Raw genomic sequence first — 71,236 nt, forward strand, 5'->3', positions numbered from 1 at the left:
AACGACCGAAGCGCATTTTCTCGAGTTTTACATATATTCCACAGCAGCCTCTCAGCATCTGGTGCATGCGCTGATCACCATCCACTGGTGTTCCCTCAATCACCCGTACCTGTTTGACCTGCAACAATTTCCTCTGCTGGCCCGATCATCGCGATGTTTTCGCATGATCCGCACTACCGTCGTTTAGCGTGTTTTTCAGATGTGATTGTCCTTTTCGCGCCAAAATTAGGGCTATTTCGGTTAGAGACGGCCATCAAAGGCTGTGGCGTAAAGAAGGGGGGGGGGGGGTGTGAGTAGTGCGTCACTGCCCCGGCCATCGTGCGAGACCTCGACCGCAGAGCATTATTCCGCACGGGACCGTTATGTGGGGCGTCTGAGGCCACTTGGCTACCCGCCCATCCACCTCACCGCCCCCCCCCCCCCCCCCTCTTCCGCTCGGGGACGTTCAAGGCTGCGTTGCTGCCGACGCTTGCTGCTCCCCGGAATTAGCCATCTGTTTCTCAACCAGGAGATCTCGCCACTGAAGGGCAGCTTACCCACGTCAGTTATTACTCAGCTGCTCTCTCAAAAAGTGGTTGGCTATGCGCTCGGTGGGCCTACAGCTAGGACCCAATTCCATTTTTGAGGACGCGTGAGCCTATTACCCTGCGTGGGCCTAATCCTCTCGTCCCTACCCGGTGCCATATCCGTGAGGTGATTCTCCAAGTGCGGATGCTGCCGACATCTATTGGATGATTCGTAAACTACAAAAAGGAACCACGAAAGTCGTAATAACAACCACTCGGTGTGCTTGCTAGTTGTTGTTTGGTACTCATCGTATTAGAAATGGATTTCTGAACACGTCTGTTAGCTCCCTTTTTCGAGTTGGCTGTTCAGAAACGTATTATACGATAATATATGAGGATGCCGCAGTTGCAACTTAGCAAACACTATCATATAAATTCTAAGCAGTCAAAATCATCTACCCATCCAAACCAAATTCATCCGTCTATACGGGCCATAGAATTCTACCATCCGCACTTAAACGGCATACGCGATATTCTGAGCTCTTTGGGCCAATTTAATTAGCAGCGTTTTTTCAATACTTGGCGATATGCAATAGGCAGTGAATTCAAATTTCATTTTGCGACAAGTGCATGATCACCTCTATGTCTGATCTAAGCTTGGTCGATATCCAGTGGCTGTGTGAAACTTGTTCAACTTTGTATATACTACGTTGACCTTACGCAAGTTACCGCACCCTTAACACGCGCTCGGTTGGAGGTCAAATTGACCCTTCGAGGGTTTTTCGGAGTGGTTTCTGAACTACGCGGCGCGGCCGCAGTGCTGGAAAATTTGGCGTTCCCTGGTATAACGTATACCAGGAGATTTTGTACTCCAGGATTGTGACTACGTGAAATGAAATATTTTGTACTCCATCATGATTCAACAAGAACAGCTTTTGGAAAAACTCGTTTTACCTCTTCGTATCAGGACAAAATAAAGCCAGAAGGTAGAACAGCTTGAGACTTACTGCCTCCATCAGGAGCTATGTATTGATATCTGCAAGAGCACAAACCTTGCACCCACCAGACTAAGATTCCCAGTAGCAAGCAGCCTGTGTTGCAACCTAGGTATGTGATGAACCATGTATGGAAATGTGAAAAATAAAGCGCGTGAAGGTTGAATGGAATCGCCTTTGAACAATACCGGGAAATGAGAAATGAGTACCAGAATCGCACCGGTATGTAGATCAGCAAAGCTATCACTTCCTATGGCCTACAGAGACCAACTCAGACTTGAACATGACTTTACCTACCATTGACGACGAACCGCATTAATTGCCAAGGACGCAACAAACATTCATAGAAAACCGCGCGCCCAATCACCTACCGCAGACGGCCGCCTACCCACGCGCCACCACTGTGTCATGGCAATGCAAATCAGAGAATCACTCGCAATTCAGCGTCAGAAACGTCTCAACTATTCAGCGGCTTGCGCTCGCCTCCCAGCTCAGGTTGGAGGTTGAACATAGCAAAGCTCTCCAACTGGTTTTAATTATTCGCCTCCTCGTGACTGATTTGTCAAGAGCATAAATATTCTGCTTGCGCTCATACCTTGAACAGATTTGTAAACATTTGGAGAGAAGCTGTATAGAGATGGGCATCACGATCATGAAGGACTTATTTGTACTCATCCAGAGCCACCATGTGGTTAGATTTTTGGCCACTTCCTGGTGTCCGGAGTACAAAAATGTTACGGCAGCTGTGCATTTAAACCAAGTTAAATTTGTCACTAAGGGTGTAAAATCAAAGCCGATAATTCAGGCTTTATAGAAATACCTTTTTAAGTCGAAAAACGTTGCTATAAATATCCAAAAAACTGTTCGGAGGTAGCCATCTCACTTCGACAAAAACACCAGGACACCAGAGTAACATGAGCCCAGAACTTTACCCCGGCAAATTAAGGAGAAGGGTTAATTAAGACAAAAACATCAAGTAATTGCAACATAAATTATCATATTTCGCAATGAGATCGGTTAAAGTGCATCAAAATTCATGAATACCATGCATTATCCGCCGGAGTCAGCGGAGTGACTGAATCCGATCCCTTTTGGCCGGCCTGCACGGGTCTGTCAGGCATTGTACTTGCGCTGGCTCGGTAAATCGGTTAAGAGTGCTGCCTGTTTCTATTGTTCGGGTGCGTCGTGCAGGGCCTCGTGTGTTGACCGGGAGTGGGAAGGTGGAGGGCATGAATGTTTAGCTGTTTTTAAAACCAGTTAGCTGGTGGAGCGTGAGTAGCGTGACCGTGGTGGAGCGTGAGTAGGTGGCCGTCTGTGGCATGTTCATTTGCATTTTTTTGCAGAACATTTTTTCTGGCTTCTTCCATTTTGGAGAGTGTATAGGCCGGATGCGTAATTGCCCTCCGTTTTGGAGGGTGCATGCACAAGGCCTTTCATGTATTGCAAACCAATGTATATTCACATGTGTTTCATAGTACACAGTATGGGACTGTGTTGTTTCAGTGTGCCATGTTTAATACTGATGTTTTCTTTCATTTCAAATGATTTTATATAAATTGTGCATGAAAAGCGGCGCTTTTGTTGAGTGCCACCCATTGTACTATTGTCTCTCAAATATAATCCAAATAAAGCTGTAATGACCCGCAGCACTTGAATAATTTCGTACTTCACTATAGGAAATTTGTACTCCACTACCAGGCATTTTTTTCGAATTCCAACATCGTGTAGCCGCGTCAAATTTTGCATAGCTGTAAATAATCGAATAGTGGGTCGTTTGGCATCAAAAATTTAGGTGTACCTTGTAAGGTTGTTGATCTACGGCAGGTCAAAATCAGCCCATGGATTCGACGAAGTCAGTTTTTAGGGAATCGTTGAATCTCACGCATCAACGGAGTGTTAGACAGAACCACAATCTCTGAAATAGTTTTTTAGGCAACACAGCAATTGAATGAACAAATTCCATTGATCTAAGGTCAGGTATAAAAGTCAGAACAAGGCCAAAGCCAACCTGTTTTACTACTATGGGCTTGCTGTGTGGGCTTACGGGCTTATGGGATAGTTTCTGGTGCTCATTCCAAATTTTGTATATCAGGAACCGCATTACACATCTTCCATGGGCTTCTTTGAAGTCAGATGAGGTTACTGACCTGAAATGGGCCAGGTCGACTTTTTTCAGCAACATGCTGTCTAGAGTGATAATGTCGCTCATTCAAATCAAAACTCGGAGCAGTTTTGTATGATTTTGGTAGCGATAACCTTCAAAAGGTCAAACAAAGTCACTGGCCTTAAATGAGTATGCTGACTTTCGCTTAGAATAGGCATCTAGGTTCTGGGGTCACCTTCGAGATCAACCTGGATTTTGGCTTTGTTTGACATTATTTGACCCGAAGGATATCACCTCGGAGTCTCCAAATCTGGCCTAAGTGAAATCGATACAGGTTGATACGTCCCGTAAATTTAGTATCTTAAGCTCTCTCAGTTCCTGAGATCTCAGGGGGATCAAATTAACCCTCCACCCGAGCGAAAGGTACTACGCATTACCACTCGAGCGAAGGGTATTCTACCGGCCACCCGGGCGCGTTTTAAACTGGGCCGGGGCTGACGGTCGCAGCTGCCTCCGAAGACACGAGGTGCTACAAGAGTTCTGGACGAAAACGCCACGTGCTGCAAGGGTTCTGGATGAAGACACGAGGTGCTACAAGGGTTCTGGACGAAGACGCGACGTGCTGCAAGGGTTCTGGGTGAAGACGTGAGGTGCTGCAAGGGTTCTGGACGAAGACGCGGCATGCTGCAAGGGTTCTGGATGAAGACACGAGGTGCTGCAAGGGTTCTGGACGAAGACGCGACGTGCTGCAAGGGTTCTGGATGAAGACACGAGGTGCTACAAGGGTTCTGGACGAAGACGCGACGTGCTGCAAGGGTTCTGGATGAAGACACGAGGTGCTGCAAGGGTTCTGGACGAAGACGCGAGGTGCTGCACAGGTTCTGGACGAAGACACGAGGTGCTGCAAGGGTTCTGGACGAAGACGTGACGTGCTGCAAGGGTTCTGGACGAAGACGCGAGGTGCTGCAAGGGTTCTGGGCGAAGACGCAAGGTGCTGCAAGGGTTCTGGATAAAACACAAGGTGCTGCAAGGGTTCTGGACGAGGTGATGAGAGAATAGTTCGTCGCCTTAGCAAACCGCCTTCGGCAATACTCCAAGTTGCATGGGCCTTCACCATTTTAGATAATGTCACCAGGTTTAAAGCAGGCTGCCAAAGTTGTGGGCTTTGTCACACATCACCAAACAATGCTCAGTTTTGGCGTGTCGTAGTCTCAGTACATTCAATATTTTTTATTGAAATTTACTGAGCTAGCTGAATCGGTGGTGACTCTACAGAAATATCAATCCTTTCTTGGTGACGATGAGTGGCAGCATTTCTTGCACTTGGCCGGAACTTAGTTCAATCCTTGTAATATTTGTGTGGATGCATTCCACTTTGAGCACGAAAACGTTGTCAATGTCGATATCTTTAAAGGCCTGCAAAGTATTTCAAAGAACTGATCTGCTAAGCTCACAGGTAAATACGATACATAGCTCCAATTAATTCAGCAATTTAGCACCCCAGTTACTTTATGAACATAATCTCCCAGCCGTTCTGGAGAGCATCAGGGCAAATGGCCCATGGCGTCCTTTGGATGTGGTATGATACAGTTTGTGATGTTCTAACGCGTGCTATGTCCTGTCCTTGTCCTTACAGTATTGGCGATATTCATGTTGATTCCATTCACGTCAATTTGCTGTAGTCAACGGTTGCTCGGAGACCCCACCTCAAAACCACGCTTGACTCAAACCATGATTCAGCTCCCAACTAATCTGAGTTAGAATTGTTACGTTTCTCGTAGACTTGAATCAAGCGGACTGGACCACCACCTTTGGCTCGTCGTAAAGATCAACGGCATAACACCGCCAGTAGGTGGATACCCATGTAAGAAAATTAATGATGTCAGGATTCAGGCGTCCAGCATTTGCCTCTTTCATAAAGCACGTGGCATCATCATGGTTAGAGACGACTTTCCATCACTATGTTAACAAAGGGACACACACTCACACACACACACACACACACACATGCACACAAGCGCGCACGCACGTACGCACGCACGCACGCACGCACGCACGCACGCGCACACGCATCGACGTACGCATATATATATATATATATATATATATATATATATATATATATATATATATATATAGTGTGTGTGTGTGTGTATATATATATATATATATATATACATATATACACATATACATATACCTGCACGCGACTGCGTATCAGAAGATATGTGATGTGCATTGTTCAAGAGACGTCTTGAAGCATTGTGAGTGGCGTTACCTTCCGTTCAAAAGAGGAACATGATGACGCAGTTACGATGAACACGCATTACTTTGTGCACGGAATAGATCCAGCCTGCAGTGGTGCTTCAGAACGACGCAGTGGCACGCGATAGCCACCCGCCCACGGCTTGAGTGCCTGCCAGCCATTAGCTAGTAGACTCCAGCACGAGACGTCATCGCCGAAACCAATCCGACACTATTCGGAACTAGAATTGCATCACTGAAGAATTCTGACGGTGTTATTGCCAGTGATGAAAGGCTTATTGCTTTCAGCACCGGAGTGCGCTGAAATCAAACGCTAGAAATATGCGGGCTTAAGCGAAGCCGGCCCATAGGACTCGCCCAATGGAGAGCCTTTGCCGGTTTACGGTATCGAGAACGGCTAATGCACATAATCGGCACTTTGGCACATAATGTTCAGCCTGACTAAATGTGTTCTCCGGATTACGCTGCAAAAATGTGACAAAAGGCGCCTATTACAGCGCACTTTACCAGCCTTCACTCAATGTAAAAGAGCCCGTACTGAAGTCAATGCAGTGGTGGGGTGCTTTGTTTTGAACCTAACGGGATAATGTATATATATATATATATATATATATATATATATATATATATATATATATATGTACATTGTATTATAAATATATTATTCACTAATACACAAACCATTACAGTACGCTGCGTATGGCGAATTAAGCCGCGTTCGAGTGGAGGGTCAATTTGACCCCCTTCCCTCCCCCCGAAGGTTTTCCGTAACCGTTTCCGAACCGCGCGGCACAGCCGGGCCAAATTACGCATAGCTGTTGAACATTTAATAGCGGATCGTTTAGTAGTCGAAAATTTATATGCACCCTGTAAGGTCGTTGACCTTCTGCAGGTACAACTCAGGTCATGGATTCAGCGAAGTCAATTTCTAGGGAATCGTTGAATCTGATGCGGCAACGGAGCGTTACACTGTCCAAAAAAAAAAAATTAAAATAGGCATCGGGCTAGACTCGGCATGTTCGCAGACATTCAAGCCTTACTAGCAATTAGTGTCATCGAAACAATTCCAGGACCATCGCAATCATAGCCACAGCAGAACTTCACCATTGCGCACGTCAACATTAACAGCATCGCGGCCGGAAATATAATTGCCGAACTTAACCACTTTTTAGAAGCTAGCAACATTAAGATCGTTGCATTTACGGAAACCAAATTAAACGACACCTTTGCTGACAGTCTATAAGAAACAAATGGTTTCCGCATACCGCTGACTCGACATAGATCCAGACAAGGGGATTGAGTTGCTATTCACATACACACGCACACACATCGCTACCATTCCAAAGACTGAACAGTCAGAGTTAGATGACGAAAGGTGGATATGGGCAAAAATGAAAACGCGAGATTTTACACTTCACGTATGCTGCGTATACCTTCCACCAAGTTTTACGGCGGGTCGCTTACAGCTCTTCACTGAGCACTCCACAGAATCAGTATGTCAAGCATATGTCCATATCCGCACACCCACGTTGATACTGGGTGACTTCAGCACTGGAAACATTTACTTTGATCAACGAATTCATCACCACAACGGCATCACAACTTTTGATCACGCACTACAGGACACGACAGAAACGCTAGATTTACAACAGCTAATCGAGCAATTCACACAGATAGCTGACACCTGCGAAAACCTGCGTAACCTCATCCGCATAAGAAACAGTAACATAGCGATCGACATTGCACTCTTTCACCCTTTGTGCGCCTGGATCACCTTCCCACATTTGTGACGATCCAAGCAATTACTCCTCCAGAAAACACAACAACGATATAAACGGATACTTAGGACTATTCAAAACTGAACGCTCCTCTCCTCACCAGACTTCTAGTTGATACTGACTGGGGATACACCATGAATAATGATATAGACACAGCAAACCAGTTATTCATTTCTGTAATGCATAATACTGCCACCACTTCGATGCCAATTCAACGCAACACAAGACAGCCGAATAAAAAAACATGGATAACCTGGGAACTAAAAGGAAATATTTAAAAGCGCGACAGACTGTTCAACACTGCGAAGCTAACTAAAAACGATTGCAACTGGGATAGGTAGTCATCAGCGTAACATGGTAACAGCCATAAGTAGACGCCAGAAAAGGGAATGTTTACAGAACAACAGTACAAAATATACTGGCACAAAAGCATAGCCCTTTTAAATATCTCTAACACCGTGCTTCACAACTGGACGCACACGAGACACCATTTCACTACTACAATCGGACAATGGCGACATCACAGTTGACGAACACGAAAAAGCGGCATTACCTTACAATCACTTCGCCGCACAATCCGCGCTAAGCTTTGAAGGCTCCTACCTACCACAACCAAACAACACCACCAGTGCACCGCCGGTACCCACTTTAGCAAACGTTACCATTGCTGAACAAGAAGTCGTAAAAAGTACAAACTTCCGGGATGCAAACAAACCTACGGGTCCCGAAGAAATACATGTCAAACTGCTCAAGCTTATTGCGATTCTCACCTCCAAGCCATTAGCACAGTTTTTTTTTATAAATCACTGGGTCAGGAATATTTCCCAGCAAGTTTAAAGAAGCAGACATCAAATCAATACTTCAAAACAAAGGTTCGCCATGAGACTCTTCCTGCCATCGACCAATAAGCATCCTTTCGGCACTCTTAAAAGTTACCGTAATAATAGTATATAAAATATATACGATCACTCTACCGAGCATTCTCTTCCCTCAAACAAGTAAAGTGGGTATTGGCAGTCACAGCACTCAACAGCAGATATTTTACTTGACGCACAACGTACACAAATCCCTTGGCATAGGACGCAACTGTGCGGCAATATATCTCGACATTTCTAACTTCGACGAGATATGGCATAAAGGTCTGTTATACAAGTGCAAAAATGAGTTTGGAATCGCAGGACGACTTTTAGACAAGGTTAAATCATGCTAACAAGACAGGCGACAGAGATTACGAATGCATAACACTTTTTAGGTTACTCAGACCATGAACGCAGGCTGCCCGCAAGGCTACGTGCTCGGACCTTGTCTAGCGTTCTCCTATCTCGACGGACTCTCAAATCGAGCAGAGAATGATATTATCTCCGTTGATGACACCTCTCTCTCTCTCTCTCTCTCTCTCTCTCTCTCTCTCTCTCTCTCTCTCTCTCTCTCTCTCTCTCTCTCTCTCTCTCTCTCCTCCTCTCTCTCTCTCTCTCTCTCTCTCTCTCTCTCTATCCTCTCTCTCTCTCTCTCTCTCTCTCTCTCTCTCTCTCTCTCTCTCCTTCTCTCTCTCTCTCTCTCTCTCTCTCTCTCTCTCTCTCTCTCTCTCTCTCTCTCTCTCTCTCTCTCTCTCTCTCTCTCTCTCTCTCTCTCTCTCTCTCTCTCTCTCTCTCTCTCTCTCTCTCTCTCTCTCTCTCTCTCTCTCTCTCTCTCTCTCTCTCTCTCTCTCTCGCTCTCTCTCTCTCGCTCTCTCTCTCTCTCGCTCTCTCTCTCTCGCTCTCTCTCTCTCTCGCTCTCTCTCTCGCTCTCTCTCTCTCGCTCTCTCTCTCTCTCGCGCGCTCTCTCTCTCTCTCGCTCTCTCTCTCTCTCGCTCTCTCTCTCGCTCTCTCTCTCTCTCTCGCTCTCTCTCTCTCTACGCTTCGCACACGACTGACTTTACAAAACATGCCACAAAATAAACAAAACCCTGGCCCTCTGTTTTCGACAGCGCAGCACATACCAAGGTCCATTCTAGACAAAATCTTCAAAGTGTACATCAGGCCTCTTTTTTACTATTGCGTCGCAATCTACGACGGACACATCCCAATAAAGGACGCGGTCAGACCCGAAACACTACAAAACAGAGCTGCGAGACTGGTGACTGGGGCACTCTTCAGAACGCCATCCGGTAAACTGCGAGCTGAGTTAGGATAGAATAGACTGACAACGAGGCGATACATACACCGACTGACTCTCTATCGCAAAATAAACGACCCGGGACAACGTGCACCGACCTGCACCACAGCAATCATGCCTAATACCCGCGATCAAGGCACAGAGATCTCAGAAACACAAGCACGCAGACACTGCAGCTACCCATCGCACACCATCTTACCACAAATAATTTTCCCAACTAGCAAGAAATGGAATGAGCTACACGACACCACACGACAACTCATTCAGTCCCCCTTCAAAAAACAGGCTTGCGAGCGGCTGGGATTGCCTGATCCACCCCATTACCACACCGTCCGATCAATGAGAGGAAATATGCTGCATGCCAGACTCAGAATGGACATATCCCGCTTGAATGCCCATTCATTTCCTGTTAGAAATACAGCCTAGCGGACATGCTAGTGTAGACACTGACTTAACAACATTCTTCATTTCGTCCTTTCGTGACTAAAGTATGAAGAACAACGAAATGGCTTGGTTTTGGCACCATCTTTCAAAAGCTACACGTCCATTTTAGACACAAGTTACCTTTATGTCAGCTACAAACTCTATCACATGGCGCATATCTCAGCGTCCGAACCGACAGCGTCGGTTCGGCGGTGGCTTACCATTTCCAAAATGTTCTGCTCAAATCAAGACGATTTATCGACCTTAAGTGTTTTTAGTTGTTCCCCTCACCATACCATATGGACGTAGCATCACCGGTGAGGCGTGTGCTGGCTGACAACCCAGCCGAATTAAGCACCTGAGCGACCAGTACCGTGGCGGCAGTCACAGCTCAGCATTTCTTTTTGTGTGCTTCAGACAAGATGTTTCGATTTAGCTCTTGCTTTTGTGCCTTCCTAGTTTTCGTTCGCTTTCTATTGCATGTCTTGTTTAAAAGTCATGATGATGATGATGATGACGTGATGATGTGATGATGGTGATGATGATGATGATGACCTCCCGTACCAGAGGCATCTTAATCGGACAAAAGTGCACCAACTCTCCAAGACGCAAGGGAAGGGGGAAATCTCCACTTCGATGAGCCACTGAACCTTGTTGAACAAAAAGTTTTGAAAAGTAAGGAGAAGGGGGCAAGATGAATGGTTCTGTAAAAATAGCCACTTACCGGAAAATAAAATCTCAGCTCGTGAGAAGACATTGCAGAACATAAAACTTTCCAGTGCGAATGTAATATGCCTAACAAAGATTGTTGCCCGGTCAGCAGACTTGTGCTCGGATCCGGACGAAGTCGGGGTCAACTCCGGAATCAGCCGCATTTGCGGCGTGTCGAGGAATGACCACTTTCTTTGAAAATTGACGTGAGTTGTAATTGGAGTTCAGTCAGCGACATGGTCAGGAGTAATCGATGGCGTGACTTCCTTTAATTGTTCGATGATCGAAAAATTATTGCTCACCAATGTGTCCTGGTGTGCTGGAGGTCAGTTCTTTCCGGTGTAATAGCTCGCATACCGAAAAATCGGAAGCTGTCTTGCTCACATGCATCTGGAAAATATAAGTAACACCAGACTTTATTAATCTGGCAGCTCTTGCGCGTGCCACAAATTTAACAACTGATGCATCGCTTTTGTTGTTGAAACATATATCCCAAGCAGCCGTTTGAGTAATCCACAGAACACTATCTCCTAACGTTGTAAGCTGAGCCGATTATATCGGAATTAATTCCTGAATCCATATGTCTTTGTACCCGAGTCGGACCAAAAATTGCGCGGTAGTAGCCGAAGTCAGAATCGAAATCAACCAGTACGCATGCGACGTGAATCAGAGCATGAATAGATGCACTGCTGCTGCAGGAACAGCGGTGTGAGACTGCATCGAGAACAGGCTCCAGCGGCAGTGATGCCATCTATAGCTCTGTCGAGGTGGCCTTGACCAAGCAGCGTAAACTCACAGTACTAGGCTGCTGCTGTTACTCTAGCACTGGGCCAGGTGGTCGCTGGCTTTCAGCGCAGGTAGTACGCCCCACAAAACAGCGCGACAAACAAACGCCGCTGGTACGACTCCCTACCGCCTCTATATACAAACATCCGCCGTGGTCTACGCGACTTCGGCGGCCCCAGCTTCTGCTGGGCTTTGGTGTTTGTTTTTTTCACATCCTGGCTTGGCCCCTAGTCTTCATTCCATAATGGCAAAACTGAACAGCAATATCTGACAAAACAAGCTCATTCATCAATATCATCTTGCGAAAGGATCCATACACTGCCCATCGCTTGCGTCACTGTTTTCCGTTAATTGGCTTCGTTTGATTCAACTTACCTTTAGCGCGCCTTAAGCTCAGTCATCTGTAACCTTCTCTCAAGCCCATCTCATCCTAACCTACCATCCGTCCATTACTGTCACCTCTCCTCTCTCTTTGCTATCAAAGGTACGGTCTAGTTCATCATGGCACGATAGGCAACGATAACAACTGGCACGAACATAGCACGTCCGTCGGCGTCGTCACTGGGGCTTTGCGACGCACTCAGCTGTTGACGCAGGGAATCGAACCTCGTACCTCTGGTTTCCCAGACGCGTAGTGGTCAACGTAAACGCGTTAACCACGACACTATGCACAGTGTAAGTGTTGGGGGCAAGTGTAGCTATCAATGCTTCGAGAGGCATTTGCATAGTTATCCTGAAGTTGATGACAAATTGCGAAACAACTACCGATGCCACTCCGTACTGAATTGTCGCCGCTACTTCCGCCGCGCGCACCGGTCCTGTTACTGCCATCCTCTCACTGAGGCCATTGTACGTCTGTATGCTACTACAGTCGTTTTGATGTGACTGCGTTCATAGGAATCGTAATGAGAAAAATTAAAACTGACTAATGACATCTCAACTTGGTTATTTTGTGTCTCGATCCTGCGATGCCGGTAAATGCACAGATCCTGCTCAGGAGATAGTCGCGCAAATGGTCGACATTCAGATCTGTCATCCCTCCCTCCAAATGCACCCAGTTTCTTTCACAAGTTTAGTCACTGTTCATCGAAATCACATCGCGGGCACTCGAACGGTTTATGACATGTTCACATCCACCAGTTCGTACGTAATCACATGCGCCCGCGAAGAGTACGGTCTCGACGAATGACTCACAAATGTGAACACAATGACGATGCTTCGTGATTTCCGCGGCGTGAATGTGACCATTCAGCACAGGACCAAACCATACCACGCACATCACATCACCACAGGAGTTATCATTCTCACGGCTTGTAGTTCACACTCGCCTCTATAATTGTGATGATGTACACAATCGTCGCTTGCCGTAGTGTCGTGGAACAGCACCAATGGACGTGACACCTTCTGGGAGGGGACCCGGCATTGCAATGACAAGCGGTTCGGCTCCAGCTGACTATCCTGTCGTCGCCATCGCCGCCCACAGGCCGGCTGGAACACCCAACAGAACAGACCACACCACAGCACCAAGCACGATACACCACAGGTCGTTTCTCTTCGGCACCTTCAGGCAACGCCACCCAGTCAACGGCTGCGCGGTCCTCCAGTGTCCGCACGTCTCGCAGGATTCGCCTGTCTCTGCCTGCTGCATGTTTGACGGGTCCCACGCAAAACAGGGCCGCGGGCAGGCCGAGGCACCGCCGTCCATCCCACTCACAGGCGGCGGCCCACTTCACCCGGCGGTCCGAGCCCCCGCCACTTATAAACCAGGTGTCCATTACCGCCTGGGACCCACCCGAAGACGGCCGAGTCACGCCCTCGACTACTTCTTCTTGGCTATGCTACCGAAGGCGGGGATGGTCTTGGCCGGCGGAGGCAGGCCGGTGGCCAGACCGGCCGGCTTGATGATGGGCACGCTGGAGCCGTGCGGGGCGCCCACCTGGTCCCACTTGCTGCGCCGCTTGGGCTCGCCGTCTAGCTTCTTGGTGCCCGTCACCACCTCCACCTGGCGGCGCAAGGAGGAGAGGGAAGGAATGTCACGAACAGCACGGAGCCCACCGTCGTCGCTGTGCTGAGTGCATCAGAAATGCATGGACGTTGTGGCAAGACAGGCGGAGGAGAGCCGTCCGTTAGTAACGTCACGGCTACCGACGCAAGGGATGCAAGGGATACAATTTTTCAGCCTCAGCGAACCGGCCGGGCCCAGCGCAGCCAGCGTTCCTGCAGGCACTGCAAGCCGTTCCAAACGGTTTACAGCAAGAATCGCAGCTCTTTAAATGTCTTGCTTCAGGCATTTGCATATCAACTATTAAATTGGGAGCGATTCTACGGTGACATTGTAATTACAAACCATACAAATTTTGCCTTCTTTAATCGATTAACGAGGAACAGTAAACTTCGCAATTGTGACATAGCCGCGCAACGCATACCGAAAACACGACCGGATTTAGATAGCCAAGCGTCGCAGCCACCAGATAAAAACATATTTTGGCGGAGGCAGGAATGGACAAATGCATTACATATAAACGGCACGTGACTGGTCGGGCATGTAAGGCTCTGTCGTGCGAATCAGGACACAGAACACGGCACTCCCACGTTTGAGCGATTCCAGCAGATGGCTTGTCCATCCACGGCCTACCGACTGTGCCCGTCTACACGCTGCCAGGCCACGCCCACTATCGGCTGCAGTAGAGCAAGGAGGAGTCGAGTCCAGACTGAGCAGCTCGCCGGAGCCCCGGACGCGAACTCGCTGGGACGACCCATCCCGTCCTGGGCTCGCCGCGAGCCGCGCTGACCGACGCAGTCACCTTGGTGCGCTCCTTCCTCTCCTTCTCCCGTCTCTCCATGTCCTCCTTTTGTACTCTGGCCAGGTCGTCGTAGTACGACTGCTTGCCCCAGATCGACGGGTCGTACAGCTCCTGCCGTCGGAAAATGGGTGAGCAGAGGTGGGTGTCCAGGAAGCACGTGCCTTACCCAGGGCACGCCGAAGAAAACGAGTGAGTGACGTGGCAGCCCATGACAAAGTCAATAACCACCAATGGCTTCTATCACGAATACTAACACCACGCGGTGCGCAACACCCAAATGCAATGCAACCTTTCAACCATCACACGACACTCTACGTACACATCGGGCCGACGCCCGGTCCAACCAGTAACCAGCACAGCGCCGCCAAGACACAGCATCCCACCATACCGGCGGGTAGTTGGTGCCGAACTCGTCGATGTCGCAGAAGGTGATGAGCTTCTCGTAGATGGAGGGGTTGCGGAAGTCCTTGTGGGAGCGCAGCCGGTCGTTCATGTCGGCTCCGGTCCGCTCGCGCTCCTGGCACAGCTTGGCCACCATCTCCTGCCGACACGGAGACGGCGCGTCAAACGGGTGGCAGACGCGGGCCGGCAGGCGGAGAGCTGCTCCAGCCGGCTGGGCGCGCCAGCTGCACGCTCGTATAACATTGGTGGCACCATTGGCAGCTTGATCATGCGCCGCTCCCGCAGTTTTACTGCAAGCAGGGAGCACCCGATGAGTGAAAGCCCCTGCGCGTTGCTTCGCGACGATCAACCACCAGACATTTACACTCGTCATGCGACCAACAAGCCCACTTCCAGAGGCATGTTGACGACAGAACGAGCGGATAAATGTCCGCGAATGTACGAAGGCTGCATGCTTGCGTTTGGGAACAAGCCACTACACAAAACCTACACAGGGGATGGTTGGGACATCAACACCAGCTGCAACCCACAGCACTCATGGTGGCCCAACCGACGCCGCCCCCTGACCTGCACAGCCCTAAGGATGCCATCCTCCACTGACCTGCATATGTTTGAAGCACCTGTTGGCCCCAAGGACATCACCCCCCACTGACCTGCAGGTCTTTGGAGCACCTGCCGGTCCCAAGGACATCACCCTCCACTGACCTGCAGGTCTTTAGAGCACCTGCTGGTCCCAAGGACGTCACCCTCCACTGACCTGCAGGTCTTTGAAGCACCTGCACGGCCCCAAGGATGCCACCCTACACTGACCTGCAGGTCTTTGGAGCACCTGCCAGCTGGCTCAGAGGGGATGAGGTCTTCGCTGGCGGCGGCGGCACCGGCGGCCCCATCTCGCTCGCCCTCCTGCTCGCCGCCCTCATCGTCCGAGCGCGAGATGTCCATGTCGTCGCTGCCCGCCTCCAGCTCGTCGTCCAGGTCCAGGTCATCTTCCGGGTCTCCGACATAGGAGACCAGCCGGGCCGGACGGTCTGCCAGCGAGGAAGGTGTGGCATGACCAGAGTTGGCTGATCCAAAACCTGTTTTTAGATAACTGGGTATGTAGAAAGTTGTGGCCTGCGCTAATGATTTATTTGGCACCTTGCTTTTGGTCCTGGAATATTAATCTTTACCCTATATCATTATGGAGTTTTAAATGCTGCCTGAATGCATGACTTGTACCACAAAATGGTGCCTCATTGAGGACACACAAACATCTCCAAAGAAATATGAAGAACTGAAAGGTCTTAAAAATGGCATGTATCTTACTGACACAACACATATACAAACACACACATACACACATATATCCCCAATCAGTGTCAACACTGTGTGTGTGTGTCATTGGGGCTTTGTGACACTCAGCTGCTGAGGTTATATGGCATCACCTGCCTCTCACCCTGGCAGGAAGGGCGGGCGCTGCACGGAATCGAACCCGGTACCTCTGGTTTCCCAGATGTGCAGTGGTCAACGCAGACACGTTAACCACTACACTACTGGCGCCCATCAGTGGCAGCACTAGCGATGATGTTATGTAAGACAAATGCATGATCAATAAGGTAATCAATGGGCATGGCCACCCACAAAACACATACATTCACAACTCAACTTGAGTGCTTAATATATAAAGCATCCCAGTCTTAGTTCCAAAACATTTTTGTAGCACAAGCTCATATGTCATGATTCATATCTCACAAGCCATTTATAATATGCATCACAAACATTTGCAGGAGCCTAAATCAGTTTAAGCTACACTTGAGTTGTGGCTACACATTGCACATACATATAAAACTTACAGAACCTTAATATTTTTGCATTTGAAAATGACAGCCAGGTGGGCTTACTACACTTATATGATACTTGGCCAAAGCCAATAAACACATCTGACTTCTTTTCAAAGCAAATGGATTGACAGCAACACATTCCAGAAATTCACATTTGACTCTTGTACAAAGCAAATAGATTGACAGCAACACATTCCAAAAGTTTTACAATTCACCACAAATGTTTTGTGTGCCACCTAACAAGCAAAGCATCTGTTTTGCTTGCATCAATATGCTGCAACCATCACATTTTCCCAAACATGTTGAGTGCTTTGAATCCTCTTTTAACAACAAGACTCATGCTCAAGCTCAAGCCAAGCAAACATATTGAACTTTTGAACACCACAAATGAATTGAGTTATGGATTTAAGAAATTTTGTGATTAACCATAATTGTTCTGCCTGCCATCAGACATACCAATATGTTACAATCATCACATGATTTATTGAATATGGTAAGTGCTCTGAATCATCTTCTTACAATATAAGACTCATGCTCATACTCAATTCAAATCAACATACTTAAATACTGTGCACAGCAAATTGACTGACAATGAATTGCATAAATTTTGCAATTCATTACAAAAGCTTTGCTTGGCATCAACCATTTGAATACGCTGCAACCATCACATTTTTTCTCGAGTGTGTTAGTGCTCTGAATCATCTACCGACCCGAGTGGGTCACACATATTGCTTGCCTGTCCCGAGGTCAGCCTGCAAAAAAAATCCATCCACTATGAGCCAGTAACATACTGTACACATGGTGTAGGGCATGCTGAGCCTGGTGCACACACACTTTACTAAGGGCAAGCCAATGTCTATTGAATTTCTACAACTTTTTGTTTCAACTCAAACATGTTTTCAGCACACACTTGCTTGCCATTTCCTTAATGGCAAAATAAATCCACAAGACAGAAGTTCTCTATATGAAACATTTGGTGGTGAACAATATGACCCTTGACAGGCTCTCTTTTACTTTATGGCCTGCAAACCATGAAGCTATTTGCTGGGACATCACTGATACACTGGACACAGCAGATTCTGGAGCGGCACATTGTCTGCAGTCCGACCTCAAGCCTACTTGAGGTCCACTATGGCCAAGCACATCAAAGTTGTTAGAAAATAGGGGAAGAATAAAAAAGGATGTTCAGGAAGAAAAGGTCTGTGCAAATTCAGTCAGCCTTTGCAGTAATGCCTCACCAAAGTTTGAGTTGCTGTTTTCTTCAATTTGCTGAACCTCTTCCTCTTTTGGTTCTTCACGTGAAACACGTGTTGGTCGATCATGTGAATCATCTTCTCCTTCAGAATCAGTATATTGCGCACTCAGACTATTCAATGCGGACATTTTGGAGCTACAGAAATGGATCAGTCCAATACGTTCAACTCAAACTAACACACACACCAGTTTCTCCTGTGGCTTCTCAATTTCTAGCTGCGCCTGGTCCTCAGGCCGCTTGCAATTGCGCGCATCAGGTGCTTCTTAGATCCTAAATCCCCTCCAATATGACACCGGATCTTCTTACAATAATATGTAAGACAAAAACTGAGAATGTACACGGTTAACCTCACACCGTCTTTGTACTCATACACGGTGCTACTTCTATATTACCCCAACGCGTTGCCTGCGACTGGGACAACAACGCACACACCAACACACGGAGCCGCTTGAAGTACCCTTCGCTGTACTGCAAAATTGTTCAGGGTCGGACAAAATGATTGGTCCCTGTTAACTGGCCACCAAAAATGACTTAAATGACCAAAATAGACAATTTTGACGAAATTGGACAATTCATAACCAAAATGAGTATTTCACCCTGATTGGACTGTTGCCACCAATATGGACGCTTTCTCCGTCAACTTAACAAAATTGGTAACGGTAATGCCTGCGTAAGTCATTAAATGCACGAAAGAAATGTCTAGAAAGAGACGTCTTCCATCAGATTAGCAAAGGCCACCCCAGATAGGTGAAACAAATGACCAAGATATGTGGGGAAATCAAGAGTTTGTACCAGAATCTTGAATATTTTGCTAACAAGCAAAAACCACCATGTTCTTAAGCAAACTGACATCAACTTTGGAACTTTTTGGGACACAGACGCCATCATCCGCACTGAAGTTGCGCTCTTGGGCGAGTCGCTGATTAGCATTGAGTTCCTGACATACCTAAGCATCCGGGGGCGCAGACAGCTGGTGGGAGGGGAGGCATCCTCGCGTAAAGCCTTGCATGGCCCTCAGGAACATCGGCACAGATTGTCAAGGTCCCCCTTTAAGTGCTCGAATTGTTGAACGGAGGACGATCCCGGGGCAAAGGCTTGGCCTCCAAAAGGTCAGATCAAGGGAGTCGTTGCGCCTGTCGCGGGTCCCCGGGACGATGAAGGTGTCTATGCGGTCTGAGACCATCAATGCTGTTCAGTTGGTTGTGAGTCAGCTTGGACCCTAGGAGCCCATTTACGAAGCAGGGATAAGGCCGGCATCTACCATTGTTACTGAAGGCCTCTGTATCAAAGCACAGAGTGTTTAACAGTGGAGCGTGTCGGCAAGGGGCTCCTAGTCGCCCAAAGGCACATTTTGCTGAAGAGGAAAAGGACGGGACCCTGAATGTCAAATAGCCACTTGCGTTGGTCAAGGTACTCTTGCCTGATATGGGATGAAAGTGCAAGAAATGGCAACGTAATGGTCCACAATGAGGCAATAGAGGAGCCCTTGGCACGGGCCCGTTTGAGCCGGAGGCCCAATAACCCTAACCGTGGTTCATACTCCGGTTCATATAGGTGCTCTGGTGGTATGTTTTATTTCTGCCATAATTGTCTTTAAAACCTTTCTGAACTGATGATTTTGAGATCAGAGCTCACGCAAAGGCAAGATTGTTGAGTGTGCTCTAGAACTTATTACCTTCCTATACGTTACGACAGAACTTTTCGAAGAAATGCATTTTCTGTAATGCTTGGCACAGCCCACGGCTTTTTGATCTCCCTAGCATTAGCAGCCGCTGTCACCGACCGCAAACCATCCAAACCAGAAGTCAAATGGTGAGCGCACGTAGACGCAGCTAAGATAGAGAACGCAGAGGCTCACCTCCACCTCACAACAACCCCTACACACCTGGCTTTGAGTTCTCGCTGGGATACCCCGCTCCCGTGTTTGATTTTCCTGGATGTGCCCCTGCAAGCGCGTACATAGCAACTTGAAACCCCATAACGCCACCAGTGGGTTGGGATCGCCAGGAGCTGAAACCAAGTAAGTTGTGGAGGGCGACGAGCGAGTACTTTTGGTTGCAATTTAGTTCATTTTGGTGATTGTTCGTGTCTTTCCACCTGTAACCGAAGGTTTTAGCTCTGATATCTGGCTGGTCTACTATACAAGATTTTAGCTGGCACCCTTGGTGATCACTCAGTCTTTTGTAGATAAACTGGCTATTCCCACTCGTTGACGCGGTTGGTGATCATTGTGTTTTGATACTATTCTGGTAATCCAATTAATTTTTGTCCTCAAAATACAAAGTCTTGGCGGAGCATGTCTGTTTTGCTGCACGGATTATCGACAAACCTAATCTTTCAATTAACGGATGTGAGTACGATAAAGCTTTCAGAGACCATGACCACATTTCAAAGCATTTATTATCGTTAGATTTCAGCACCAAGCATATTTTGGAATATCAAAGGCAAGAACATGGCATTGATGATGATTCAAGAAACAGAACTCATGATGTGAGGGAGAAAATACATGTCATCGAATTTACCAGATTCGAGACTTCCAGCCAAGTGCAATTTATCGAGTGTTTTCTTAGAAAGGTTCCAGGACGAGAATGCGGCAGTAAATAAAAGGTGACCTCTTTAATCCAAGCTCCACGGAATGACGCTTGTGCGACGATCTCAGTGCTTAGAAAACAAATAAGACGGGTGGGATCGGTGGGACAACCCCGGTGGCACGGTCGTAATGCGCGTGGATGTGTGACGGGATCCGTCCACGCTCAGTATGTAAGTACGATTGAGCTGGCTGCTGCAGGTTTCTTTCAAGGTCTTGGAACGTGAGACTCACAGAAAAACAAGTTCGACCCAATTGGTCGGTTTGCTTGTCGCGAATCCTTGCGTGTGAAATATGCTACCACTTTTGCCGCAACTGCCACAAGATTTCCCCGGCCACCTTTGCGTTCATGCGATACGGGAAAGGGTTGTGTTCTCATAGCTTATGCGTCAATAAAATATTGATGTATAAATTCTCTGTTGTATCATTTAGGTGCACTGTACTAGGATGGCATAATTATATTTTGAAGGTGACTGGGTTGTGCTATTTTTTAATATACTGAGACATATGTGTGCTTTTGCCTGCTAGTATTACCAAGTAGCTCAGGCTGTCTTGCTTTTTTATCACACCCAGGCTTTTCTTGCTGCACCATTCTTTACATCAATCAAACACAATTTGCCTGCTTGTGTTAAGGAAGCACTCAAATTTACCTTTTAGCTGGAACACTCTCCATTGCAATTTGAGCCTTCATTGTTGCAAAAGTTATTTTGAATTGCATCAAAATGTGATAGATGTGAGTAAACTATTGCCATAATCCATTGATGATCCATTACCAAGGCTATTTTGTGTCTTAAAGGGAAAGAAAATGAATTTTATAAACAGCAGTGATTCTCTCAACAGGTCATAGAGCCTCACTCAGGCTGCCACAAGCTGGGCATTGTGCATTTTCATCAACTCTGATATTACTCCACAGGATGTGATGTGTCACATTTTGTGAGGTCTTGAGATGTCAATGTCAAGACTTGACATGATATATCAAGGCTTCACATATTATGAAGCATTGGCTAGTTGTAATGACAAAAGTGTACAACTAGCCAACAATGGCTAGTTGTGATGACAAAAGTGTGCACCACAAGTCATAGGCACAGGCATTTGTATGTTCTCATACAGACAGAACAGCTCTACCTGTTTGGGGGCATTTCAAAGATTGGTGCTAGATCTCAGCACCTGTAAGAGATGAAGATGTGACAACAATGATATGGTGCAGACATTTGATTCAACTACAGCTCACAAACATACCAGAAAGCTGTAGAACATAATTTTGCACTAGTTTTTTTACAGAAAGTGGTCAATACTGCCTTTTCTGAAACCATTTGAAGATACAATATATTGTGATTCACACCTAGAGAGACTAGGCCATCTAAAATACAAGGACATTTGTCAACATTTAGTTTAGGTATGTTAAGACACTTATCTGTTGTGGGTATGTCAATGTTGCATAGGCATGTTTTCTGGCAAAAAGTATGTTTTTTTATGTTTTTGTCACTTTTTTGTCACAGTCAAGTGGACAAGTTGTATCGGTCTAAAGATTCATTTATAGCTAAATTTATGCAGGTCAGATGATAAAATTAGTTCTGAGGATGTATACAGAACCTGAGGCAGGCCAACCTCGATGGGCCTGTGTGGCTCTTTGCTGACCATATGTTCTTATGTCTTTATGTTTAAACCAAAAGAGTGACCTTTTGTGTATTGTTTGTACACCTAGCATAATTTATATCATTGTGTATTGTGAAGGCAGTTGGCAGTTGAAGGTCCTTTCACATGGATTGGTCTGTTGAAGTCACAGTTTGACCACAATCTGGTCGTAGCACTGAACCTGATTCGTTGTGTGTGCTGCACCTCTGACACACATGTGAAGCCCCCATAATTGACTGTATTGGCCTCTTGACAAGAAAATACATAGAAAGTCAGCCTTGGTAATTTGTGATTGCATTTATTCATGGATTACATTACTTTGGAAGATGGCACCAATATATATATATATATATATATATATATATATATATATATATATATATATATATCTATATCTATATCTATATATATATATATATATACACATACACACATGGCAAAAATACTGACAAGCCCAAGTGTTTGGTCTCAAATGAAGACAGTGCTGCCTCACACACTATGTTATATTGTAGCACATTGAGTATTGCCTGCGCTTCTGGCTCTGAAGAGCTCTGGGGCCGTAGTTACACCTCTCTTATCAGGCAGTGTCTTGCCCAAGTCGCACGTGCCCCACAATGCAAGGCATCTAACAGTCACCTGCCATGCTCTGCTGGGGTCCTGGCAGAAGTTGTACCTCCTTTGTGCCACAGAGGTTTTGGCAGCAGTCAGCAATGGTCCTTGCAGTAGTTTTACCTCCCTTGTGGTGTAGAGTTTTTGGCAGTAGTCACACCTGTCTTGCTGTGGAGGGTTTCGCACGTGCCTCGCCGTGGAGATTTTACGCAGGCCTCGCTGTGCAGGATTCACACTTGCCTCGCTGCGCACACTTCACACCTGCCTCGCTGTGCAGGGCTTCACCTGCCTCACTGTGCAGGAGTCAGCACCTTCCTTACTGTGCACGGTTTGCGCCTGCCTCGCCGTGCAAAGTTCGCACAAGCCTCGCTGCGCACGCTTCATACCTGCCTCGCTGTGCAGGGCTTCACCTACCTCACTGTGCAGGAGTCAGCACCTTCCTTACTGTGCACGGTTTGCGCCTGCCTCGCCGTGCAAAGTTCGCACAAGCCTCGCTGCGCACGCTTCACACCTGCCTTGCTGTGCAGGGCTTCACCTTCCTCACTGTTCAGGAGTTAACACCCTCCTCACTGTGCACGGTTTGCGCCTGCCTCGCCGTGCAAAGTTCACACAAGCCTCGCTGCGCACGCTTCACACGTGCCTCGCTGTGCAGGGGTTCTGACGATAGGACAGTCGGAAGCCACGGCCCACTCGCCGCTCATTGGTGACGAACCTGGCGACGAACGGCCCGGCCGAGCGATCTGTGGACAGGGCGAGCGGTTAGTCGGCGCCCTCTCACACGTGCCACGCACAGCTGAACCGTGTAGGCGTGTAGTCAAGCTGCGTAATGGAAAGCCGGAACAACTGCCGCGCCGTACGGGGAGAAATCGAAACGTACTCGGACGAGGTCGCCCGCTGAGCGAGCGGGCCCGGTTTCTTCCGGACCCGAAACCGTATCCGCCAAGGTGTGCATAGCTGGCGCAGCTGTGCCGTTCCATAAAACGGGGGTCAGGTCGTCTTGTTCGTAGTCGCGGATGATGCGCCTGATTAGTTCCCATGGTGCTGATGTTGCCATCATCAGCCCATTATTCGCGGCGTGGGCGTGCGAACAATAACCCGCTGGTAACGACACTGGCTTGCCTTTCACGCGATGTCGACCCACTGGTGACGTGACACCGACCTGCTGGTGATGTGACATCGACCCTTTGGTGATGAGACACCGACAGACTGGTGACGTGACACCGACCCACTGGCGACGAGACACCGTCCCACTGGTGGCGTGACACTGACTCGCTTGTAACGTGACAGACCCATTGACAACACTGCCACGTCGCCAGGGCGAGTTTGCACCATGTCTGCGGCGTCAACACGCCGCGCACCCTCGGGCGCCGCGGCGCGCGCTCTGACCGGTGACGTCAGCGTTGTCGGTGAGCGTGCTGGTCATGGCCGCGTCGTTAAGCCTCTCTCCGCAGAGTCGGTCGGCGCCGAGCAGCAGGTAGTCGTCGGTGCAGAGGGCGGGCCCGACGCCGGCCTGGCCGGCTGGCACGGTCGGCTCGCCGGCCCCGACTGCGGTCACACGTCCGAACGGGTCACGCCCAGGTCACGCCGACGGTCGGCCGGCCGGCCGGCCCGCGCCGCCAGTACACAGCGAGGCGGCGACGGGACGGACGGGCGCCGTGCTGCGACTCCGCCGCTGATTCCGCCCTCCCCCCCCCCCCCTCCCAGTCAGAGCCGCTGGCATGGGATGAACGGCTGTCGGGTGATACCTGCAGCTTGACGCCGACGCAGCTCACACGGGTGTCACATCCGTGGGTAGTGAGCCCACGGGGTCGCCCGGACATTGATCGATACGTGCCGTTTTTACATCATTGTTGGGGACGTTCGCGTTTGAATCAGTATTTCTGAGCGCGCTGCCTGGGACTGCCTGGGTGCTATATAGCCCAGGCAGTCCCGTCCGCCCGGTATTCCCCCAAATCAAGACCTGTTTAGTGATGTCGTACTGGTGACGTGTCGCGAGCAGTAGTTTCGCACGCAGCGTCCGTCAAGGCTCACAGTTGGAGAAAGTTTTGAGTCGGTCTCAGTCACCCAGACTGTCGACGAGCATAGTGCCGCGAAAGTCCTATTCTGCAATGGCGAGTCATAGCTAGTGTCCAATGGCATGAGTCACAGCGTCTGCCGGACGGACCAGTCACCTGTGCTGTTGTCGGGCTTGAAGTTGACAATCTCGAACTCGTCCGCCTCGGCCATGGTGCCGAACTTGTCGGTCGAGTAGGTGATGCTGCAGAAGTCCACCTCCTTACGGATGCACATCGCGTAGTTCAGGTTGTTCTGGAGGGGCGATCGCCGATCAGTTTAACGACAGGTGCCGGCTGCATGTTGTGTAGCGCTTCTGATTCCCGATGTGAGTGTAGTAAATTGCACTGTTAGATCCTGTCTCGGCATCCTGGTCTCGCGGGGAGTCACTCCACTCGTGCCGTGGGAGCCGCTCCCTCACCCGGCACCGTCACATCTCGCTCTCTCGCGCAGCCCGAGCCCCGGCCGCTCACCAGATAGCCGGCGCCAGCGTCGCGCTCCATGTAGTTGATGCTGGCGATTTGCCCGGTGCGGCCGGTGTGGTACTGGAGGCAGTGCGGCGGCGCGGCGCCCGGCTGCCCCGGCCGCCACTGGCTCACCCGCACCCGCCAGCGGTGCGGCGCCAGCGACGACGTGACCACGCGCAGCTGCACCGGGCCCGGCCGCTCGCCCACCTCCAGGATCACTGGGGGCGTATCAGTGGGGACAGTCAGGGCAGGTCACAGCTCTGGGGTCAGTGTGGTCGGGGCGGCGGTCAGGGCAGGTCACAGCTCCGGGGTCACTGGCCGGGGCGGCGGTCAGGGCAGGTCACAGCCCCGGGGTCACTGACTGGGGCGGTGGTCAGGGAAGGTCACTCACGTGTTGTATGAGTGACTCATACGCGGTCCACATTTCGGGGCTAGCACCCTTAACATTCGGATGCAGCGCAGCGCGGTTATCGCCGATCACAGCCGCACTATCACCCCTCGCGCCGCATGCCGGCGCCGCTCGTCCCGGCCGGTATCGGCCGCGCCGGGCGCCAGTGTGTCGGGCGCCGGCGGCGGACGGGTGTACTCACGATGCTGCCCGCTGTTCTGTCCGCAGATGGTCGGCACCAGGCTGTTGCCGTCCTGCCCGCTCACACTGAACAGGTCCCGGGTGCAGGCGCCGTCCGACTGGCCTGCCATCTGCCGGCACGATTGCTAACTGCAACGGCAGGTGGGTGCCAGCCGAGCGCCACGGTCGGGCTACGAAGGACCGGAATTAACGCCAGTTTATTGTCTTAAGAGGTACTGAAAATGCAGAGAACTGTTAACATCATGCGGGTGGAATGAGTCACGCACCGTTCGTTGTTCTTACTCGTTCTAAGAAACACCTGCAGTTCTCTTGTTTTCTGACTTAAATTCGTTTAGCCTGCCGGTAAATGAGTGGCTCTTCAGATGAAGTGTGAATGACGCCCCCACCCCCCCCCCCTCCCCACCCTCCGTCCTGCCCCTCTGCTGCCAGCCGGCCTGACGTGTGGTGTCCGGCCGCCGCCAGGATGGGCTCGGAGCGGCCGGCCGTGCTGCGGCAGCGCTCCTCGGAGCGCGGCGACGCCGGCCTGGCTCTCGAGCACACCATCTGCCTGCTGGAGCGCGGCACGGCCGTCACGCGCTTCTGCCTGCGCCGGCGACCCGAGCGCAAGTCGCTGGCCGTGCGCCGCGAGACGGGCCAGCTGATCTGCCTGAAGGCCAGCGTGCCGGAGCGCGGCCGCGGCGACGACAGCGAGATGCTGCTCGACCTGCGGACGGTGCGGCAGGTGCGACGCGGCCGCGGCTCGCGCGAGTTCGAGCGCTGGCCGGAGGAGGCGCGCCGCTGCGACCCGGCCAAGTGCTTCGTGGTCAGCTACGGCACCCAGTTCTGTCTGAAGACGCTGTCGGTGGCGTGCCTGTCGGAGCGCGAGTGCGACACGTGGCTGCGCGGGCTCGGCGCGCTCGTCGTCGAGGCGCAGGAGACGCCGTACCCGTCGCAGGTGATCCGGTGGCTGTTCAAGGAGTTCTACGGCATGGGCGGCGCCGTCACGCTCAAGGACCTGAAGGCGTTCTTGCCGCGCGTCAACTGCAAGCTGTCGACGGCACGGCTGAAGGAGCTCTTCCAGGAGGCGGACGAGGCGAAGAAGGGCCGCATCATGTTCGACGACTTCCTGCGGCTGTACTACCGCACTGTGTGGGACCCGCAGGTGCTGGTGGGTGACCTGCAGCGGCTGGTGCGGCCCGGCGAGCCCGTCTCCGTCGCCATCTTCTGCCGTTTCCTGCAGGACGAGCAGCACGACCGGCTGGGCGCCGACGAGGCGGCCGCCGGCCAGTTTCTGCGCGACTACCTGCGCGACCCGCAGCGCGACGTGCAGGAGCCGTTCCTCAGCGCCGACGAGTTCGTCGGCTACCTGTTCAGCCGGCAGAACGAGCTGTGGGACGCGCGCCACTCGTCGGTCACGCAGGACATGACGCGGCCGCTGGCGCACTACTGGATCGCCTCCTCGCACAACACGTACCTGACGGGCGACCAGTTTTCGTCTGAGTCGTCGGTGGAGGCGTACGCGCGCTGTCTGCGCCAGGGGTGCCGCTGCATTGAGCTCGACTGCTGGGACGGCCCGGACGCCACGCCGCTCATCTTCCACGGTCACACGCTCACCTCCAAGATCAAGCTGGTGGACGTGGTGCGCTGCATCCGCGACAACGCCTTCGTCACGTCCGAGTTCCCTGTCATCCTGTCGATCGAGGACCACTGCAGCCTGCCGCAGCAGCGCAAGATGGCGGCCGCCTTCCACGAGGTGTTCGGCGACATGCTGTTGACGGCGCCCGTCGACCGAGCCGAGAGCGAGCTGCCGTCGCCGCAGGCGCTGCGCCGCAAGATCCTCATCAAGCACAAGAAGCTGCCCGAGGGCTCGGACGAGGTGGTCGTCACTAGTCAGGACGACGGCTTCGACGGGCTCGATCTGAGCGACAGCCTCAAGAACGGTATCCTCTACCTGGAAGACCAGGTGTACGGCGACTGGACGCCGCACTTCTTCGTGCTGGCCAACCAGCGTCTGTACTTCACAGAGGAGCACTCTGCCGAGCCGGCCGACGACGACGGTGACGAGGCCGAGCCGCTGCCGCCAAAGGCGAACGTGCCCAACGACGAGCTGCACTTCGGCGAGAAGTGGTTCCACGGGCGGCTACAGGGCGGCCGGCAGCGCGCCGAGCAGCTGCTGCGCGAGTATTCGTACCTCGGCAACGGCACGTTTCTGGTGCGCGAGAGCGAGACGTTTGTTGGCGACTACTCGCTGTCGTTCTGGCGCAACGGCAAGGTGAACCACTGCCGCATCCGCACCCGGCCTGAGTGGGGCCAGAACAAGGTGTACCTCATCGACACAGTAACGTTCGACTGCCTGTTCAACCTCATCAACCACTACCGCGCCAACCCGCTGCGCACGCAGGACTTCAACATGCTGCTGTCGGAGCCGGTGCCGCAGCCCAATCAGCACGAGGGCAAGGACTGGTACCACGCGGACTGCTCCCGCGACCGTGCCGAGGAGATGCTGCGTCGCGTGCCGCAGGAGGGCGCCTTCCTGGTGCGGCCGAGCCAGCGCGACGCGGCCGCGCTCTCGCTGTCGTTCCGCGCCGATCGGCGTATCAAGCACTGCCGTGTGCGCCGCGACGGCCGCCTCTACGTCATCGGCACCGTGCAGTTCGAGAGTCTGGTCGAGCTGGTCGCCTACTACGAGAAGCACCCGCTGTACAAGAAGGTGCGGCTGCGCTACCCGGTGACGGAGGAGCTGGTGGCGCGCGCCGCGCCCGAGAAGGGCGGCGCGCCGGCTGACGGCCACGCCTCCGGCACCTACATGGACCCGGCGTCGTTCGCCGCCAAGGTGACGGTGCGCGCGCTGCACGACTACCGGGCGCAGCGGGACGACGAGCTCACGTTCTGCAAGCACGCCGTAATCACCAACGTGAGCAAGGAGAACGACGGCTGGTGGCGCGGCGATTACGGAGGCCGCCGCCAGCTCTGGTTCCCCAGCAACTACGTGGAGGAGGCGGAGGCGTCGGACGAGGCCGACCCGTCCGTGCTCGGCTCGCTGCAGCAGGGCTCGGTTGCGCTGCTGCGCGCGCAGGTCGAGCTGCTGCCGGCGCCTCCCGCCGCCGACGGCGCGCCGCAGCTGGAGTGTGTGCTGCGCGTGCTGCCGGCCACGTCGCTGACGCCGGTCGACCTGGGCTGCGCCAGCTGGACCGAGGGGCGCGACTGGGAGCAGCGCGTGCGCCAGGTGGCCGAGAGCGGCCAGGATGCGGGCGGCGCGCGCCGTGACATGGAGCGCATCAAGCGCATCGCCAAAGAGCTGTCGGCGCTGATCGTGTACTGCCGTACCGAGACCTTCCAGCCGGAAAAGTTGCGCGACGGCCGCGTCTTCCAGGAGATGTCCAGCTTCCCCGAGACCAAGGTGGAGAAGTGGGTGCAGCCGGCGCAGGTCAAGTTCTTCCTGTGGTACAACCGGCTGCAGCTCAGCCGCGTCTATCCCAAGGGCCAGCGCATCGACTCCTCCAACTACAACCCGGTGCCGATGTGGAACGCCGGTTCGCAGATGGTGGCGCTCAACTACCAGACGCCGGACCGACCGATGCAGCTGAACCAGGCGCGCTTCATGCAGAACGGCGGCTGCGGCTACGTACTGCGTCCAGCCTTCATGCAGGGCGACGAGTTCGATCCGTTCGACAAATCGACGCTGCCGTTTCCGCCCACCGTCTACACGCTGCGGATCGTGGCCGGCCGGCACCTGATGAAGCAGGGGCGTGGCCTGGTCAGCCCGTTCGTCGAGGTCGAGGTGGTCGGTGCCGAGTACGACAATTTCAACAAGTACACCACGCGCGTGGTGCCCGACAACGGCCTGGCGCCCGTCTGGAACGAGACGTGTCAGTTCACCGTCCACTGTCCGGCACTGGCGCTGTTGCGCTTCGCCGTGCACGACGAGGACATGTTCGGTGACCCCAACTTCCTCGGCCAGGCCACGTACCCGCTGCCTTGCGTGCGACCGGGCTTTCGCAGCGTGCCGCTGCGCAACGGCTTCGGCGAGCTGCTGGAGCTGGCCTCGCTGCTGGTGCGACTGGACGTGCGGCCGGCGGAGCCAGCGCCGCCGTCCGTCAACCAGGCGCTGGAGGGGCTCGTGCTGCCCGCGCCCGACGGCGGCTCCGTCATCGCGCCGCTGCGCTCCCAGTGAGCGGGCCGCACGCCGCGCCGCGCGGGCCTGTGTGGTGCGGCGGGCCGGGCCGGGCCGGGCCTCCGTGCGCCGGAGGGAGGACTCGACGGTGGGAGGAGAGTCCGCGGAGGGGGCGAGCCCCGGATCTGGAGGAGTCGGCCGCCGATCTGATGGCCCAGTGGCGCCGCCACGCCCGGCGCCCGGCCGCCAGAGGGCGGGGCGCGCGAGCGGACCCGTTTTGCGAGCTTCCCCGCCGTGCATGCGGACGGCATGGCAGCCCACGTGTGATCGGCTTGGTGCTATGTGGACCGGTGATGGCTCACCTGTCGCCTGTTGCGGTGGCTAGCGTAGCTCGCATGTGAAAGATTATTTTCGCCGTTGGCACGGTGGTTTTTTGTACGGTCATTTTCGCTGCGTTCCGCTTTGTGATTGGAATATCCTTCTATGTGGCGGTCCGCCTAGCTTGCCGCGGTCGGGTTGTCTCTGTTCGTCTCGGTCAGAGCCGGAGAAATAGCGATTGTTGATGAACCTCGCCGCGTCGCACTGTATTCAGCCAAGCGATGGGGTTGTTTCTTTGTCACTTGTGCAATTGGGCAACTAGTTAGGTTCTCCACGGCCATATTGGAATTTCACCTGCAAATGTTATATTGATTTTCGTCTATTGACGGCAGCGAACCTTGCCGACCTCTGTCAGCATCATGCCCTGAGTTAAATCGCATGGGTAAGGTTGCGCAACTGATTAGGAAAGAACTTCCCCTACAGCCTGTGCAGTGTACGGGGGAAGCGCGTGTGCTGGCCGTGCTTGCTGGGAGCGGCGCGGCGGTCTGTGGACCACAGGTGTTACGAAACTGAACGGGGTGACCAATGATCCCCGGAGTGTTCAGCGTTCCTGAACTGCACGTGGACCAACCAGCCGTGGATGGAGTTGCGTGTTTGCCTCAGCCGGATGATTCATTAGTTTCGCACGCTCGGCACGTCGGGTGCACAAAGTCGTGAAGTGGGCGGGAGAAGACAAGCTTAATATGCTGTGTGGCCTGCGCGTGAGAGCACGCCCCCGGTGTGCCCTGCGCGTGAGAGCGCGCCTTCGGCGTGGTCGGCGCATGAGAGCACGCCCCCGGTGTGGCCGGCGCGTGAGAGCACGCCCCCGGCGTGGCCTGCGCTTGAGAGCACGCCTTTGGTGTGGCCGGCGCGTGAGAGCACCCCCGGTGTGGTCGGCGCGTGAGAGCACGCCCCCGGTGTGGCCTGCGCGTGAGAGCACGCCTTCGGTGTGGTCGGCGCGTGAGAGCACGCCTTCGGTGTGGTCGGCGCGTGAGAGCACGCCTTCGGTGTGGCCGGCGCGTGAGAGCACGCCTTCGGTGTGGCCGGCGCGTGAGAGCACGCCTTCGGTGTGGTCGGCGCGTGAGAGCACGCCTTCGGTGTGGTCGGCGCGTGAGAGCACGCCTTCGGTGTGGCCGGCGCGTGAGAGCACGCGTCCGGTGTGGCCGGCGCGTGAGAGCACACCCCCGGTGTGGTCGGCGCGTGAGAGCACGCCTTCGGTGTGGTCGGCGCGTGAGAGCACACCCCCGGTGTGGCCGGCGCGTGAGAGCACGCCTTCGGTGTGGCTGACGCGTGAGAGCACGCGTCCGGTGTGGCCGGCGCCTCAGAGGACGCCTTCGGTGTGGCCGGCGCGTGAGAGCACGCGTCCGGTGTGGCCGGCGCGTGAGAGCACGCCTTCGGTGTGGCTGACGCGTGAGAGCACGCGTCCGGTGTGGCCGGCGCCTCAGAGGACGCCTTCGGTGTGGCCGGCGCGTGCGAGCACGCCTCCAATGTGGCCCGACCAGGTGTCCCTCACTGCGAGCTCTGGGGCACACGCGACTCACGCACGCCGTCCGCCTTGTTGTGCTCGGTGAGAAGAGTGAGGCGGACCCCCGTGCCGCAGCGAGGCCGATCCGGCACTCTGGTCGGCCGCGGGTGCTCCCGGCCGAACCAGCGTGAGCGGGGGCCGTCGCACCGTCAACGGACGTCCGGCCGCGTGCGCTGCGCCGGGCCCCAGCCCGCTGCCTCGCATCGCGTCCCTATTGTGACTACACGCCATGTTTTCACGCGACTTGTGATGCATCCCACTCTATTTTATCGCAATATATATCTATTTCTGCGACGTGTGTGGATCGAAGCGAGCGTGCTGGGTCTTAGGTGGCCGCTTGCGGATGTGGAATGTCTGATATCATTGCGGTTTGCTTGCATCCACAATATCTAAATATGTTCACAAGCACGCGTGCACGCAGGCACTCACGCGCACGTACACGCATACGTGCGTACGCATGTACGCACACGCACGCACGCACATGCACATGCGCACACAGCTACCGCCCGAGCCGCCTCCGTCTCTGATCCGCCGGGGACCGGTGTGAGGACGTACGTACCTCGAACTGGACCAGGTCCAACCGGACCTGCGTGACATCCGGCGCCGCCTTCTGGACCGTGAAGGCGCACGCGCGGACCGCCTCGCCTGCCGCCGGGTGCTCGGGGTTCACGAAGTACGTGTTGTTGTGCTCCGTGGCACCGCCGCACGATCCGGTCACTGCAACGGACGTGCTTAACTACGGCACGCGCGCAATGACTGCGACCGACCCGCTGTAAGTGCAGCGAGCGAGTTACGTCTGCAGACAGCTTACTTTAGACGTGAGGAAAGTGACACAAGTCAGCGGACATGCAACAGCTAACAGATGTACAGCAGCCGCGGAATGATGCGCTACGACTGCAGCAATGCCAGCTAGGACCGTCACGGCTGTCAACTGTAGCACTCGGGTGATGCAGCCATGTTGACGGGCATCATAACCCAGCAGCCCGTGTTGCACCCCCGCGCGCGTCCCAAATCTATTGCGTCCGTAGACTTTTGAGCTTTTAGTTCTTGCATCAGGCAACAGCGGGCAGCACACGGGTCTCTCGGTGCGTTGTTGTGTAAACTTGGGCAGTGTAACCGTTACTGTTACTTGCATAATGTCAATAACTTGTCGCCGGGCACGCGATGGGTACCTCCGCTGCATTACCCAACAAGTCATTACTAGCTACCCATGTAGTTGAAGCCGTGTGCTCCGTCGCACAACGCGGCACACGGAGGACCACAGCCGAGTACTCACGGACGCAGCAGACGCCGAATCCCTGTGCGCAGCGTTCGGAGGCGGCCCCTCCCCTCTGGACGCACTGGGACGGCAGAAGACAGGTGCCGAGTCCGCCGCCAGCCTCTGACCCGCAAGGGCCGTTGGTGAACCGGACCAGGGTCAGCAGAGGCAGGGCTGGGGAGCGGAGGAGGGGTCAGCAGCGACAGACCTGAGGTCAGCAGAGGTTAGCAATGGTAGGTCTGGGGAGGTGAGGGGTATGGCAGTTATATTCCTGAAGAGGTCAGGGAAGGTCAACAGCCGCGAGTTTGGGAAGATCAAGGAAGGTCAGCAGTTACAGGTTTGGGAGATCCTGGAATGTTAGCAGCCACAGGTTTGGCGAGGTCAGGGAAGGTCAGCGACAGGTCTGGAGAGTTGAAGAGAGGCCAGCAGCGGGAGGAGGAGGTGGGGTCAACTCGGCCGTGGAACGGAGTGAGGGGGTGATGTGAGGTTGGGTTAGTGGCGACAGGTCCGAGGCGTTGTAGATGCGGCTGCAATCCCATAGGTAGCGAAGGTATGTGTGGGGTGTCAGAAAACACCCATGTGATAGTCAGTGAATGTTTGCGTAGTGTGGCGAGCGCCGCTTCGAGGCGATCGTGTTCCCCTCCTCCCGTCCCAGGCGCCCCGTGCGAGGGACGCAGCCGCGAGAGTCAGGAGAGGAGGCGGTGACAAGGAGAAGAGTGAGAGCCGCCGGCGCGGGGGCGGACGCGCCGGCGGGACGGACTGTGGCGAGTGCCTGTGACGCGTGTCAAATACAGAAGTGACTTTAGAAGTACCTTGTGTACCAGTGGGCCGGAGGTGAGGCACCTGAACAGCAGAAGTTACATATGTACAGAGAACGCACGGTGCCTACGGCACCAACGCCAGTCTCGATCAAGTTGTTACTATCGTTATATCATAATTGCAGGTCATGTCCGCAATGCGCAGCCAACGGCATAGCTTACGTAGAAACTTGTGGGTCTTCCACCCGCCAACTGACTTCACCTCTGCTCTCGTTCCCACTTCGACATCGTTGTCGACACTGTCGTCACCGCTCTCTCCTGGGTTCTCCTTTGACGACGGCCCCCGCCGTTGTCCTTCGGCCCTTCTCTCCTCCCAGCCCGACTGTCCCGGAAGACGGGAGTCGCTCAGGCGCGGTGGGACCCGCCCGGCAGCCGCAGCGTCACGAGGTCCGTCTCCGCCCGGAACCTCACCGCTGGGTGCGGGCCGAGTGGCGTCGACCGTCGGCGCGGTGCGGGGCGGAATGGCGTCCGTCGTCGTCCTCGGACCCTCTGCCGATGCCTCCGGAACCGCAGAGATCGTCGCTAACGACAGGAATGTGGAGTTGATACTCAGCACCAGCTCCGGAGCTGGGGAGGTCGGCCCCGTCTGTGTCAGCACCGGCGCAGCCGTGTGGAGCGGCGGCGGACCGCGGAGGGGCCGGCCGCGGTACCTGCCATGGTAGAAGTCGGGTGCTCGGCCCCACCTGACCTCGGCTCCGGCCGGAACCGACGACGGCAGCTGGGCTAACAGTAGGGTCAGCGCCGACAAGCACGGTCCCAGTGCCATCAGCACGAGGGCAAAACAACAGGCGAGATTGCAGCACCATCAGCTTCGAGAGCCGGAGGGTAGCCAAGTTCTTACTGCCATTTCCCCTTGTGCTTTCGGCGTTACTGCCCCGGCATCGCTTCACAATGCTTCCCGAAAAATGTCGCTCCGCTCACATTAATCGCCAACGACACAAAACACAAAAAGCACCAAACGTTCTCAACAACACGTTCTCACTTCCGGCCCGCCATCTTCTAGCCCGTTTGTCGTTCCCCCAGCCCGGCCTTCGCGGCGCACTCCCGGCGACTACTGATGCCGCGACCCATCCCCTGCGTGCCGCCGGCCGTCGGGTCACGCCCGGTGACGCTAGGTCACGGCGGCTGCTCGCGCCGAGTGGCCGGCGCGCTCGCTGTCGCCGCCCGCCGACGGAAAAACGGAGAGGAAGCTCCGTCCGGCCCGAAAACGAAAGTGAGCACGCGGAACTGTCACGGCCGCGTTCTCCCAGGAGGGAGCTGGCTTCCGTCGGCTCATCCCGCCGGAGAAAGCAGTGCAAGGCGTCCTGCGTCTGCAGGGGAGTTCGAAATCCACCAGGAGGCGGTGATCCGTGAAAGGCAGCAGCAGCCAGCTGCCAAAGAAAAAGCCATCTCCACGCATTAACATCCTGCGATCGAAGGTCGCGAAAAATCGAGCAGTTCCTGACCAACAGTGACAAGTTCTAAGCCAAGCATTTCCGGTTCGCCACTGTGTCTGCTCCCGCAGCCTCCCTTCACTGTAGCTCTCTCCGCGCCGGGCGGCACGGTCTTCGCCACTGGAGGACGCACCACGTGGCCGCGCGGCGCTGGCCGTGACCGTTGATGGTGGCGCCCGTCAGTGCCGTATGCTCACGGCCGGTTGTTCCGGTCGGCCTCGCGCGACAGCGACCGCTGGCGTCCGATCCAGTCACGCCCGTGCCCCGAACCGGCCGCTCGGCGGCACTGATGATTTCGTATGAGAGCGGGGGAGAGGGAGGGCTCGCGCGAGCTGGCGCAATGGCAGGCGGCTCCGCAACGCGGGGGTCGCTTACAAATGATTGTTACGAGTCATCGCGTCGGAAAATGAGCTGACGATTGTGTCAGAGGAGGTGCTCCGGTGGGGTCAGAGGATGCGTTCCGGTTGTGTCAGGAGATGTGCTCCGCTTGTGTCCGAGAATACGCTCCGGTTGTGTCCGAGGATGTGCTCCGGTCGTGTCAGAAGATGTGCTCCGGTTGTGTCCGAGGATGTGCTCCGGTTGTGTCAGAGGATGTGCTCTGGTTGTGTCAGAGGGTGTGCTCCGGTTGTGTCAGAGGATGTGCTCCGGTTGTGTCGGAGGATGTGCTCCGGTTGTGTCAGAGGGTGTGCTCCGGTTGTGTCAGAGGATGTGCTCCGGTTGTGTCAGAGGATGTGCTCTGGTTGTGTCAGAGGGTGTGCTCCGGTTGTGTCAGAGAGTGTGCTCCGGTTGTGTCAGAGGATGTGCTCCGGTTGTGTCAGAGGGTGTGCTCCTGTTGTGTCAGGGCATGTGCTCCGGTTGCGAGCTGCCGGCACGGTTTGGGACGCTTTCGCTAGCGACACATGCTTTTTATAAAGAGCATTGCTGCTCGCCTGCCTCCCTGCTGTTTTTCGTGCTGATGTCGTTCGTAAGATTTCTTATTCGATTACACTTCCTGGTTTATACTTATTTCTGTAGTTATAGCATATACAAAACATCGATGCGTCCGAATCACGCGCGCAAAATTTGCTTTAAAAACATGGGTACTGGCGTTGGTACTGTGGTAAAACCACTATCACCACCAGTACAGCACCACACCAGCTACGAACAGCCCGGAGCCAGCAAGCTCCGACTGGTGTCCTTTCTGGCTGGCACCGGCTGCCGATGCCAGCCTAAACACCTCTCCAGTACGGGCGATACCGATTCAGCGCCGGTTGGTAGTACCACCATGCCGAAACACTGCATGTCTCTGCGAAACACAGTGGTAAGGATCCAAAGTCCAGGCACAGTCATGAAGTTCTATTTCCCGGTGAATATGCATTCAAACCATGAATATTAATTGACCTTATTTTATTGGCAACAACAAAGGTCTATTTGCGTAACGAGCACAACTTCCAAGTAGACGTGAGGTTAATCAAGACGTGCTGGAATATTTGCATGTATTTGTAGTTTCGTGACCGTTCATACCTTCTGTATTTAAGTGGGTATTAGAGTGGCTTAAGCTCACTCAGCCTCTTACCATTGGTCCCTCCCTGTCTGCCACACAGACGATGTTCCCTGAATATTAAGCTGTTCTTTCCGGTCTAATTTCGCTCTGCTCTTGGTCCGGTATTACCCCGATCCATGGCCTCGGGTGACAGCGCGTGACCTGAGGATGCGGACATGCCAGCTTCATGGAAACAGCACGGAACATGAGGCTGTGGACACACCAGCCTCATGGAAACAGCACGGGACATGAGGATGCGGACACGCCGGCTTCATGGAAACAGCATGGGACATGAGAATGCGGACACACCGGCTTCACGGAAGCAGCACGGGACATGAGGCTGCGGACACGCCAGCTTCATGGAAACAGCACGGGACATGAGAATGCGGACACGCCGGCTTCATGGAAAAAACACGGGACATAAAAATGCGCACACGCCGGCTTCACGGAAGCAGCACGGGACATGAGGCTGCGGACACGCCAGCTTTACGGTAGCAGCACGGGACATGAGGCTGCGGACACGCCAGCTTCACGGTAACAGCACGGGACATGAGAATGCGGACACACCGGCTTCACGGAAGCAGCACGGGACATGAGACTGCGGACACGCCAGCTTCACGGGGCCAGCATAGAATCTGAAGCTGCGGACACGCTAGCTTCACGGCAACAGCACGGGACATGAGGCTGCGGACACGCCAGCTTCACGGTAGCAGCATGGGACATGAGGTTGCGGACACGCTAGCTTCACGGCAACAGCACGGGACATGAGGCTGCGGACACGCCAGCTTCACGGTAACAGCACGGGACATGACGCTTCGGACACGCGAGCTTCACAGGGGCAGTACGGAACCTGAGGCTGCGGACACACCAGCTTCACGAGGGCAGTACGGTACCTGAGGTTGCGGACACGCCATCTTCACGAGGGCAGTACGGAACCTGAGGTTGAGGACACGCCAGCTTCACGGGAAAAGCTTGCATCCAGCACCACGATGACTGAGTATTTGGGAGCTTGTACTATAGCGATTGGACAGCCAGGCTTCGTTCTGGTTTACGCGCTCCGTACATTACTGATGGCGTCAAAATCTGTTAGCACGACATGTTTTTCTTTTTATTGTAGTATGAAATTCTTCCTGGATTTTTTACCCGATTTAATGAAATTTAATAAACAAATCACAGCGACGCATGGCGCGATTTTTGTTATAAAAAGGTCCACCAAAACCGGGTAGAAAATGCGTAATTACTCTACAAAACGTTATGCAGCCTTGCGCTTGACCGCAACAGAGTTTATCCTGGGATAAAGTCTAGGCGCGAACCGCTACCGGAGCCGGCGCCGCCTTGAGCCATGTCAGTCATGTCCCCACGCATGCGCACAGACTGTAACGTGCGGTCAGTTGGGAGCGGGGCCTAGTTGTCATGCGAGACCATGCAGCATCATAGCTGTGTTCCAGATCGAGCTGAAAAATTGCATTTCCGCCTGCGGAAAGAAAGTTTTAATAGCGGTCCAATTTTGAGGGAACATTTTTCTAAAGTTTTTCATTGTGGTCGAATATGGAGGGAACTTTCTTGAAAATTTCATGCAGGCTTTAATGTGGTTTACGTCTTTAGGTTGATGAGACCAAGCCAAAGATTTGACGATTGCTGTCCATAAAAATTTCACATAAGGGCTTTGCTGCCGACGCCAGGTGGTTACTGCCGCGAATCTGCCCCGCAAATGTCCCATCAATATGCGACGTAATGTTCAAGCGAGCCTCAGCCTGATGTGGCGAGACCCACGCCCACTCAAAACACAAGCCATATCAGATGCATTCGTCAGATGGCACCTCGTCGAATTTCGTCTAAAAGCAACAGAAATCAGCGCCAGACATGCCCGTCTGGCCATGAGTGGCCCTTCGCCGCAGACTTCCTCATATCCCCTCCCCCTCCCCCTTCAGCGAGCCATGACCGGATCCTTTGATAAGGTCGCCGGCGGCTTGCGTGGCTTGTGAAACCGAGGCGGCTTGCCGGTGACAGGAGCACAAACCCAGTGGTGAAGCATCACTGCACCACCGCACCACGGAGACATCGGTCACGCACCCAGCCTCGCCAGCGTCCTGATCGCGGATCCTGGCCACGTCACCGTCTGGAGCACGGAGCCTGGCCACGTCAGCGTCCGGATCACAGATCCTGGCCACGTCAGCGTCCGGAGCACGGGAGCACGGATCCTAGCCACACGGATCCTGGCCACGTCAGCGTCCGGGGCACGGATCCTGGTCACATGGATCCTGGTCACGTCAGCGTCCGGATCACGGATCCTGGCCACGTCACCGTCTGGAAAACGGATGCTCTCCACTTCAGCGTCCAGATCATGGATCATGGCCACGTCACCGTCTGGAGCACGTATCCTGGCCACGTCAGCATCCGGATCATGGATCCTGGCCACGTTAGCGTCCGGAGCACGGATCCTGGCCACGTTAGCGTCCGGAGCACGGATCCTGGCCACGTCAGCATCCGGATCATGGATCCTGGCTACGTTAGCGTCCGGAGCACGGATCCTGGCCACGTCAGCATCCGGATCATGGATCCTGGCCACGTTAGCGTCCGGAGCACGGATCCTGGCCACGTTAGCGTCCGGAGCACGGATCCTGGCCACGTCAGCATCCGGATCATGGATCCTGGCCACGCTAGCGTCCGGAGCACGGATCCTGGCCACGTCAGCGTCCGGAGCACGGATCCTGGCCACGTCAGCGTCCGGATCACGGATCCTGACCACGTCGGCGTCCGGATCAGGGATCCTGGCCACGTCAGCGTCCGGAGCACGGATCATGGCCACGTCAGCGTCCGGAGCACGGATACTGGCCACGTCAGCGTCCGGATCAGGGATACTGGCCATGTCAGCGTCCGGATCACGGATCCTGGCCACGTCAGCGCCTGGAGCACGGATCATGGCCACGTCAGCGGCCGGATCACGGATCCTGGCCACGTCAGCGTACGGAGCACGGATCATGAGTTATTATTAGTCAGTGCTGTTTCTTACGTTGCTATTTGTTACTACTTAGTTATAACTGATATTCAACAATGACATGAGCATGGGTGCAGGAACAGTGGGGGAGGGGGATAACAGGGCCAGGCTCCCCTTCCACATACGCACACACTTTTCAAGGTGGGTGGGCCAGCAATACTAGCTCCCACCCCGCTTTTCAGAACTGATTTGCATTTAGCTTGCTCTTGTGCAAGCTAGCTGCATAGCAAGCTAGCAAGCTAGCCACAAGCAAGCTACACGGCCACCTCATTCGCCATGTAGTGTTCAAGGCGTGGATAGACATCATCATCGAGCTATTCGCGTCCGGCGTAGGCGAGCACGATACCTAACATCAACAGACTTCAATTGTCCCTGTATCAAGATGACGCGCTTCATGCAGGTTTCAATCACGATTTTGGTTGTTTGGTTGCCTGGATTAGAGCCCCTTCGACCAGAAGTTATCACTTCTGGGTTATGAGATGAAAGAGAATGGATAATGGGGCAGGACTACATGTGCCGGGAGGGGGGGGGGCAACCAACGAGCTTTAACACGCCCCCGGGTCGCCGGTTGAATACGCTTCGCTCGGGTGGGGGGGGGGTCAATTTGACCCCCTGAGATATCGGGAACTAAGAGAGCTAGAGATGCCAAATACACAGAGTGTGTTGACCTGTACGTGAACACTCTTAGATCAAATTTTTAAGTTCCTAGATCATGACCTTAGGATCAGATAAGGTCAAACAAGGTCAAATTCCACGTTGGTTACTAAAGGGCCCTAGAGCCTAGGCACCTATTCTAAGAAAAATGTCACGCGCTCAGATAAGGTCAATGACCTTGTTTGACCTTTTAAAGGTCATGATGACCAGAATGATATAAGCCTGCTTTGAGCTTTGCATTTGGATAAGTGACAAAGATTACGCCAGGCAGTATGTTACTAAAAACAAAAAGTTGACCTTGAGTAATTTTAGGTCAGTGACCTATTCTGACCTGTCAGAAGTCCATGGAAGGCGTATAATGCGGTTCCTGCTATCGATATATTCGAAATGAGCACTAAATTGTTGTGCCGCCCATGAAAGTATCTCAGGGATGTATGGCTTCGTCTCACACGCCGTTGCTTGATCGGATTGAACGATTCCCCAGAACGTGCCTTTCCTGAAGCCATGGCCCGACTTTGATCCGTCAGGTCAAGTTGACCGCACCCGAGCGCGTGTTAACCCGCGGCACAAGAACCCCTCGGAGCGTGCGCTTGGCGCCCGGTCGGGATCCCCCCCCCCCCCCCCCCCCCAGGGAGCCTCCCGGCTCACTCGTTCCTGACGCAGGCGGCATGCCCCGGACGATTGGAGAGTCGCGAGGATGCAGGCTAAAGCGATAAAGACGGCAAGAGGGTCGGATGTCCGAACCGGAAATAAGACTGGATCAAATAACTTTGGGGTAGCGTCATAACTGAGCATGTCATACAGGAAAAAATATAAAATTGTCGATTTTTATACAAGGACACTACGAGCAATGGTCAAAAAAGGCGCACATAGCGATGTTTTTGCTGGAAATGCCGCCCCGTAGCACGATACCTTTGGAGAAATTGAAGTACCATGAGTGAGCCTGCCCGTCTGCTTCAGAGCAGCTACGATGCCAATTTTGCACGGGCGATTTGGGAACCCCTCGCAAGTCACATAGATGTTCCATGACGCAATCAAATGATGACGCATTGAGGAGTGCATTTACCAAGTGGGGATACTTTATTTGGTGGCGATCCTTTGTGGTGTCTTTTGCACTTATAAGCACATCAATAGTTGTAAGCAAGCTTGTTTCAACATACCTGATGCCTGCCTCAATGCCCTGAAATGTGGAATGTGGGAAAATGTAAAATGTCCTCTTATACTTACCGAACAGCATTGCTCCATGTTGCAACCAGCAGCATCATTTGCCACTATAGACAGCTGGTGAAAGGAAATATTGTAAGACAAACTCCAGCATACCTTTGGAACCATAGCTGCGTTCTGTCTGTTAGCCGGCCACAGCCATGGGGCCTCCCAACTGCTGGTGGGAGCATAGTTCGGCGGAGGGACACCTGAAAGAATGGCTTGTTATCTGGAATTATTTGCTCTTTTATAAGACAACCCCTATTTTATGTATTTATTTTCAATTTGGGGCATATCTGGCAATAAAACTGATTTCAAAATTCTGATCAGCCTGGACCCGGGACACCCTCACGCATTTTCATTGTGGGGACAGATGCCTCTTTAAGGACGCAAAAGTCTTCGCGCGCGTTGGACTTTGCTTGGCCGGTCGCAATGATGCCAAGACGCATGACAAATTAAAAGAAACGATAGACTGTGTGCTGGATGGCATGGATGATTCGAGGAGATAATAATGAGCACCAGAAAATAATATAGCAGTCGGTATGTAATATAGCATGTTGATTAGCAGCCAGGACATTCGTTCACCTCCTGAAAATGTTATGGACAACTTGGTCATCGCCCTGTCGGCCTTCCCCGGTCGCCGAGCTTGCCTTCTCAGAAAAAGTTCCCGCAATGTACCCTGATCCTCACCGCCCACCCCTCCCCACTTTTTGAAACGTTCCCACGCCTATGGATACGAGCACCTTGCCCGCCACTTCTGAAACAGGCCCCACGAGACCGAATGTGGCAGCGCGTCGGTTGCGTCTTGCTCTTTCATTTGATTACCTTATCCGGTGGTGTGGGCAATCATTTGATTACCTTATCCGGTGGTGTAGGTTATCCGGCACATTGCCCGTGAGTTATGAGATGGTCCTTCAGGCAACAGAGCATTGCAGGGGGGGGGGGGTGGCTTAACCACCTGTAGTAAGCCAGCTAATATCCATTCATTCAACTAGTTTCTGAAATTTTGGAACATCCCGCCCGCCTGATCGCGTCCCTAAAAAGCGCTGAACACAGCTAAGATCGCAGTTTGCCTGCAACCACGCGTGAATCTCGATTGTCGCGACATAATTACGCTCACATTAGCTTTACAAAATTAGAACTGCCGTTCATGACCCGATACAGCAGCTGTTCCTGACTTTGAAAAGCACTGGCACCAGGAACAAAGATTCAACAGCGAACAAACCATGTTCCCTGTTCGACTGCACTCGCCTCGATACATGGTGAAGCTCTCTACCGATGCATTATATGCTCTCTACATATATATTGGTGTTTCTAGCATGCCATCACCTCAGACAAATGAACAGGTGAACGCGGTCAGATGCTCAGACGTACGCGGTCAGATGTTCAGATGCACGCGGTCAAATGCTCAGACGTACGCGGTCAGATGCTCATGCGTACGTGGCCAGATGCTCAGGCGTACCCGATCGGATGCTCAGACGCACGCAGTCGGATGTTCAGACGTACGCAATCGGATGCTCAGACGTACGCGGTCAGATGCTCAGACGTGCGCGGTCAGATGCTCAGACGTACGCAGCCAGATGCTCAGACGTACGCGGTCAGATGCTCAGACGTACGCGGTCATGTTTAGCCTGCTGTTCAATCAGTGTTCATAGATATGGCATTATTAGTGCACTATTTCTGAGTGACGTTGAGCGGCTGACAAGACTAAGCCAATTTACGATTCTGGTACGCGAGCACACGCGTCTTCTGAGCAACCAAAGGAAAATCGTTGGAAAAGGGCACTATTAACTAACAAAAGAACGGCGCAGCTGCATATCACTTCCTATAATCTGTTCAGAAACTAGATAGACGGGCCTTCAGCGAGTTCATTAAGCTTTACGAATACAGCAAATAAAAACTGTTGTGCAGACAATGCATCTTCAATGTTTTTTTCACACACTTGGACCGGTAGTTGAGTACGGTATGTTGCAGGGGGATATGGTGGCTTCACCAGGGCTTACCAGTTCACATAGCGCACCGGAGTGGTTATATTGACAGAATATACAGAAGAGTTGCGAAGACCAGAAACGTCCGGTGCCGTTTCTGTGTCACACTGACGATAGCCCGCAGGTGTTGTTAGAGCCGACAACATCTGACAACGGGGACCGGCGCTGACACGCGGCGGCATGTCATATGACACACCGGACTAACACAGGGCTGGTGCCGGCCTTCGCCGCACGCAATGGAGGCTAACATTTCTGTTGCTGCTCAAGTGCATTGCATTGCAAAGTGCATTGCAAGCGCCAGTGTCGATCCTGTACCGTCGGCTCTGGTTAAGTACTGCCCGCCGCGACCGTCGCATCAAAACTTTGGCCGGCCTGTAACGCGCAGACTTTATTCGATATGGGGGTGCGTTCGTCGTCACGACGTGGCCCTTGCGCTCAGCACCGATCTGCCGCCGGCTGCGTGCGGCGGCCGCCAAGCCCATTAATTTGCGCACAACAGTGGTGTTGCCGAAATGGAGACCAGGCACGGCTGGTCGTGTGGACCGCACCACCGCAGCTGCAAGGCAGACCGGCCCGGCCACCGACGAACAGCCGGCCCCATCAAAGGCCAGTACAGCTGCTAGAGCTACAGCACCAAAAGCTCTTTCATGACCAAGAGAAACCGTGGTCAAAGGCTTTCGAGGCCATTGAGGCTACAACAACAGCGCGGGATCTTGAGGATTTTGACATATTGGCAATGACGGGAGACGGCGGTGCTAACCATAACTTGGGCATATTTTCGTAGGCAGTTAACTAACTAGCCTGGTTAGCCTACCCATTGCGTACCCCAACCACTGCGACATGGAATTCACCCGTTTCCGTGCACATGGATATCTTTGTTTCTCCCGTTGCAATGACACTCAATCCGCCATTCATACTTTGCTCAACGCGTTAGTTAGTAGCCATATGACATCATATGGAGTGTTCCACATTTGTATGAGGTTTTGAACGGAACCAGCTATCTTGAAAACCTTTCAGTGCAGTTCACAGCCCCGCCCATCTTAAAGCCTAAACCCCCTCTAGTGTCTGAGCTGTACGCCCGGGAAAATGAGCAGGCTATTTCGTGCAGATTATTTCAAGGTCACCCAGGCACCCATGACACAATAATCGTTTCATCCACATTTCGTCAAGATATTGGCTATGTGGCGATCACGGCCAGGAAAAATATAACTGTCGAGTCGTTCATAGCTGGCGTTGTACGATGACATCAAATAACAACGTATTGAGGAGCATATTTACTAAATAGAGAGAACTGGTGTTCTAGACAGTCTTTTCCACCTTAAAGTGTACCAATAGTTATAAGCGAGCTTTTTTCATCATGGGCGATGCTTGCTTCAAAATTTTCACATGTGTATTTTTACATTTCCTTTACATTACATTTCTTACATACATTTATTCATACATCTTCATTTCTTTAACACGGGCGCGCGTTCTGTCATGTCAAAATTAAACAAGTATCGGGACGGTTAATATTTCATTGCAGCGCTCACATCAACATGATGATGGATTCGCACACCCTTAGCCTTGCCCATACGTCTAAGCCACCCCCGACCGGCGATCATAACAGACTGCGTCCAAATAGCACACCGCCGTATCCGGCACGCCACAGCAGGGCCTAATTTCAGGCAGTGAATTAGTTGCGCGCTTCTGATCGACGTCACGGCGGAATGCGCCCCGCCATCATTTTGATTTTACTGGCACTTAAGTTCGAGAAGGGCTACCGATTGAAGGAATGATATGGGCCGCGCTCACTCCATCACGTTCATATGGCCACGGCAGTCCCATGCAAAACTCGATCTGCATCACGCGTAGCAGTGATAAACGTCACCAACGAAATGCATGCCTTTTCCAGCCCGCATTCGCACGCGGCGCCAATAAAAGCACGCGCAGGCCAGCCATCCCGATTTTTGAAACCTGTACAAAGTGTGCCGCGCGGGCCCGCGTGTTGACCTTTGATCCGTCTCAACCACGCGCCAGCAGCACGCAACATTCGGCTTTCAGCCGGCACATGAGTGAATAACGGGCTCCTATGCGGTCGCCCTCCCAGGATCGACCGGCGGACGGCTTTTGGCTGCGGCCTTTGCATCGCGCCGCGTCACGCCGCGAGCCCGACAGGCGGCGGCGCCGGCCCGTCACGGTCACGTCACGGCAACGGTGAAACCCAGCCGTTGCCGAATGGCTGTTGCCACTGGGCCGTCGTCAGGGTCCGGTCAACGTGGCAAGTGCTCCGTCACTTCCCCCGTGCGATTACTGTTATGAGGCTGTGCCCCTAGCGGACACGGTGCAATAGCGTCAGAGTTGCGGGGAAGATGGCGAGGGCGCCGCAGAAGCAGGGGCTCCGCTCAGGGCTGGGGTGGTAACCTGTGTTCGAGGAGCCGTCTAACCCTGTCAGACTGAAACGCGCGGGAAAATTATTGATGTTACTTCTGTACGTGATCAGATGCGTCTTTCAGACGAAAGACGGATACAGATCGATTTGAACATATCAATTACAACTCTATGTGACTTTTGCCCCCCCCCCCCTCCCCCACCGTTACACGATTTTGCCTTGGCTGGGGGCTGGAGACTTTACTGCAAGTGGGGCGGGGGTTATCTATCCCCCCCCCCCCCAGCCAACATGTTAAAGGAGGCCTATCATGTCCAGGAAGAGGTTTTCACGGCAGCGGAGGTTATAGGAAGTTTTTTTCGAACTTACCTTCTAAATCATTGTACGAGCATCACACTGTAATTCCCTTAGTTGCAGTTTAACCACTTGCTCACAAAGTGTTAACATCTTGAGACTCTCCCACGCCACGAGTGATGACTTTGTTAGAATTACGTAAATGGCATTTCAATTTCAAGAGCCTGACAGATGCGTTTTCATAGAATATCTCAGTGACTGCTGCCACATTTTCTCGATGCATCATATCAAACGACATGCTATCACAATTTTATAGTATGCAGCGGGGCCTTACCACCCGAGGCCGCGCCAGATTGCACACTCGTAATAAACAAACTATTTACAGCAATACTTTTGGCCCTGCACAACCTAGTTTGACATGCCTCACGTACATTGACAGATATCTGATACAGCTTGACAGGCAGCATCCAGTGTCATGTGTCTCACTGACGGGTCTACTACGCTGAGACACGCATTGATGTGTTGCTATCAGTGTGTGACCAGGCGTTCCACGGTCTACACAATAACGCTTTCATCTCTGCCACAGCGTCCTAACGCAGAGTTTCGGAGATAAAAAGGCCTAAGCTTGCGATTGCTCTAACGTTGAAACTGTTTGGTCTATCAAAGGCTACTTACAGCGAAGTTTAACGACACCAACCGGCCCGCAGTTTTCCGCGAACACTCCGGTCGCGCACTCTGTCGGGCTTTAGCATGTAAAGTGTTTGAGATGGGAAGGAAGGGTGCTGAGCGAATCCCTCGTCTGCAGACGCCGAGAAAGGAGTTCACCTGACAGAGGCTAACTCGCGACGGTGATGATCCCCACGGCGCGCAAGAGCCATCTGACAGGGGCTAACTCACGACGGTGATGATCCCCACGGCGCGCAAGGGCCACCTGATAGAGGCTAGCTCACGACGGTGATGATCCCCACGGCGCGCAAGAGCCACCTGACAGAGGCTAACTCACGACGGTGATGATCCCAACGCAAGAGCCCCACCTGGCAGAGGTTAGCTCACGACGGTGACGATCCCAACGCAAGAGCCCACCTGGCAGAGGCTAACTCACGACGGTGATGATCCCAACGCAAGAGCCCACCTGGCAGAGGCTAACTCACGACGGTGATGATCCCGCTAACTCACGACGGTGATGATCCCCACGGCGCACCGAGTACAGCCGCTACCGCTCCATAGACGAGGGCTTGACAGCGTGTGTTGCGTTCCCTCAAAAAACCTCACGCGGTAACCCGAGAGATCCTGTCCTGCGCTAAAACTGGCCGTCAGACGGTACGGAAACGCGGCTTATGTTCTGTTCCAAGAAAAACGGTCGGGTCCTTTGACCGCACGGAGCAGGGGCGTGACTGCAGCGTGCGTGAAAAGGCAAGCTAAATCGATGGACTCACGCGTGCTGGTAGTGATCACCCCATGGCCGATTCTGCTGCTTGCGAGTTGTTGACAGTAGTTGGAATTTATAGCGGGTCATTGGTTACTTTCCCTAGCAAAAAAAAAAAAAAATACAACTGCCGTATTGACCGAAGCTTTGACTTCCATCGTCTGCACATGGCAACACTGGCCGATTTCCTAGGACATACCGTGTTTTACAAGCACTGTCACGGACCTCTGATGACATGCACAAGCGCAAACACCTCGATTTTGTGCCTTTATTGAATCTGTTACCACTTGGTACAACTCGTGTTATGCTCAACATTTAACAATTTCAGACAAACTTCTCTGACGCCATTAATGGTCCGCAGTTTACACACCACCCTCTTGAATGCTGTGTCTGCTGCAATCGCTGTCCCTAACGCCAAATAGCCCAACACTTCGCTATGAAGCAATAAATCCCAATTGCCACGGTGACGAGGCGGCTTTGCTGATGTTTGGTGAAGCGACAGCATTCCGGCAGCGGAAGCCGGGGATTCGCGCCTTCACCGTTGACAGCCATGGAATGTAACGCGCTGTAGCGACTCATGCGATTAAGTCGCCTTTCAGACGGTTGCAGTCGCACTATCGGCGTTGGTGTTAATGGAACTAACAATTTTGTCTCAGGCATCGCCTTGTATAGATCATATAAATCATATATTGCCACAAAGACTGTGGCTCAATTCCAGCGGATCTCCCGAGCCATCCATACCCGCCCTTTCTTGCCACCTTCACTGCCTCTCCTCCGGAAGTCGGACCGGCAAAGGCCGCGAACATCAACCCTAGGGCCGTTCCCTCTGCAGGCACTGGGTGCCTGCGTGCGCCAGCCGCCTACGTCCAGGACTTGATGATAGCCAGCAGGCACTTCTTGTACTCTCCGGAGGTGTCGTCAGCCACTGCCGCCGCCAGGCTCTTGCCATAGCGCAGCTGATACGCCTCCTTGATGTTCTCTAGGTCGATCTCCGAGCGGGTGACCAGGATGCGGATGAGGGTGCTGTCGTCCGTTCCCAACCCTCGCATGGCCCGGTACAGCTTCTCGGCGAAGTAGCTGGGCTGGTCGGTGATGCACTGGGCCATGGTAAGTAACCCCGCCTTCATGTCGCCACCGAACTCGGAGCGGATCGCCTTCTCGATGCTGCTGCCGCGCGCGCTCACCTCCGGGTACACCGCGAACACCTTGCGCAGTAGCGCGTAGTCGGTGGTGCAGAAGATGCGGACGAACACGTCGGCATCCTTGCCGCGGCGCGCCTCGCCCGCGGCGTACAGCTCCTCCGCCAGCTCACGTGCCCGGTTGTCGCCGACCACGGCGTCCTGCTGCCGCTCCAGCTGCGTCAGGCCCAGGAACAGGCGCAGGAAGTCGCCGCTCAGCTCGCTACGCAGCGCCGCCTCCAGCGACCGGCCGTGCAGCCGGTGGTAGGTCTTCACCACGTCCTGGATCTCGGCTTGCGTGCGGCCGCAGAACAGCTCGATCAGCGCCTTCTCGTTGGTGCCGAGCCCCTTCATGGCGCGGTGAGCCCAGTCAGCCAGGTACTGGTTCTGCCACTGTAGCAGCGCCAGTAGCGTCTCGCGCAGGCTAAAGTTGCTCTCACTCTGCACCGCGTCCAGCAGGCACCCGCCGTACTGCGCGTTGTACACGTCGCTTCAGGTATTTGCGCTCCTCCAGCGTGTACTTGGTCAGGATGCCGATGACAGTGGCCATGTCGACAGGCTTGCGCAGCGCGCGGCGCAGCTTCTTGGCCTGGCTCGTCGCCTCCTCTTCGTCGAAGTTCTTGTGCGGTTTGATGGTGCCGCGCGGTGCGCTGATAACCGGCCGCGCCTGCGCGTGGCCCTTCACCTTGCGCTTGCCGCCGCGAGCCGGCATCTCCTGCATCGACATGCGCGCCGACCACCGGCCGCCGTGCACCGTCCGTGCACCCGCCCCCGCACCCACCCGTCGAGCACCCGCGGCCGCCGGTCGGCGAGGGACTGACCAGTCCCGCCGAAATCAATGTCGACCCGGAGCCCCCCCCCCCCCCCCCCTCACCACCGGCGGCCTGGGTCGGCCGTCAACACTGTCATGGTGATGCAGCGGGCCCGCCCAGACCGACAGGCAGGCATACACAGGACAGAGGGCCGACCACACGGTCCCGCTCAATGTCACATCGCCTCACACACAACGTGGCCGACGGAACTGCGTCGGAGGGGAAGGGGGAGGGGCTTCGATGCCACACCGCCTCGCACACAATGTGGTCGACGGAGCTACGTCGGAGGGGAAGGGGGAGGGGCTTCGATGCCACACCGCTGTGGGGCAGCCGTTAAGAAATCACGAAGCGCGAGTCGTGAGTGTGCTTACGGAAGGTGCGGTCTGCCCACATCAGGCACACAACGCATCAGACCATTGGAGCGTGGGACTGTTTGCGTCGCTCTTTTGTGTTAACGGCCTATTCATGCAATTTGATGACGGCATTTCAAGGCAAAGTTGTGCATTTTAAGCAGCTTGTCGTTGTTTTACGTCGAAATCGCTGGCGACGGAGGCTATGGGAGCGATCTCAAAAATTATTTTAAAAAATACTTGCGCTTCCATGTTTACTTTGCTTGGAGTTAAAATGGGACCAAATCTAACGTAAACATATGTTAGGAATCAGGATATTATTGGAGTGTAGGGTAGGATGAAGGGTAGGGTAGAGTGTAGTGTATCAGGTCTTACAATAAGCTCTCTCACACCATAATTACTAATGACAGGACAAAGATGCATACATCTGCAGACAGCTATAATCTTCAAGTACGTATGCGGTGGTAAGATCTTGGACGGCACGTTTTTTTTGTAAATGACCTTTGAATTAGGACCTTAAACACCTGCCCATCTTTCAGGTAAATTGTATCACATGGTGGGGAGGTTGAATTTTGTTTTGCATTGAGGCAGCTGCATCACAAGCAGGTTGAATGCGCTCCGATATTCAAACAACACGTGCTTGTCACCGCTATTTTGTAATTCTTCGTGATTACGACGTGACACATATCGACTATTTTTAATCAGTTGTGGTTTTATTTTACATCCACTGCCAGCTAGGTTTCGGCTGCTAGGGTACGAATTGTAAGCCTACAGTGGTACTGGAGATGATGTTATATGGTCTGGATGATGATAAGTCATGACAGTCACGTCGGTCAAACATTGACAGATTAGTTAATGCCATCATAGTCGGTATACTCATCACTAATGCAGCATGCCCAAACACAGCTTGCGCAACATGAATCGCCCGACATTTTGAAAGGAAGTTCGCACCACTCCGAAATTTTTGGCAAGCAGACGCCGAATGCCTTGCGGCATATGCGGTACATGTACTTCCCACTTCCCACCACTCAGTATAACACTTACACCATTCTGATTATGCCCTAACACTGTAAACGCACATTTCCAACGATCGCTTGACTGTTCAGCGACGTGCAAAAAGGCATGTTTGTCGCGCCCACCCGAAGACACATGCACGTATGTAGCCGGGATATCCTTCGCCAGCTGATCGACTGTGGACCGGCGTCTGTCGCATATATATTTAGTGTAAATCGCGCTGACACTACTCGGACATGATACAACTCTCCCCACTCTCCCCAAATGTTTTTCGTTTAAAATCAATATCAAATGCCTAATTGGCATAGCTGGAAGCGTATCATTTATGTCTGGTTTTCTGGCTCGCCTGAAATGGTACGCATTAGTACCATATCAAACCGAGAGGCATGTCACTTTTCCTGGCTCAACACCGTATTTTCTGTCCTGACGTCATAACACTATTAAGTTTTTATGCTGCAAGCAACCAATTTTCAGCAGACTGGGAGGCATTGGTTTAACTTAAGTATCGAATAATCATTAGGATGTATCATGAACACGAACAATGTACATCATCACGGGTGAGAAGCAGGTTTAGCAAAACACAGGATTCAAAAACTCAAATTCCGCAAACGACACGGTGTGTTTCAAGCCTGTAGATGCTCTGTCAATAAATATACCGCAATAACACAAGTCATTTAAGTTCCCGCACCCTAATATCGGGTACATCCCGCCATGCTGAGGGCTGCCCGGTCCGGCGCGAGCAGCTGAGCCGAAAGGTCCAGGGGACTCGCAGCAAGTATCAGGTCGGGGACACATCTACCCAGAAGATGAGCGGTTCTCAGATCCTTCGGGCTCCACTACTCTGACGTCAATGCACGGCAGCGAGCTGCCCGAAAAATGGACAGCTGAAATTACTGCAGTGAAAACACAAAACATGCATGCTTCGAGTGTATTTTAGCGTCTCTTTGGAAAAAAGTTTATGAAGAGTTCACTCGTCGCTGTTTTTAACAATAATGGACTGTAACAAGTTGTTTTGTAGCCTCATGCTCAGCATGGGTCAACAGAACATTTTGCTTATCTTTGAGTGTTCCAGGCAGGCCTTGGTACGATGCCCTATACCAGAGCCAGAAGGACTGCAGTGGTAATCGTGGTGGGTTTATTTTTAATCTTATACACGGCACGGGTCATTTCGAATTGCCGTCTGTGTTTTGAGCAGTCCTCAGCACACAGTACGGTATGAATGTTGTATGTGTGTGTGTGTGTGTGTGTGTGTGTGTGTGTGTGTGTGTGTGTGTGTGTGTGTGTGTGTGTGTGTGTGTGTGTGTGTGTGTGTGTGTGTGTGTGTGTGTGTGTGTGTGTGTGTGTGTGTGTGTGTGTGTGTGTGTGTGTGTGTGTGTGTGTGTGTGTGTGTGTGTGTGTGTGTGTGTGTGTGTGTGTGTGTGTGTGTGTGGTGTGTGTGTGTGTGTGTGTGTGTATGTATGTATGTGTGTGTGTAATCAAATGGACATGTTTAAATGTGTTATGTGTCAGGATTTGTAAGATGTGTGATTTATTGCGGACATCCTTAACTTGGCAGAATCTGCATAATTTTTGTACATATTTGTCTGTCACGCGCTTTGAATGTATTAGGGGTAATTTTGCTTAATATTGTTCACTTGCCATCATGTGCAGCAACCACTGAGACGAAAACCTTCCTCATAATAAGTCCCAATGATCACTACACATTGTCGTTAAAAATGTTCTTCCAAACGCATCGAAAGCTCCCACTTTCCACGACAAGCACACGTAGTGCCGAAACAACCAGGTGCTTAAAACTTTTCTTGATTATTTTATGTATGTTGTGTAGGTAATTGCAAGCACCGTCTGCGTCTGATCTTACCATTGCTAGCAGACTGCCAAATGGTGTGCGTTCTCCTCGCTGCATGAACGCGATTCGTGGTTTGAAGTAACTGTTACGATGCATCGAAATTTGAGCAGACTGACATTTTGACATTGCCGAGACATGTTTTCACCCCATAGCCGATATCAAGTTGGTATGAACTGCTCCAGCTTCTTCCATAAGACTCGCGCACTCCCTTGAACACTCCTCTAGCGAATGGAACCCATGACCCACATACCGCGAGTGAGCGGGTCGGGGTTTCATCAAAGAAACAAATACTCGCTGTTCATATCGTTCTTCTACCATAAACCAACCACTGCACGACACGAACTAAGCAATACCGTACCAAAGCCGTCCACACATACCGCCGTCGCGCCACATTCATTTCAGCGCGCAATTTTGAGCTCTCGTGTTCCAAGCACAAATGCTTGCACCTTTCCGCTCCTTCTCCGCCTTGTTTGAAAATTTCCCAAACGTTCCCGCTCACATAACACTACGATCGCCCACGCGTCAACTCGATCCGGACTTAAGAACACCTGCGGCTCGCGTCACACACCCTGCTGCAGGGGGGCAGCCTGAGCCGGGTGGCACCCGACGCCGCCGCAGGAGCTGCGTCCCCGGTCCCGCCGTCTGGCCGTCGGTCAGAGCTCTTCGAGGTCCGAGGACGTGCCGCGCTGAGCCCCAGCCGGACGCCTGTCATGTGACGCGGCAGGCCGCTAGACCATCATAACGGGGCTCCTACAGAGCTATGTTTGTTAACTAGCGCTCATTCACGTTATTTGTTTGTTTAGGTGTTGTTTGCTGATGTGGACTGAGGAGTGCTGTAAGAGCGGGAACACTGTCTAGCGAGTGTCATCCACACGCAGTGTCCTAGAATTGCAGACTTTGGGTGTAAAGCGACATCCTAGGAGACGGAATTTTTCACTCATTTTCATCGCATTTTTGTGAATTTTTCACTCCTGGCTGATATTGTCCAACACTTCACACCTGCCCGTAACTCCCTTTCAGAGGTTTTAGTACGTCATCCAAGTCCGAGCTCATTTGAAACCACCAAGCATAAGCAAGACCACACAGAACCTGCACACCAATGGCTGTATCCCGCCTCACCTACATATGAACCATGCCTATGCGCGCGCAGAGAAATAGCACTAGATACCTCTAAGCCCGAGAGCCCCAGCGCCTCCAGCCGCTTGCATGCAACAATTTTGGCTTGCTTACAAAATACATCACAACCTACAGCTGTGTGCCAAATGCAAGGTTGTCACGCATCCCCAAGTTTTTGGGTCGCACCACGCAAACAACTCACCAGCAAAGCAAAGCCTGGTAGAGAATTTATTAATCCTACCAATTATTTATTTTGTTCGTTGTGTTTTTCTTGGTCTTACACAGACATAATACAAATTCATTTTTCTTCCTTTTTGATAGTTTTTAAAGATATCACCTATAGCCTAAAATGTTTACCAATTTCTCTGCAAAACGTTCCAACTGCAAACTTACACATATCATTTCCATACACTGGGTTAATTCGCCAGCTGCCCAAGCATGTTTGATATGTACTAAAGAGTGAGCAACGCATAGGGACCGAAGGAGGCAATTTAAAGCAAGGAAACTATTTTTACCTTCATTTTTGCCTCTTTAAACCCCTGGATAACCATTTTTAGGGTCATGGCGTGGCTTAACAGTGATAAATTGAAGCCATTCCAGTTTTACTGCCTCACCACGCGGCGTATGTTTTGGGGCATCTGCCCCAAAGCTAGAGCAAAGCTAGATGCCAGAGCTGATGACGGGCTCTGGCACAGCTGATTACTGCGTGTGTTTTGGCAACAGTGCGAGCTCATTGCTCTTTTGACACGCGCCCAGGTGGCCGGTTGAATATTTTCGCTGGGGCAGGTGGTCAAATTGAACCTCCTGAGATCTCACAAACTAGGAGACAGGAGGCACTAAATTCACGGGGTGTACTGACCTGTACGTGAACTCACTTTTCTAAAAATTTGAGGTGCCTGGGTCATGACCTTCGGGTCAAGTAAAGTCAAACAAGGTCAAATTCCTGGATGGCGTCCAAATTACCCCCATAACCTAGATATCTGTCCTAAGCGTAAGGTCAATGGTGTTCATATAAGGTCGCTGAATTTGTTTAACCTTTCGAAGGCTGTGGTGACCAAAATCATGCAAGGTTGCTTTGAGTTTTGCATTTGAATAAACGTCAAAGATCAGGCTAGGCAGTGTGTTCCTTAAAAAAATATTGACCTGGGTCATTTCAGGTCAGTGACCTTTTCTGATCTTCAAGAGGTCCAAGGAAGACGTATAATGCGGTTTCTGTTATCAATAAATTCGAAATAAGCACCAGAAACCACTTCATACAGCAAGCTCTAAGGTAATAAAGCAAGCTGTGTTTGGCCTTGATCTGACATTTATACCTGGCCCCAGAACAGTGGAATTATTTATCCAGTTGTTGTGTTGGTTAGAAACCGTCGCAGAGATGTATGACTTCGTCTAACATTCCGTTGTTGCATTACATTAAATGATTCCCAAGAAATTGTCCCCGCTAAATCCATGGCATGAACTTGAACTGCTGCAGGTTAGCGATCTTACAAGGTACACTCAAATTTGGGGTGTCAGGTGGTCTGTTGTCCAATTGTCTACAGCTTGACAAAATTTGGTCCGGCTGCGCGCGGCGTTTGGAGACCAATCCGGCAAAACCTTAGGCGAGAGGGGAAAATTGACCTTTGCTCAGCCGAGCGCGTGTCACGGAAACCAACGATGCTCCGGATTGTGCCCGGCCGACCGACATTGTTACATTAACGGAGCCATATCTTATGACTTTGCGCTAAAAACGCACACAATTACGCACCATTGTGCCTAAAATTGGGCAACGAGCACGCGTGTTTAGGTTTTGTGTCGTCACAATGCATGGTCTCGTATGTATAAGATTGTAAAGTGTGATGTTAAAAGTGTGATATTTAAGTGTGATGGTAAAGTACGATGTTCTGGAAAACTTTACCTTTAACCTGACATAATGGGATCAACTATTAACATAAAAACATAAAAACCAGCACCAGTCGTGAGACTGATCTCGTTGAGATCAATCTGCTGGTGTTCTTTAAGCTCTGTGGTTATTGGTTTGGAAACGCCAGTGGCGGGAGGGAGTCGCAGCGATTATTTCCGTTCGCGTGATGACAGGCGGCGAATTGGGGCGAGGATCAAGATACCTATATTTCAATTATCCTGACATTTCTAGTCAAGAGTTATAAAATCATTTGTTAACCCAGCATAAATTACATTGTACTATATGTGGCCAGGTTAAAACCTGACAGACCTTTACGTATAGAAACTAACTTAGGATCCGTCGATTCTCATAGCACGGCTCACGGCTGAATGGTTTTAAGTATAAGTCCCTCATTGGCCTATAAACTAACCGCTCGATTAAGTATCGGCAAGCGGTGGCTCTTGTTTCAGTTGGGGAAAACCATAAGATCGCTGGAGGGGAGGGGAAATTGTTATGTAGGTTAAGGAGTTGACGGGCTCGCCCGTTGTCTAGAAGCCAAAAACACCTCAATCCTCATCACGAGATAACGGTCACAACAGCGCTAGCTAGGGTCTGTTCCTGATTTAGTAGCTTGCATGCTCAGAAAGGCAGACATTCATGCAGCACGAAGTCACGACTCCGCTCAAAACCTTTCAGCTGAGCCCCAAGAAAAGTGTGAAGATAGGCACTTCATGGAGAGTTGCATGACTATATTTTTTTCTGACAGGTTATGCGATATTATTAAAACAGCGATGGCATTATTTCGAGACATTCGGAAAAGGAGAAAAAACATTTTTATTTCACGCACTGCTCCTAGCACGACGATGTGAAGATTCGTTTCGTCAGTTTGTTGATGGAGATTTATCAACCATTTTGCAAACTTCGAATTTTTTGACTAAAATTGCATTGAACTTTTTGCATTAACTAATTCGCATCGACTTTTGTGTTATAGTTTCGTAAAAAACGCTCTGCGCACAAAATTTGTTATACGGTGTATTCGCAGAGCATTTCGGTAGCCCTTATATTTGTAATCATACAACGTCGTACGGGCAAAACTTAGTACGGACTGATTTGCAATCAAAACTTCGCAGTCGCAAAGCTGTGTGGCCACAAAACATTGCATGAGCAATTCTACTTATTACATTGATTTCAGTACGCACTTTTCACCGTATTTCCACGCACGCCCAACTCGTATCAAATCTATTCAAATCCGCACTTTTCCTCCATCGCATTTAGCTGTAAGCGAAGAAGAATGTTTCAAATAATAACGTGCACGAATTTTTGCGGGTAGGAAGGCTTTCACACGCAAATTTTTGCATGCGTAAATATTTACATACAAAGGTTTTCATGGTTATCGATGCGATTCTCACGTGCCCTCATTTTAGGTTGTTATGCTTTGGATGCAAATATCGGAGATACGAGTATTTCCGTAAAACATCGGACACGTACGAAGCAATGCGACACGAAGTTTTGCCCTCCCGTCCAATCACCGCATAGTATCTCCCTCTGTGATGTATCTTTGATGACTGCATAATTGGTATATGCGATCAAACAAATGGCAGGAATGTGACCGTAACTATCGCCCGTCAATCGCAGCAATTATTCATGGTTATTGACTGTGCTGCGCACCACTGCGAGGATCACACGGTCATCGATAGGCTATAAACAGCGTGCACGGGCATCAACCGTGACGTTCGGCGAGCCAACCGGTGAGCAATGTCACCAGGATCGAATGTTCCATGTCACGTGCGAGGAAAATAGTGTTTTGGGACAAAAAAATCGTAAGCTTCAGACACTTGGCTTCTTACGTTAACCTTTGTGGGTCAAGTTTCCCGATTTAAGGGAGTATTCCTCTCAACTCCTCTCAACTAAAGCTTTCGTCCCCCTCAACTTTGAGAAGGAAGCAGGCGAAATATGGAGATGAGTGATTTGTCCGCCTTGAAAATATCAGAGCCGAGCGCCACGTCACGCGCAGTCGCGGCAAAACTGACCTCTCTAGCATATTGTGTATAGCAATTCCCGAGAGAGAGAATCTCCGAGAATTCCGAGAATTAATCCCAGGATTAATCCCAAATGTAATGAAATGTCCGCCGCACGGCTGCCGGCTATGTCGCCAGGCTACCCTGCCGGCCTCAGGCAGGCCACAACGGTCGCCAATATGCAGGGCCCACCTTGCAAAATCGACCCTGAGAGTCTTGGGTTTTCGCAGAACACCAGCGTGAAGTATAGCAAGAGTGGATATGTTTTATTCACTAATGCACGAACATGATTCACTGCTGCTGACCCAATCAGAACGTCCACCGAAATCTGACCCGCACGCCGCAGCGTTGTGTCGTTCGCTCCGGTGGAATCTTGTTCTGTCTGCCCCGGTCAGAGTGTGCGTGCCCCTGACAAGGCCGTTGAAACACGACCTACGGCGCCGGAGTTCACCAGGGCGTGCACTCTAGCTTGCCAACGTGACGTATCGCATGCAACCAACGGACTGACAACCTATCGCGGACTGACGGCCGCTTCAGTTGACTGAATTCCTGAACTCTCGTCGAGGCCTTCAAGCTCTGCACGCTCGTGGTATCCTCTTACCAGAGTGAGTCAATTAAGCGGTCAATAAAACAGAAAAAACAGAAGCATGAAACAATGATGTCGGTAGGAATACGATTATTTGGACCACCGAACGCCAACGTAAGCCGGCTTGGTTTATGATCCGACACTGCTATAAAATTGATCGTTTTCTGCACTTATAGTTGTTCAAGACATAACGCGTTTTAATCTAACCCACACCCTCGAAACCGATGGATAAATGAGCAACAGTGCATCAAGCTTGTGTGGCCATCAAGCGGTTTTGCAATCAACAGTATTTGGCTCAGAGCAAAATGATGCAGAGTTTCAGTGAGGACGTAAATGTCCGAGAGCATAATTGTCGATACAAATTGAAATGTGCGAGGTACATGATATGCATAAACAATTTTATGTGCATCTAAGGTAATTCAATCTACGGTTTTAGTCGTCCTTTGAGACGCAAACGCTGAAGTAATCAATCACAAAAAGGCATTGCAAAATAGGTCAACATACTGGAATGCGCATAACATGTGACTTCCTTACATTATATCAAACCAGAGGTGACATCGTACATCATCTTTGTCCAAACAGGAACACAGTACAAAAATGTCAGTGTCCAACATTTAAAAAAAGCTGCAGAAAGCGCGCTGCAGCAGGCAAACATCTATCAATTAGATAACTTCAAGCCAAAATGCCAAGAAGATGAATAACGGTGGGAGTAGATTTCGTCGAATTTTCCTTCATCTTGCAATGAGCAGTCACCGCCAGGTGAACAGATTCCCACAGATGTCGGTCCGTAGCTGTGTTAGTACTAGCAGCCTCACGTGTAGCACCCCTAATGGTTACTAAAGCAAGGTGTTTGTGTCTTTACTCGAAGCACTGAAGTGCTACTTAATAAAACTGCCACGGGATGCTTTGAACGATAAAGGTTTGACATTTTCATTCTAGCATCACATTTTCAAGTTTGTAGTTCACCCACTGTATTGAAATTAATAACATCACTGTTTTTCAATGTTATCGAATTATTCGGGCATGCCCCAGATAGCGCTAATGTGGATTACAGTATTACTTTTATGTTTACACCATGGGGTGAAAAAGCTTGTGATCTACCGGATATGCTCGATGACAAAAAGCGACACTTTGCGAAATAATTGGTGAACAAATTGTGAAAATGAAAACAAATGTTAACAGACCAGACCATATTACAACAGATCACTCCAGCTAGATGAGACTCAAAGCTTAGTATTGGTCGCTATTTGCTAACGCTTGCAGCGTAAGTATGTGTAGAGCATATGTTGAAACGTTGACAATCACTGCATGAGCAAGTTGAGCCTGAAGATGCTGCCTTACATAGTAGCTTTAATCAGGATAGTTTCTAGCAGGTAACAGAAACATACCACAAGCTATGCTATCTCAGTGCTGACGTCATTGGTTAGCGTGACACAGTGTTTTTGCAATACCCCTCAGGTCATGAGCTTTTCACAGATTTTTCAGCCAATATTCACTTCGCATGCTAACAGTATAAAATACGAAATAACTAGGCTTATTTCTATTCGTAAGAATCGTGGTTGGCCACAGCATCTTGCGACGAACGTGATCAGTTTGCTACGCGGCGTTTTAAAGCGTCGCGCCATTTGTGATAGATGGGTTCGATTGCTATCCTGTACAAGGTACCTCCTGACCCACCTAGGGGCGTATTTTCGCAAAATGAGTTGGGAGAGGAAGGGGAACTGAGCCGTGAAAAATAGCGCAACCTAACCTTAAAATACGCCAATAAAGGGTTTATTCCCGGATTCGGTCCACTTTCTTCTTAAAGCTGAGGAAGGGAGGGTTTGTGGTGACCGGGAGCTGAACCCCCCCCCCCCTCCCCTCCCCCTCCCCCCAGCTGAATAGAAACTACATCCCCGCATCAGTATTACCTAGCTATGAGGCTTCAGCGGCTACCGCCCACAGCGTCGCGTAGGGGCTGGACGAGCCCCTCAGCCGTGGGTGGCGTAGGGTCAGCGATTATCAGCTTTGCAGACGAGGCAGCCAGTGGGCCTGTGAGTGATGAAAATGTGCCTCAGCTCCTCAGCCACCTCAGCTCCAGCAAGCATCCTATTCTTGACATCTGTCTCTTATTTCACTCTGCCACCGAACCGTTCGCTGCCACCTGTTATGGAGCTATACTGGGAACCATCCGCCGCCAGCATGCCACGTGTTCCGGCGAAATATTGCCCACCGAACAACGGCGCTGCATGCATCCTCAGACGCACTTGAAATGTAGTCAAGACCACTTATATTGCAATATGGATCGGACCTGGTCCGCCCACGGGCGCCGCTTTAGCGAGCGGCTGCAGTTTGGCGATGCTCTCACAGCGGTCACCCGCCACCATCTCCTAACGCCACTGACCGCCAAGTGTCCAGCGCAAGGAATTGTTTCGCCAGGTTGATGATTGTAGGCGTGCATGCCTTCACGGATCATCCCGGACGACGCGCGGCCGGGCTGTGGGGCCGACGTCCGGCTAAGACGCGGCAGGCGCTGTGGCACCGGCGCGCCGCCCCCAGACGACCGGGGCGGTGGCCGCGCCGGTGCCGCCGTATCCCAGACCGCCTCAGGCCAGGCGTCGCGTTCCGGCTCGGCTCCGGGTGGGCGGCAGCCTCAACGATGGCTCTGTGCGTGATCGTGAGTGCGTCATCCGCGGTCCGCATCCAATGGGAAGCCGACTCCAGTGGGAGGCCGACTCCAGCGGGGGCGGACTCCAGCAGGGGGCGACTCCAGTGGCAGGCCGACTCCAGGGGGGGGGGGGGCGGACTCCAGTGGGGGGGGGGGGCGGACTCTAGTGAGAGGGCGACTCCAGTGGGGGACCAACTCCAGCGGGGGCGGACTCCAGTGGGGAGGGGGGCGGACTCCAGCGCGGGGCGGACTCTAGTGGGAGGCCGACTCCAGCGGGGGGCGGACTCTGGTGGGAGGCCGACTCCAGCGGGGGGCGGACTCCAGCGGGGGGGGGGGCGGACTCCAGTGGGGGGGGGGGGGGCGGAGGGCGATTCCAGTGGAAGGCCGACTCCAGCGGGGGGCGGACTTCAGTGGGAGGCGGCTCCAATGAGAGGCCGACTCCAGTGGGGGGCGGCTCCAATGAGAGGCTGATTCCAGTGAGAGGCAGACTCCAGTGGGAGGCGGCTCCAATGAGAGGCCGACTCCAGTGGGGGGGGGGGGGGGGGGCGGCTCCAATGAGAGGCTGATTCCAGTGAGAGGCAGACTCCAGTGGGAGGCCAACTCCAATGGGGGACCGATTCCAATGGGAGGATTCCGATTCCGTGCCCTGTTTAATGTATGACCGCCTGCACACATGTGCCCTCGTACGTATACTGCACTTACCCGCATCATGTTCCCATCCCATTCTCCAACTTTTATCGGCTTTGACTGGGTGCGCTCGCACCTGTCTGGTCGTGCGGTGTTCCAGTCCCATCCTCCCAGTGTTATCATAAAGAGCCTGCTGCGCTACATCTGTCACAGGTGTTTGACAGCTCATCCGTCTCGGTCCTCATGGTTTCCCGCAGCACCCGCTCCCAAATCTGGAGGTTGTATGTTCGAAATACTTGCCGAAGTGATAATATCTTCGTTTTTAACCTGTCCGTACCACTGGTGGGGTGAACGAGAGCGAGTGAAAGGATCAAGAAAATGTTGAACGGAAATGTATCCCGCCCTCTTTCAGCATATCACGGGCCATCTCCAAAGCATCATCGAAAAGTTGTGGAATATGTCAGCCCACCGGCGTAGTTTCGCTAAATGCGTGGGGGCTGAGCAGTGGAAAAATGGAGAAACCTGTCCCAAAATGTGCCAACAAACAGAGTTCTCCGACTCCAAGAACATGGCCACTTCCTTCTCAAGGTATGGGGCTGAAGCCCAAATTGGAGGGGGGATGAAACCCTCTCGCCTGAGTAAAAAGTACACCCATGTGTGAGCCGTCCCTTCTGGTACTGGTGTCACACGGAGAAGGAAAATTTCACCGAGGGTGATGATCAGACTATCTTATCATCGTTGGGGGGTATCAATGGATGTATCATGGTTGAAGCATAGCTTCCTCGGCACCATCTTGGCGTGATCGAAATGTGAGTATATAAGGGGTAATTAAGTGTGACATGTCCTCAATTGTACATAAAATACCTTAATTTGTGTTTTTGTGCGCCGTTGCAGTCCTACTAGTCGCAACAGTCATCATATTGGCATTCATCACTAATAATTATTTGAAACCAGGCTGAGAAAAATTTGCTCTCATGGTGCGTTTACTTGAAGCTAGACAGACATCTGCAAGGGGCAATAATGACGCTAGAAATAGCGTATTTAAGGAGAGTATCTCATCTGTTTGTGGTCAGCAATACCAGTTTTCTCGAAATTCTTTTGAATAGCTCCGGATTACGATTTGATGTAGCAGCTTCGATGGAAGGATGTCACTGAACTTCCCGCTCATCATCATGAAAGTAATGTTTCGCATTTCCTTTGATTCATCCAACGCATGAGCGGTGTTATGTTCACAATAGGCCATTTGCCCAAAATACTTGTACACTAAACGCTATGTGAGCTTGAGACACCGTATGTAGAAAAATGCATACGGGTCTGAGGTCGATCACAATGATTGTCCTTATTTATTTAAAATCTTGTGGAACGTTAGACACTCAGTGAGTGATGGTGTGATGATTGGCCTCATTTCTGTATGTGTGGGGCCAATCGTCATCACCGCCATCAATTATCATCAAATTTATACTAATTCAGGGAAACGCGGTACCGAGTTCAGAGTTATTACGCCAATGATAATTGACATTCAACATGTAAACCAGAACGTACTGGTTTAAGAACATCACCAAACAAACATCGCTTATATTGCCATACTCGACGTATCAAATAGCGTTTAAGATCTAAGCACGTCTCAACACTCGAGTACATACTGTTATTGTCAAAACAATCAATGTTTGCTGGATAGAATCATTTAACCATTGCCTCCTGGTATCTTGAAGGTTCAAGGCTCTTAGCATCACAACTTGAAACCCATAACGCCGAGAAATCAGGAGTGCATGGCCACTCTTGTTTACATCAAGTGAAACGTCATTCTGTGGCTTTGACTTCTCCCTGTTTAGTGTTTAGCATGACTCCTTTAAAAGTGTACTTTGGCTTTGGAGCACATTGTTTGTTGGAATGCTCAGTTTGTTGCAAAGCTGATATGCACCAGCAAATTGATTTTGTCGTTGCCCAGCGATCTATTACGTGGTTCAGTGACACATGTTTAAACTTCTACCATCACGCTTCTTTTTTAAATGGCCCATCCGCCACTGTGCTACGTACAAATTTTCATTTGTTGTTACGTCATACGTACCCATAAAGGCCGGAATGCATTCTGACCAGAATACTTCAGGCGTACCAAGGGCCTGGTTGTTGGCAATTGCTGGTAGCTTTTTCCCTTATCCTGGCAACTTTCATCCCCAAAATTGAACGAGATCGACGTGAAATACATGAGTACAGTCGCGGGGTCTACGATGAATAGCTGACTTAAATGTCTTGCAAGCGCCAAGAGAGCCTATCCCAAAAACGAAAGATGACGTTCCTAAAAAGGAAAGCGGCTTAGTGCTGCACGGAACGCTGGATGAACAATTTTGGCTAAGAAATAATCGAAATCGATTTGCTTATTATGCATTGCTAGACATGACGCGACGGTATTGCTGAACGACAAAACTCATGCTTCAAAAGCTTCAAAAGCAAAAGCAGTCATTATCTTTGCTGCAAAATCGTATACAGCCACTGCTTATAATACACAGCATTGCTTCTAGCGCAAAGACTTTTACGCGACATTAGTGCTATGGCAAAGACTTGTGGTCAAGTCTTTGCTGTAGAAGTAATGACTGGTGCATGTTTTTTCAGTATAAGTTTTGTCGCGTAATACTACCGCTTTTGCAGTAGAAGTAATGTCACGTTAAAGAGAAGACTGCTGAAATATTTGCTGTATGAGTACCGCCGAGTTAAGTTTTTGGGAAAGTTTTGTCCTGGAGCACTCACGTTATGTATAGGTTTTCGCAGTGAAATGAATGTCACATATGAGTTAACACGCGCTCGGGGGGGGGGGGGGTCAAATTGACCCATCCCCCGAAGGTTTTTGACCCTCCCCGGACGGTTTCCGAATGGCGCGGCGTAGCCGCACCAAATTCTGCATAGCTGTAGACAATTGAATAGCAAATCGTTTCACTTAAAAAATTAAGGTGTACCTCGTAAGGTCGCTGACCTATGGCAAGTCAGAGTCAGGCCATGGTTTCAGTTAAGGCAATTTCTAGGGAATCGTTCAATCTGATACAACAACGGAGTGCTTGACGAAGCCGTATATCTCTGAGATGCTTTCTTAGGCACCACATATATTGAATGAGCAAATTACGTTTACCTAAGGTTGAGTATGAAGGTCAGATCAAGGTCAAAATCAACCTGATTTATTACTCTGGGGGTTGCTGTATGGGATAATTTCTGGTGCCTATTTCTAATTTATTGACAGCAGGAACCGCATTATACATCTTCCATTGACTTCTTAGAGGTCAAAAAGGTCATTGAACTAAGATGACCTGGGTCGACATGATGTTTTAGGAACATGCTGCCTAGCGTAATCTTTGTTGCTTATTCAAATGCAAAACTCAGAGCAACGCTGCATGATTTTGACCACCCTGACCTTGAAAAGGTCAAACAAGGTCACTGACCTCAAATAGGCTTGTGAGGTTTTGCTTAGAAACAGTTGCCTAGGTTCTGGGAGCACTTTGGAGACCCACCTGTAATTTGACCTTGATTGACCTTATTCGACCTGAAGGTCATGCCTTAGGAAGCTTAAACTTTGATCTAAGTGAGTTTACGTACAGGTCAACACACCCCGTACATTTGGTGTCTCTAGCTTTCTTAGTTTCTGAGATCTCAGCGGGGGTCAAATTGCCCCCCATCCCCCGCCCGAGCTAAGGGTATCTAGCCGGCCACCGGGGCGCGTGTAAAAAACGTTTTAAGTTGTTGCAGTAGATGCAACAACGTGTATAAGTTTTTGAAGCATAAATTTTGTCGTCCAGCACTCAAGTCATGCATAAGTCTTGACAGTAGAAAAAATGGGGCGTTTAAGTAATTCTGTATGCGTTTTTTTCAGCAGAAGTAATGTTGCGTATAACTGATGTCGTAACACTCCTGGCGGCAGGAGTTTGTAGTAGTGACGTGATACCGCAAGTGGACGAGGCAGGGTAGCGGCCGAAATGTTTTTACTCACAGTCGCTGAATGAAACCGGAAAAGCCAGATCAGCGCATCAGGTTTAGCAGTGATGGCAGAAGTTAAGAAGAAAGCATGACTTTCTGATCATAAGCCGCTCTTGGGGCTGATTGGCGAGATGAAGCCGCTTCCGTTGATGGCTAAGCCTCGTGTGATTCGGTGAGCCCTGGTACTGGGCGTAGATGACTACCACGTGGAGTTTGTTCCCGGGATCAGGCAGGTGCACTGTTATGCACTCGGCAGGCTCCTCATAGCAGTAGAAACTGGCCTTTCGAGCCCCGTGCCTTCTCAGACGGTTCATCTGACGGAGCTCATGGGTGCTTCTCCGGTTTCAGCAGATCAGATTAGCAAGTGGACCTGTCGTGATCCTGTACTGTTGGCTGTGATGCAGTGTGTCAGAAATGGCTGGCTGACAGCCGACGACGGACTGTCACTGTCTTTCTGGCCGTGTGAAGGTCGGTTGTTTGAGCTGAGTGTCCAGGATGACTGCCTTCTGTGGGGATCTCGCTTGATGGCCCCACCTCAGGGAAGGAAGAGAGCTCTGAAGCTGCTTCATGACGGGCATAATGGCGAAGCTCGCACAAAGTTGCTCGCCCGTCTGTGCATCTGCTGGCCTAATGTTGATGGCATCACGACTATTTCGCCGAGATGCGGAAAGTGCCAGCCGCATCGCAGTAGCGTGCCCGAGGTCCCTCTGCATCCCTAGGTTTGTCCCGAAAACTCTGGGAGCGTGTTGATGTTTATTGTCGTCCAGCCGATGGTTGGGTGTCTCTCATCATGACTGGCGCAGATTCCAAGTGGCTCGATATTTTCCCTTCTCCGGCATTTACATCAGCGGTCACAGCTGAACGTCTGCGCATTTCGTTTGCTTGCTTAGGGTTTCCCAAAACGACTGCGTCAGACAACACTCAGTACTTTATGTCTGAATGTTTTTAGACATTCTGTCGATCAAACGGAGTGGTGCATCTGACACCGCAGTGTTGAAACGTTTAAAATGAGTTTTCGGAAACAGGCCACTGATAGCGTCCACAAAAATAGCGCATTTCCTATTTCGTTGTCATGCTACTGGCTGTTCGACTGCAGGCTGGAAAGACCATCTGGAGGCATTCGGACTATGTGCGACGTAACTAGATGTCTAGACCCTCGTCTGGACGTAAACGAAGTTAAGGCACCACTACGTACTGCCAATCAGTTGTAGCGAGAAGCGACCGATGCGTCCATGAACGCGCGGCCAGCGTCATGTGATCCCTGCGTATACCGCGTCACGGCCTGCGTCAGCCGGAAAGGCTGGTGTATTCTTAATTTATATTACATATTATATATACATACATACATATATATATATATATATATATATATATATATAATATATATATATATATATATATATACATACATGCAACAATATATATATATCCTCTCCTTCTCTTCTCTCTCCCTCTCTCTCTCTCTCCTCTCTCTCCTCTCCCTCTCTCTTCTCTCTCTCTCTCTCTCTCTCAATCTTCTCTCTCCTCTCTGCTCTCATCTCCTCCTCTCTCTCTCCTCTCATCGCCCTCATCTCTCTCTCTCTCATTGTATGAATGAGATATATATGAATACCAATTGATATGAATAAATGATTTCGGTATTTCTTGAAGTGCTCCAAATAAGGTCTGGCTAAACCTATGAACTTATATATATATATATATATATATATATATATATATCCATATATAGTCTAGCCAGACTTCATCTACATATTAATGAACATAGATGAATGAGCTTCGGTATTTCTTGAAGTGCCATCAATAAAGGCAAGTTAAACCACGCACAATACACTTTGGATTGGTGTTTCATGTTTGATATCTGATTAAATCATCAATACTATTCATTAAGCTTTCGCGATATAGGATAGAACTAATGACACTAACTTCTCGAACGTTGAGCATGTGGCTTTCAACCGTTGCAAGCTTGCGATTTGGTTGTAGGTCATTGGAGCATATATTGCCAATACATTTATATTTATACATTCCAAATGCTATAACGTGGTAGACACGTAGCGCTGGATTCCTGAGGCAGCTACTTATTTGACCTGGCAAATGCAAACGACGGAGGGCGAAAGGGTTTCCACCATTATACGGCGTGACCGTGTCCAGGCATTGGATGTCGCGTATAAGGTTGTCCGGATCGTTTCAGGCAAAATTTTGGGACGAAATGGGCTAAGTGGTGGTCTCAATTAGTTACCGCTGCAAGCTGTTTTGACTCAATGAAAAAGAATAGGCTAAGGTATTTTCGAAAAACACTGACAAGGTTTTTATACTTGGCTCTGACTGACTACACTTAGCTACCTTTATACCACTACACTGACTTGGCTCAACACAAGCAGCACTCAATAAGAGAGCGTAGTAACTTTCTTTTCCCAGGTTTGTCCGTGTGGGACTGAGAAACTCCGCCGTCTGTCACAGTCTTCTCGATGACACAGGGTGCCGAAGCGAGACATCCAGACAAACGCATAGCACGCGTCGTGGGCATGGGCATGGCAACGCCACGCACTTCAGGCGCGTGGCGTTGCTATGCCCATGCCCGACGAACGAATTTGGCAAACACCTGTTCCTTGGAAGAGATCCGTTCAGAAATACCTCCCGCAAACTCATGGCTTTCTGGTCGCTGTTGCTAGCCGCAGTGGTAGCCGGTACATACTCGAACGTGACGGCGCCTTCCTGAAGACTAACTCCAAATCAGGTGTGTGTATGAGGCGATTGAGTATCCACATGGCTTACACTGAGGACTCAGTGTAGTTCATTGCATCCTGTAAGGCGAAAGCACATTGAATGACTATGGACGATTCATTTAAACAGCAAGCACAAAACGGCCACGCAACATGCTTTACGCTTGGTTTAGTCAGGACTTTCCTTAAAGCGCCTAAGAATCTTTTCATGTGTTAAAATGCCTAGAAATAATACAGCGGTCAGGCAACCAACGTAGCAATGTTGCCTATGTAGAACGCCTGCAAAATTGGAACATTTTAAGTGATGCTTAGAATTTTCAGCCGGATGGCGTAATGACAGAAATTTTGCAAAGTTATATTTGTTTTATATTATATATTTATATGTTATGATATATATATATATATATAGTTATAACATTATAATGCATGCAATATACATATAATATATATATATAAGATATAGCATAATATATATAGTTAAATAAATATATGTATAGCTACATATTATAAAGTTATATAAGAAGACAGAACGGGTCTTTTGTTCAAGAGCAGTCTGCAGTTTGCCTTTGCATATTTCCGTTCGCTGTACCTGGTGGGATAAGATGCTACATTTATCACACGAAGCACTTTTGTCAAGTGGGTTTGAGGAAGATGGCTGGTGAGCTAAGAAAATCGTCAGGCATGTTTAAGGTGGCACAAACGTAAGCTGAACCCAATTTAATATGAAAAGGGGGGGGGGCAGTTAACATTACTGTCCCACTTCATCTTGAAACGTGGGGGCGCATGGCTCCCCTGCACCCCCCCCCCCCCCCTCCCCCTCCGTGTTATCAACAATTGTGAGAAGCGCTGTTGCTGACGTTGTTTGCAGAAGGTGCTTGGAAACGAAAAATGTGCGCGAGTGTGACGCCCGGTGTATGACTGCTTATATAAAAGAGCTTAGAGGTCGGAGAGAAAGAACGCATCCGCTGTAGGTGCTACGCACAAACGCGCTTTATCTTGCCGGCGCCAATATTTCCCCGATAGGCCATCTCACCTTCCTTATTTTTCCCATTCATCTCACTTTTTGTCCACAATTGACAGCATCGTGGGTATTTCTGATTGTATGGGAAGTTTCCAAACAGGCAACAACTCTTGTTTCCCAATGGAGGATCTCGCCCGTTACTCACGAGCCCAGAGAGATGCGCTTGGATCCGCGGCCTCATTTACTGTCAATCTCCGGAGCGCTACCGACATTGGTGTATTCGGAGCATTGGTATACGTTGACGAGGGTAGGCAAATAACGTGTGATGTACGCTGTATCGTATTGTGACATATTTTCAAGCCGGCACGTCCACGCATTCTTAAAATGAACACGCAGGTGAACGATTCCATCTTCCAGTGCTTGCAATCTGCGGGATGTGGTCCCTGGCATTGAGTTGTTTTAAATTAATTGGAATGGTGATCCTCTGGTCATTTTGGCCTCATGGCACATGCTCGACAGTGCTTGTTGCCGGTACCCTGATGCCACTACCCAGGAGTCCGATTCCTTCTCAACGCTTAACTTTGCATACGGAATTGACGTCAGACTGGGACGCGGTGAGATCGTTGTACCGTAAGCTGCTGCGACATGGCCACCAGGTACCAAGGTGATTCTCTTTGACCAGGTGGCAGCTGACCACCACATAACGGTCGGGCAGGACAGTCCGCTAGCTCTGAGGCTCGAAACTGGTGCCACGGCGCAGAAGTTCTCCATATTATACCCTAGCGAATTTTGTCGTAAATCGCCTGCTGAGGCCTCTTCTGCGCACGAATTTTTATGTCGCATTAATGCTGGTGTACAGGCAAGCACACCACTGCTGAGCTTTTTAACGTCTGCAATGTGGTTATCTGCCGAGAAAATGAGGGGCAAATGTGCCGGTCAGCTTGGCGAAAAAAACTAGTGATTTTCTGTGCGCGCTTGGCGATATGGGCTGTTTGGAAGCTGGCAGCCTTGCTCCGGGGCAGCCATGCGACGGAACGATTTTGAGAGAGACAGAAGAAAGCTTGCCCCGTCTTCACGAAAGTGGAAGGCTACGAGGTTACGGATCGAGGTTACGGTGGCGCGCCTCGAAGGGATTTAAGTGTTTAAGGCTCAGAGGGAGGAGGGTGCGCCTCACGGGGTCCGCGCGCTTTTGCCCCACGCGCCGCTGTTTCGAGTCGTGAGACGTGCGCCCCGGACAGAGGTAGTCAGAGGCAGAGGTAGATAGGTCTGCGCAGACACCGCCTGACCACCACACAGAGGGCGTTCTCGTGTCGAGCCGCAGCAGCCTGGGACTGCCTGCCATCGTGCGTCCGCCATGCCACGGCACTGAGCGCGTTTAGGACCGTCACACGCGATATGATTTTAACCACTGACAACTGATTTGATCCGGTCCATAGCGCGTTGATATGTCTGTTTTAGCTCTTTGGCCGTTGCTCGTATAATTATTGTATACCTTTTGTGAACCTATTCGTACTGCACTTGTATGACCTGAAGCCGTAAAAGCCACCATGTGCATGGTATCCAATACACTGATTCGTTGTAACAGGTGCAGGTCACCTGTGCCAGGCCGACAAAAACATGCCTCTCAAGTAACCAAAGTGCAA

The 71,236-nt window shown here is 51.5% G+C and overlaps 4 protein-coding genes across 4 annotated transcripts; 1 reads left to right on the forward strand and 3 right to left on the reverse strand.

Moving 5' to 3' along the window:
• Positions 1 to 12,780: 12,780 nt before the first annotated feature.
• LOC119094072 (SAP30-binding protein) lies at positions 12,781 to 18,723 on the reverse strand. Its single transcript, XM_037217151.1, has 5 exons — positions 17,987 to 18,723; positions 15,739 to 15,956; positions 14,915 to 15,067; positions 14,527 to 14,637; positions 12,781 to 13,724 (listed from the first exon to the last, which is right to left on the reverse strand). Exons 1-5 carry the CDS (start codon positions 18,129 to 18,131, stop codon positions 13,542 to 13,544), a joined length of 810 nt encoding a protein of 269 aa, XP_037073046.1. The 5' UTR covers positions 18,132 to 18,723; the 3' UTR covers positions 12,781 to 13,541.
• Positions 18,724 to 20,679: 1,956 nt separating this feature from the next.
• LOC119093830 (1-phosphatidylinositol 4,5-bisphosphate phosphodiesterase gamma-1) lies at positions 20,680 to 30,083 on the forward strand (the record flags this gene model as incomplete). The annotated part of the gene is made up of 3 exons (XM_037216842.1): positions 20,680 to 20,763; positions 25,970 to 26,083; positions 26,405 to 30,083. A coding segment is annotated over exon 3 (3,678 nt), but the record flags the coding sequence as incomplete, so codon positions are not given.
• Positions 30,084 to 31,901: 1,818 nt separating this feature from the next.
• LOC119094225 (serine-aspartate repeat-containing protein I-like) lies at positions 31,902 to 41,837 on the reverse strand. The gene is made up of 4 exons (XM_037217299.1): positions 41,828 to 41,837; positions 39,253 to 39,855; positions 32,477 to 32,634; positions 31,902 to 32,027 (listed from the first exon to the last, which is right to left on the reverse strand). Exons 1-4 carry the CDS (start codon positions 41,835 to 41,837, stop codon positions 31,902 to 31,904), a joined length of 897 nt encoding a protein of 298 aa, XP_037073194.1.
• Positions 41,838 to 48,736: 6,899 nt separating this feature from the next.
• Positions 48,737 to 49,781, reverse strand: LOC119094226 (annexin A13-like). The gene is made up of 2 exons (XM_037217300.1): positions 49,527 to 49,781; positions 48,737 to 49,495 (listed from the first exon to the last, which is right to left on the reverse strand). Exons 1-2 carry the CDS (start codon positions 49,779 to 49,781, stop codon positions 48,737 to 48,739), a joined length of 1,014 nt encoding a protein of 337 aa, XP_037073195.1.
• Positions 49,782 to 71,236: the final 21,455 nt, after the last annotated feature.

This window comes from Pollicipes pollicipes, unplaced genomic scaffold (genome assembly GCF_011947565.3).
Source record: "Pollicipes pollicipes isolate AB1234 unplaced genomic scaffold, Ppol_2.1 Scaffold_4002;HRSCAF=4701_pilon_pilon_pilon, whole genome shotgun sequence".
In the NCBI taxonomy this organism is placed as follows: Eukaryota; Metazoa; Arthropoda; class Thecostraca; order Pollicipedomorpha; family Pollicipedidae; genus Pollicipes; species Pollicipes pollicipes.

What these genes read in the sequence shown, in the direction of transcription:
- LOC119094072 (XM_037217151.1), bottom strand. Translation starts at nt 18,131, where the DNA reads ATGTCCGCATTGAATAGTCTGAGTGCGCAATATACTGATTCTGAAGGA. An exon ending in AAACAGCAACTCAAACTTTG is followed by an intron (nt 15,957 to 17,986) that starts GTGAGGCATTAC and finishes CCTCGCTGGCAG; the next exon opens with ACCGTCCGGCCCGGCTGGTC. An exon ending in AGAGGAAGGAGCGCACCAAG is followed by an intron (nt 13,725 to 14,526) that starts GTGACTGCGTCG and finishes TTGCGCCGCCAG; the next exon opens with GTGGAGGTGGTGACGGGCAC.
- LOC119094225 (XM_037217299.1), bottom strand. An exon ending in GAGCATCCGTTTTCCAGACG is followed by an intron (nt 32,635 to 39,252) that starts GTGACGTGGCCA and finishes CGTCCGTTGCAG; the next exon opens with TGACCGGATCGTGCGGCGGT. An exon ending in TGGACCTGGTCCAGTTCGAG is followed by an intron (nt 32,028 to 32,476) that starts GTACGTACGTCC and finishes TTCGGCCGGGAG; the next exon opens with CACCCGCGGCCGACCAGAGT.
- LOC119094226 (XM_037217300.1), bottom strand. Translation starts at nt 49,781, where the DNA reads ATGTCGATGCAGGAGATGCCGGCTCGCGGCGGCAAGCGCAAGGTGAAG. An exon ending in AGCGACGTGTACAACGCGCA is followed by an intron (nt 49,496 to 49,526) that starts GTACGGCGGGTG and finishes GACGCGGTGCAG; the next exon opens with AGTGAGAGCAACTTTAGCCT.